At 47.3% G+C, this 71,184-nt stretch overlaps 1 protein-coding gene across 3 annotated transcripts; it reads right to left on the bottom strand.

The window, feature by feature from the left end:
- Positions 1–44,311: 44,311 nt before the first annotated feature.
- LBHD2 (LBH domain containing 2) lies at positions 44,312–67,042 on the bottom strand. Of its 3 annotated transcripts, none has more exons than XM_068398675.1 (5): positions 66,900–67,042; positions 57,177–57,279; positions 52,775–52,865; positions 48,823–49,021; positions 44,312–47,662 (listed from the first exon to the last, which is right to left on the bottom strand). In XM_068398675.1, exons 3-5 carry the CDS (start codon positions 52,862–52,864, stop codon positions 47,586–47,588), a joined length of 366 nt encoding a protein of 121 aa, XP_068254776.1. In that variant the 5' UTR covers position 52,865; positions 57,177–57,279; positions 66,900–67,042; the 3' UTR covers positions 44,312–47,585. The 3 variants fall into 3 exon arrangements, with proteins under 3 accessions (XP_068254776.1, XP_068254777.1, XP_068254778.1); XM_068398676.1 differs by lacking the exon at positions 66,900–67,042 and adding an exon at positions 66,766–66,840; XM_068398677.1 differs by lacking the exon at positions 66,900–67,042 and adding an exon at positions 64,330–64,404.
- Positions 67,043–71,184: the final 4,142 nt, after the last annotated feature.

Raw genomic sequence — 71,184 nt, 5'->3', positions numbered from 1 at the left:
GACGAACTCTTCAGTGATGCCACCAGCCCACAGTAAAGACTGGCTCTCCCTTGTAGTCATCATTTCTGCAGCCGTTAACCATTTCTCATGCAATCTGTGGATGTGGAGGCTTTTTCCCAAAGCAGAGCATGGCCAGGTTTTCCAAGGGCTTGCCCAGAAGGTGGCAGGCAGAGAGCATCTGCCCCACAGTCACTAGCCAGCATCCGGGAGAGGCTGTACTGGGGGGAAATGGGCTGTGCCCAGGCCTTGGGAACTGGCCTTCTCACTCCTCTGTGAGCAAAGTCTGCATGAAGGAAATGTAAGAGGTTCCTAGCCCAGGTTCCCGGCTAACCCATGGATGAGGTCTCAGTTGGGACAACTGAACGAGCCCTGTGCAATTAGATCCTGGGTGGTGTGGGGCGATGTCTGTGCCAGGGCCACCGAGCAGTCTGCAGAGCAGCAGCCTGCACATGCCAGGCCAGAGCTGGTGGCAGAAAACTGGAATACTACTTTTTTTTTAAGAGCCTGTTTTTTCTTCTCTTTCCTCTCTAGAAACTCTTTCCTTAAAACCTGCTGACCAGTTTGGAAACTTCACTGCAGGCTCCTAACCACTAACAGCAGCCAGGCTTTTTTTCTTCCTACCATGCAAGAGAAGTTAAATCCTGTTCCCATTGACATGTAGGCAATGTCAGTTCCAAGATGGCAGAAACAACCTCCAAAAGCTCTTTTTTCCACAAATTTCTTTACCTACAAGACCACAGCTTTCAGGAAGGCTGTTTTACCTCTTTCCAACCTTTACCAGCCACAAGTGAGCAGCAGCTCTGGCACCTCACTCAAACGGCACAACCGATTCCTGCTCAGCCGAAGCCTGAATGTGGGTTTGTTGTGGAGCTGTCTGGCTTTGATGAGACATTCTGTCCCAGGCTGAAGGAGAAACTTCATCAAGAACTTTAATAGCCGCAACCAGCAGTGGAGCATTTGCTGGGAAGATGGTGTTTCATGAGCACATTAAGTGCCTTGACAGTTTTTGATATTTTTTTAATGATTTTTTTAAAATGGGTAACTCAGATTCTCCCCTCTCCCTTCTATAGCGTGATGTACTGCAAAGACTGTGTGATATGGAGACAGATAGAGGGAAGGAAACTTCTGTCTGATCATGTGGTTCTTTACCTGTTGACTTTCTCTTTTCAAGAAAAAAATAAGTCAGTTTCAAACTAAAAATGCCATTTAGACACTTTTTGTCAGAAATGCTGATATAAAGCTTTATTTTTTTTAAAAGTACTTTTTTCAGCTGGAACAGTCGACTTGAACTCAGCAAGTTTTTGTTTGGAGCAGCACAATATGTCAAACTTACAATTCACTGAATAATGTTTTTCTGACTAAAGAGCCTCTGTCCCAGAGGCCAGCAAGGCAGGGGAGCAGCCCTGCCCAGGGATGGCTGGGATGAGAGTGCAGCAAGGCATGGCACATCACCAGGACAAGAGGCTAATGCATGGGGTGATGGGGGGGTGAGAGCAGGTGTTGCATGGGCTTGTGCTCATCACCTTGATGAGTGACCTCCAAGGGAGGGCAAGGATGGAGCTGGCAAAGCTCTGTGCCTAGGTTAGTGAGGGACCAAACAAGACTCAGATGAAATTCAGCATTGACAGAGGCTAACTAATGTCTCTTCAGAAGATTAATTTGAAGTGCTTATACTTCATTGAGTTTCCCAATTAACTGTGACAGCCCAAGGAGAAAACAAACCAGAGTGGATAGCCAGGTCTGGCTCCCCGAGCAGTTGTGAGGCAGGCACAGCGAGCAGAGTGTTAGGCTGCCAAGGAGACGTGGAAAATGAGGCTGAAAAAACACCATGCTGCAGGACTTACAATGGCTGCGATCAAGTGGGTCTTTGATCTTTATCCACAGGCTGGTAGGGGTGACAGATGTGGTGACAGATGTTCTGAGCACCTCTTTCCCCTCCGAGAGCCTGGCACGGCCAGGTGCTGTCACTCGATGGCCAACATGACCAGCAACTGAGGTCTTGCAAGTCAAGCCCAGGCCAGCAGGAGCCTTGTCCAGGGCAGCAGTGAGTGGCAGGGCTTTTCTTTGGGATTGTAATCACAAGGTCAGAGGGGTTAATTAGTCATAGCCTCATGTGGTTCAGAAAGAAAGCAGAAGAAATACTTCTGCTGTCCATCAGGGATAGAGCTTGTAGGAAACCCAGACCTGCTAATGGTGTGTGGCTTCGAACAGCTGAAGCTGAGATTCCTGTGGGAACCTGGCATCCATCCTGGCATCCTTTCCACCTCCTTCACAACCCTCTTGACAATCTGATCAGATCCTACATATCCTAGACAAGGGGGGCAGGCCCACACAGCCAGGGACCAAGGATGGGGGAGGCAGGGTGGCAGCAGCCTCCATTTGGATAGCTATAAGCTGCTGTAGAAAACGGCACCTTTCGCAAATGGGAACAAGAAAACTGCTCTTTTTGTTGTTGTTATTGTATTTTGTTCTTCCACACTTGACAAAACTAGACTTTGTACTCAGATGCCGTAAATAAAGAGAATTGCACATGGAACACCTCTTAATCAGATTCTCATTTTTTCCAGTGGAGAAAGAACCCTGTGAAGTCCTGACTATTAGCTAATAATTCAATCCAAGAGAGTAAGACTACAGTAATGTTATTAAATAACTTGCTTTCAGCGTTTACATACAATTGGGCGTGAAGCTCCGTGACCGTGTTTTCTGCAGGAGCACCTCAGCCAGGTTTCTGGAGGTAAATGCGGTGGTCCCAGGCTTTGCTTCAGGCCAGGTTTCCCTCCAGGTTTGGGCACCTGTGAGCACCGATGGAGGCAGACGATGTCTCTGGAGGTGTTGAAGGTCTATGCTGGGAGACCACTCCATGTCCCTATCTCAGTGGGCAAGTGTGAAAAGGGATCAGGACTGCAAAGCATCAGGGCAGGAAATAGGCACGTAATGTCAACCTGTACAGAGGACGCAAGTCAGAAATAATTAGCTTTATGTAATGAGGCTGAAAGGCAATACACATAAAACTGCTGAAGGGGAACAGTCTTTCCCTGGTACGTTGGCTGTGGAAGTCATTAGCTCAGTGCTGTGGTGGCAAGTCCGAGAGCAGAGCAGGTAGGTGCTGCCCCTCATCCTTGCTGCAGGGGTCAGGTTCAGGCTAGATGTTAGAATCCATTTGAAAGAATTGCTTTATTTTTTTTCTATATACTGGAGAATTATACATAACGAATATTGAATTCTAAAGGTTTCCATACAAGTCGCTCTCACTGATGCACAACTTCTGAGATTCAGTTGCAGTCATAGGAAGGTGATTTCTTGGGCTTTGTTGGTGAGGTTAGTAGTCCGTAGGGATATTTGAATACCAGACCTAAGAAGTGGTGATGTGTGGCTGATCTAGGATAGACTGGATAACCTCACCTCACTTCCTGGCAGGTTGTTAGACTTCCGGGCGCTCAGCTCCGTCCCTGTGATGGTGAGCTGCTGGCCTGGAGGGGTTTCAGGGCGATGCTCCCTTCCATGCTGACATTTCAACTGGGTGCAAATGGCATGAAGTTATCCTCCGTTTAATGGGGAAGGTCATGTCTGGGCACTCTTTCAGGCTCTCTGCAGTTCTCAGTTTCTTTAGCAAATGTAACAGCTAGGGGATGAGGTTTTCGTTGCAGCTTGGGCTGTTAAAATAGCTGTCTTCTGATGCCCAGTGGAGGCAGGACAGTGGGTTGAGGATCAATCCATAATGTTTGAGGGGTTTGTATTGGAAAGAGACCTGGGGGTGCTGATCGACAGCCGGCTAAACATGAGCCAGCAGTGTGCCCAGGTGGCCAAGAAGGCCAATGGCATCCTGGCCTCTATTAGGAATAGTGTAGCCAGCCGGTCTAGGGAAGTGATCGTCCCTCTGTACTCGGCACTGGGGAGGCCGCATCTTGAGTACTGTGTTCAGTTCTGGGCCCTGCACTTCAAGAAAGATGTTGAGGTGTTGGAGCGAGTGCAGAGGAGGGCGACCAAGCTGGTGAAGGGTCTGGAGGGTCTGACCTACGAGGAACGGCTGAGGGAGCTGGGGTTGTTTAGCCTGGAGAAGAGGAGGCTCCGAGGTGACCTTATTGCAGTCTACAACTACCTGAAGGGAGGTTGTAGTGAAGTGGGAGTCGGCCTCTTCTCCCGGGCAACTAGCGATAGAACAAGAGGACACAACATCAAGCTTCGCCAGGGGAGGTTCAGGTTGGACATTAGGAAGAATTTCTTTACAGAAAGGGTTATTAAACATTGGAATGGGCTGCCCAGGGAGGTGGTGGAGTCACCATCTCTGGATGTGTTTAAGAAAAGACTGGACATGGCACTTAGTGCCATGGTCTAGTTGACAGGGTGGTGTCAGGGCAACGGCTGGACTCGATGATCCCTGAGGTCTCTTCCAACCTGGTTGATTCTGTGATTCTGTGTATTAGATTTTATTTTAGATTTTATTTTAGATTTTATTTTAGATTTTTTTCTCCAGTCATGCACCTGCTTTTACAGGAATGCGACAGGGCTTTTAAAATACACATGGCAGACATGGAATGGAGCTGTATGACTGGGTACGGCTTGTGTGCAGGCATAGCTGGTTCAAAAAACTCTGGAGGTAAATCAAGCATGTGAAATTTGAGATTTTGTAAAAAATTTGGCTGAGTTTGCAAACACTATAGCTAGCTTTAAAAAGACTTGAGGGTTTTTTGATCTTCAAAATAGCACAACCAGATGGCAACAGGCTATTTTTGAACTTTGGTTACATAATTTTGCTAAATATTTTTCTTCTCTCTGCAATTTGAAATGATCTGTAATTCAGGCTGGGCTGGTGCTGTGTATGGTAGTCTCCTGATACAAAGGCATTCATAATGTGTGTCAGGGAGCAGCCAGAGCCAGGCTGCCTGCGAGCGAAGTGGAGCCAGGAGCTGAGATGGCTCCAAGTGGGATATGCCCTCCCCAACAGCACCGTCCCCCAGGACCAAAGGCACAGGCAGATCAGAGCTGGTTGTGGGGTCCATCAGCAGTCCCAAACGTAGTAAGCAATGAGCCAGGTCTGGGCAGGGTGTGGGTCCCAGGTGAGGCAAGTTGGGACCAGGAAGGAGTTTGGTTCATAGGGAGAAGGTGCACAGACCATTCAAGCTGTCTGAGGGGAACAGCAACGCCTGGAAGAAGAGAAGGTGATGGATGTGCAACTGAAAAGGGCCCCAGGTGGTCCATAAATAGGACCAACACAAAGGGACCATAAATGCTGCTTTAGGGTAAGGCATGAAGATGTTTGTGCTCCCCACGCCATTCTCCCACACCAGAATATGATGGTTTTTGGAAAAAAAACATTTTTTTCCCCTAGTCTTAAGCATCCATTGCCATTACTTGAATGGTGAGAAGGGAAGAAACTGTCCCTTTTCAGTTCTGAAGTGACAGGGCTGCAAAGCTCCAACTGAAGCAAGCCTTGCCTGAGAGCATAAGGGCATAGTGACAAAGTAGAAATCACACTTCTCTGAAAACAATGTAAATAGCTTTTATAGAGCTTTTTTTCCTCTTTGAGAGACCTCAAAGATCTTTATGAAAGAGGTCAATGTTTATTTCTTTTGTTTCAGCCTTCAGCATGACTAGAACTGAGGACACATTTCAGATAAGGAGGGTTTTCTTATTTTTCAGTCTGTTTTTTCCATGTAGCTGCAGTGGGTGCAGTTTGCTTCACTGCTTCCTTGATGCAGCTGGTCACCAGCTTGGTTTCTCCCATGCTAAAGATACTTGCAGGCCTTCAGAGGAAGTGAAAACTCAATTATGTTTTAAAGGAGTAGCTTAAAACAAATTTTAGTAAGTGCCAGTTAAAGGGTGCTTTCTGAAAGGCTGAGTTTTGTTTTAATAATGTAAAAAAAATCAGGTTGCCAGCATCCTATTACATCATAAAAATAACCACAACTCATGACAATATAAATAAAATTTGTACCTGGTTTTCCCTCCTTCTAGTAATATTTTCCCGTTGACTAGGTCATAGGCATACATGTCATGGGTTTCCAGTTGTGCTGTACATTCATCATACAGAACAGGAAATAACTCTTAGCACTACACCAAGTTGAAAAAATACCAGTAGGTGATTTTCCACCAGAAAAATGATTTTTTTTGGGGGGGAATATATTTTTTAGTGATAGTATTTTGATAATCCAACTGATAATACTGGGATGGAATTGCTGAGGATGGAGAAGGCTTCAGAAAAACTTTGTTCTAAAATTCGGTTTTTATATCAAAATGAATGCCCTAGAATTCTTTCTTAAATATTTGACTCAAATTTTTGATTGAAATCAGGTCTATTCTTCTGATTTTTAAAAGGGGAATTTGCTACAAAGCAGAATTTTGGTTTCCCGCCCAGTACTGACAAGCTCTCTTCCTCAGGTGGCCCAATTCTGACCTCTTCACACCAGTTGTCCTGGTTTCATCTGGGATAGAGCTAATTTTCTTCTTAGTAGCTAGAATAGCGTTGTGTTTTGGATTTAGTATGGGATTTGGTATGAGAAGAATGCTGATAATACACTGATGTTTTTAGTTGTTGCTAAGAAATCAAGGACTTTTCAACTTCCCATGCTTTGCTAGCTTACAGGTGGGTAAGAAGCTGGGAGGGAGCATAGCCAGAGCAACAGATCCAAATTGGCCAATGGAATATTCCATATCATGTAACGTCATACTCAGTATAAAGATGAGAGTTGTCCAGTAAGCTCTCTCTCACTCTTCTGGGATTGCGGTTTCAGGATTTCTCTCCTCCGGGATTACTAGCTGGGAACAGGCTGGGCATTGGTCAGCGAGTGGTGAGCAGTTGCACTGTGCATCACTTGTTTGTTTATTCTGTTATTATTGTTATTTTATTTTATTTCAATTATTAAATTGTTTTTAATATCAACCCACGAGTCTTTTTACCTTTACCTTTCCGATTCTATCCCTCATTCACTGGGGGATGGGGGAGAGTGAGCGGCTGTGTAGTATTCGGCTGCCTGCTGGGTCAAACCACAACACCAGTACTCCCATATAATCACCCTGCAACGACTCCTGGGTCAAGTCAGTACAAACCCCATCAGTTGTTGGATTAGTGAGACTAGAGCCTCCTTTTATTCATGGGCTCAGTCTTGATTTCTCAATTTCTCTGGACTCCCTACAAGGTTATCATTACCTTCTGTATGCTTGTGAGTTTAGCCCTGGCTCTAGAGTTCCTGAACCTGGTCTGTACGGTGGTAAAATCTTGATAGGGCCAAGAGCCACAAGACACCAGTCACTTGCCAGGAAAAACTCAGGCAGGGAAGGCTCCCGCAGTTATTTGCAGCAGCGGGGAAGACAGCCCTCTTTCTTTTTTCCTTTTTTTTTTCCCTTTTTCTTCAACAGTCACAAAATAAATGTGTTCATATACAAATATTTCTGCAGTATCATTGGAGAGAAGGAGAGGGATGGGTGGCTCAAGCCAGTCTACTTAGCCCAAAAGAATAACAATTTTTTTTTTCAGGTTGCTCTGATTCCGATTTCTTAAAATATTTTGATTTGGGATTAAAGCCAAAAAATCTCAGCTATTTCCACAGCCCTAATCTGAGCTCTCTGGAGTGGGAAGTTGCCTCTGTCCACTGGAAAGAGAGACAATTCATCAAGCCACAGAAGTCTCTTCGCTCAAATCTCCCCATAACCTGTCTCTGCTGTCATCCACAGCATAACATTACGCCACGCCACACATCATGTGTGGATCTGATAGATTTCTCAAGGTCTTCTGCTTTCTCCATGTTTGTGACTCTGTATGGGTTGGGCTGTGTTTATGTTTGCATCTTGACCACCTCAAGAGAGATGAGGGCATGGTAAAGTGACTGTGCAGCTGTGAATATCTTGTCTGGATTTCTAGATCTATCCTCTCTCCTCACCTCTTCCCATATTCTTCTGTAGTTTCATGGTCCAGCTCAGACTGCACTGCCGGTGGCTGCACAAACTGCTGGCACTTGTCTCCTGGGAGCAAAAATACAGACACTCTGGAGCTGACTTGTCTCGAAAAGGGTCGCCCAGAAATGGTGGCAGCCACATGTGCAGGTGGTTCTCCCTAGAAAGTAGATTGTTACTCCTTGGTCCCGCTGCTGGCGCACTGCTGTTGCAGGATCAGCTAAAGCAGTGTGCTTTGCTGCTTTTTCAGCTCTCCTTGCTCATTTGAATCAGTTGGAAGGTGATAAGCAGGCACAATCACGTCTCCTCCTTGCAGTCACAACAATCTCTTTGCCCCTACATCACACTCAGGCTGGACCTTCCTCCTGCCTCCTTTCATACAGCAAGTAGCCCACAGCCACAAACCAAAAAAACAGGGCTTGTGATTGCACCAGAAAATTTAGAAGAAAAAAATAAGTTGGTAGCGCTGGGTAAGAAAGCAGTGACAGGGACACACGGATCTACAACACCGCGGGAGGACCACAGCATCACACACAGGCCATTGGATTTCCTGAGCCTGGGATGCTGATGTGAACACGCTGTGTGAGGATGAGCACCTTCCCCTGCGGCTGCTCATCCCACCCCCCAGTGAAGAATCCTTTGTTGCATGTGAAAAATTTGGGTAAGAACACACTGCAAGGGTAGGATGGGGGCTTGGGGCCATGGCTCATGCTGCAGGGAATGGGAAGAACAGGCTGCCAGGCCCTGGGGCAACATGTGGGGCTCCCCATGGAGGGTGAGCCACCTATGGTAAAAGGTGCATATAGGGCTTCATTAGCATGTTCAATCAATGTTTTGCTGTGTTTGGTGGTGAGGAAGCACCTCACTGTGAAACAGTTTTAGGACTTGGCTGTAGACAATGTCCCTAGGTTATTCTTCAGAAGGGCCAGGGTGTTAAAAATTGTGTATAACCTGTTTGTCTGAGCCTTGGCAAGGTGGGAGTTGCTAATTACCTTCAGGAGAGTGCCCTCAGAAGTGCACTGGCTGCTTGCTAACAGGGTGCAGAGCCTTTCTCCTCCAGGCCTACAAAGTTTATTCAGTCTAGTGAATATGTTCTGGATCTCCTTTCTGGCCAACACCTCACGAATATGCCATTTTCGGAGCTCGCTGGCATGCTCGGAGTTTGTCTGTTTGGAGTAACTCAGGACTAGTTTTTTCCATAGCAGCTATCTGTTTTTATGCATGATCCATTTTATTCTAGGTTGAATGCTCTTTTCTGTTTTAGCATAACACACTTTGGATGAGTTGAGATATTTAAGAATGGGGATTGCACTTACAGTTAACACCCCACTTGAATCTGATTTGCCTTTCAAGTATAGACATGGCCCAAAAGTCAGGCCAGGAGCTATGGAGCCGGTGGAGACGGTTGCCCCAGAGGGAAGCATTTGCTGGAATGGGACTGAGCTGTGCTGATGGGATTGGATTGGTGGTGTCTGGTGTCAGAAAGATAAATAGAGGGTTTCATTCATAGTGATGGTTGAAGGAGAAGTCTTTCACCAGCTTCAGGGCTATGCCATTTTTTTCAGAAGCCAAATTTTTTTTTCAGATGCAGCAAGGCTTACTGACGAGCAGATGACCTCATTGCAATGCTTTACTGAAGCAGTTACGGGTAGAGCATGGCTGTTTGCTCCTGGCCTCAAAGGCTATCACCCGGTCCATCACCCAGGTGGCCCTGGGCAGTGACAAATCTGTAGCAGACCTGGCCTGAAGTGAAACAGCTGCAGCTGGAGATCTGCGCTGGCCCCGTGCCTGTGAATTGGGAACGCAACTCCTCCAGCACAGACACACTCACAGTTTTGGGCTCCTTTTGGTAGATAGCTTTTCTATTTTTATCAGGGGGAGGCTCATATTTTCTATTCCCTGGTGGTGTTTAAACCTCTAAGCGAGAAGACTGCTTATTTTCCAGCTGTGAGAGGCAGCTACCTCCAGTCTGGTGAGGATGAGTGTGTGGCAGCAGCAGTCGACGTCTATCTGTCAGGTCAGCAGTAAAACAGCAAGAGACCGAGCCATGTCATGAGGATAATGGCTGGGAAGGGGCTTAGACTGAACCTGGTCCATTCGCTTTCCCCTCCCAAACATAGGTGCTCATGCAGCAGTCCTTCGTGGAGAACGACGGCCAGAAAGCTTCAGAGATTTGCAGCCCTGGTAAGCGACAGGGCAGAGGCAAGGCCCATGATCGATATTAATGGTGGCCCCAGGGGGTTGCTGGGTCCTTGTCAGAGAAAACGGTGAGTGCTGATAATATTCTCACCCTTACGCTCATGTCTGATCTTTCATTCCTCCATCAGCAACACCTCCCACCCTGTCTGAGCTCAGTGTCCTGGAGAAGAGTGTGCTTAAAGGTGAGGTCAAGGTAATTTCAAGAGGCGCTAAAAGAAAAAGCGAGGGCAGGTTGGCAGCCAGGAAAGGGAAAATTGGCCCCATTGTTAAAGGAAGAAAAGAACATCAGAGGGCTTTTTAAAATGTCAAGAGTGGAGTATTGCTGTGTGCTCTTTGCTTATTGAGTAGAGTTTGAGGGAGGTTTGCCTTAAATATACCTTCTATACAAATATACAGAAACATGTTTTTTAGTGAACTTTAAACATTAGCTATAATAGTCTTTGGATAAAAATGCAGTCATTATTTCTTCGAGCACACTCTCTACTGCCGAGCAAATGTTCCAATGTGACAGGATGGTGGCTTTAAAAATAGCTGTTCACGCCAGAGCTTCCGAGTGTGGCTGGGAGGTAAATTAAATGTTTGACCATGAGCAGTCATCGATGTGGTCCAAGAGCTGCAGCCAGCAAGCCCTCGTTTCACTGAAGCTAGTGGAAATACGAGTCAGTGGGAAAAGCTTGCAGAAAGAGAGAAGGTTTGGGCATCTTCGGGAAGCTCCAAGCCTTTTGGGAGTGATTTTTAAAAATCATCACTTACTGAACTGTTATGACACCTGTCATAAAAATCATAGGAAACTGTGTGGAAGGGCACTGACAAGGTGTTATCTCGGGTGACATACCTGTGCCATTTCTCAAGGTACTCATCCAATCTCTTCTTAAACGTCCAGAGACAGAGACCCACGATCCTAGGCTCAGCAGCTCCAGTGCTTCACTGCTCCCACCAACACAAAGCTCTGCTGGGTTTTGTCTGAATCTCCCTTGCTGTAACTTACGCACATTATTTTTGTCCTACCCACACTAGAAATGGGGGAAAATGTATTTCATCTTTTCTTTATGTCCTTTGAATTAATCTTCTCTTCGCCAGGCAGAACAGACCCACTTCTTCTGACCTTCCCATACAAGTTGGTTTTAGGTCCTTGCTGACTCAGCTGTTGTCTCCTCTGAACTCCCTCCAGCAAGTTCACGACCTTCTTAAATTGCCTCCAAACTGAATGCAGTAACTCAAGCTAAAGTCTTACCAGTGTTGGACAGAGTAGAATTACTTCATATGTCTTATCAGCAACAATCCTATTTGTATGTCACAGTACGGTATTTGACTTTTTTGCAACAGCAATGTTGATTCGTGGTCATGTTGTGACCCACTAAAACCTTCAGATCCTTTCCTACCCAGCTGATACCAAACTAGTTTCTTATCTCCCATAAACATGAATGCCTGTTCCTTCCTACAGCTGGGACTTTGAATTTGTCCTTATTGAATTTCATCCTGAATTTGTCCTTATTGAATTTCATCCTACCTTTTTTCAGAATATTTCTGATTTTTCGAGGTTGCTTTACATTCACTTGTGATCCAGCACGGAGCAGCCTGCCCCATGCTGAAGCTATTTGTGAATATAAGCAGCATCTTTTCTATCCCATTATTAATGTTAGTGATGAAGTACTGAAGGATGCAGGACCCTGCAAAGTTGTCTTTTGAACTGTAAATACCTCCAGTCTCACCGTGAGCGACTGATCACTGAGTACAGTTGAGTGCAGTCTCTGGGTGCTGTTGTACCCTTTAATTATAGCTATCTGGTTACTGCAGACTGTTCCCCAACACGAGGGGTGTCCTGGACCACAGCACCACCGACCTGGCTAGGGAAGCTGCGAGCCCACCAGTGCTGGCGAGCAGCATGCCTGCTCTGCCGGCCAGCTCTCCCATGGGCATGGCAGCAACCCAGCTCATGGCTGCAGTCACCCCTTCCCTGGGCACAGCGCTCCAGCATTATTTTGTTCTTCATCCGAGACTCGATACATATATATTTTCCAATGGGAATATGCTTTCCTGTGACAAGAGGGAGGGAAGTCATGGGAAAGTTTCATTTTTGCCAAAACAGCAATTTCATGAGAAATTTCAGGAAATGTGAAAATATTGATTTTGTCTCCACTTGTCAATTTTCAAAATAAAAAGTTATTTTTTTTTTTCCTTTCAGTCAGGTTTTTCTTTTCCACTCTATACTCCTCACCACCTCCCCATAACTTTTCCTCCATCTACTTGCCAGGGAAAGTACAATGTTCAGATATTCTTTCCAAATCTTCCTTTTTTCACTGTCTAACCTTTCAAAACTGCAATTTGGAGAAGTTAGAGAATGGAAAAAAAAAAAGAACTGTGAAAACAAGAATGCTGATTTTTCTAGGATGTGTGTGGAGCCATCTTGTGCAGGGACACAAGTAGGAGAGTCCTCGTTAAGAAGAAAATAACATAAATGTCAGTGGCCAAGAGGAAGAGACAGCGAAGAAGGGAAAGCAATGCAAAACCAAAATGCGTTAAAAGGTGGGGAAAGGGAGGTCTTCTGCTCTGGCATGCCAATGCATAAATCATAGAATCATAGAATGGTTTGGGTTGGAAGGGACCTTAAAGATCATCTAGTTCCAAGCCCCCTGCCATGGGCAGGGACACCTTTCCACTAGACCAGGTTGCTCAAAGCCCCATCCAAGCTGGCCTTAAATGCTGCCGGGGAGGGGGCACAATTTGAAGAGAGTTGATATTCTCCCCTCTCCCACTTTCTTTGCCCTGACCAGGTTCCTCTGATGGGCTATACCTTCTCAGTCTGGTTCTGCTTCTCAGGGGGGTGCCTGTGATGGAGAGACAGGTCCCAGGCACACTCTCCCTTTCTCTCCCATCTCTGTAGGACTAAATACATCATTTTCATACCATAGCAGCACTAAGGGCTTTCAGTGACCATACCACAGCACAAAAGCCAATCTTAAGCCTTTTTGTTTAATGTTTCACACAAAGAGCCAAGAAAGAAGTGATTACAAAAGAACAAGGGATAAACTCTTCTATAAATTTAAAAAAACAGCACTATTACTTTTGGAGAGGGCACAAAACGTGACTCAGAGCAGAGCTGACGACTGGAGTTAAGCCGGCCAATATGTCAACCCCGAGAGCAACAAGGCTGCTAATCTCATCCGCTAGATAATCCCACTCCTTGCCAAAGGCGGTAATTAAGGGCCATGTTTTCAGCAGCCCTACAAAACAGGCTTGTTTGACTGCAGGAACTGGACAAATTTCAGCATACATAGATAGCACCATGGCACAAACGCTGATTTTCCACATGCAGACACATGCACCTGGAGACACTGAGGATTTATTCTGGGAGACCTGCTGGAAATGTGGCCGGAGCTGCCTGCGTACCCTGCACTAAAGGTTGCAGCTGTACATACGACCCACACTCCCGCGAGGAGCTCTCACAGCACTGCCCGAGCTGCAAGAATGACTGTAGGGGTGGAAGGAATTCAAGCCCCCGCCTTGCCACCTTGAAACAGAAGTTAGACTTTGCAAAGTCCCAGTTTGTACCAGTGCAGCACAGTGGGATGGGCTACACTGTGGTAGGTCCAGTTTCTGAGGACGGTGTCTCTGAGGAGTATTTCTACATGTCCCCATGCTCTCTACCCTTCCACAGGCTCAGGTAGAGGCTATTTATGGGTTATTTTTCTTCCTTGCTTGCTGTTTAGAGGATATCTTAACTAGGAACATTTTCTGGTTGAAAATATAAGATGGATGTCAACTGAGAAGCTACATCCCAAGTGTCACTGAAATCTGTGCCAATTTGGATCAAGGCCTGTCTATGCTCTTAAAAAAGATCAAACCAAGGAGTTCCATCCTCCTGATGGATGGAAATGCCTTCCTTGTTTTGCAAAATGGGAAGCAAGGAGGCAGCTCCTTGCATGCGGGGGTGAGGACAGGAGAGGGAAGGGAACATCTTGTGGATTTTATCCTGACTCACTGTCAGCTTCTTTGAAGGCCCCGTTTTGCTCAGATGGGAGTGCACAAATATGGTGGCTTTTCTCGTTGTGCCCTATGAGTGCCAAGGTGCAGATCTGCATGTTTGGGCATGTGAGTGGTGTTTTTCACAGAGCCACCTCCTGACCCAGCCCACGGCTCCACATGTTCGTCCCCTGGTGAGCTCTGTTGATAGCCCTTGTGGTCCGTCTTCCTTCACTTTGAGCCAATATTCCTGTGATAGGTGCTGCCTAAGAAGTTTTCAGTCTTATTTCTCAACCACTATTTGTCCTAATGTTGGCTCTTTACACATTAACACCTCACCATAGGTGGTAGGTCCTGTTGAACTCTTCAGTGCTCTTACAAGGAGCTCTTCTGTGCAGTGGTAGCACAAGAGTAAATGGCTCCAGAGTGCCCTGGCACTGGTCCGGTGGCTCTGTGCAGCAGGGGAAGGCACAACAGGTTTTATGATGTTCAAGCAAGCTGTTTGCTGTAGACCAGCTACTGCATTTTATGACCCTATTTGTACTTTCATCTTCAGCCTCTTCCCCGGTACCAAATAAAGAAATCAGGGAAAGCTTATTGCACCAAAGATTTTGCAGTTCACAGCAAAAATGTTCTACACAGAGAGAGATAAAAGATGATAATAACTAATCCTACTTGGCCAAATCTTGCTGTTATTACACCGGTGTAAATCACAGTCCAGCTATTGGTTCTTGAGAAGTCTCTTCAGTTTCTCACCACTTGAAATGGCTGCCTAGCTGAAATGTGTGCCTGCCTTGGTTGGATTTATTTGTCCTCCAGTGCTTAACCAAGTACTTGGTTAAGTTACTTTAGCAATCTCTCTAACATCCTGCCTCCATAGAGGCCATGGTCGAGAGGCCATTGTCTTTGCTGTTGATCTCTCTTGGCCCCAGCATCCAGGTCATGACTAAACCTTCTGGATTTCCTCTCGTCTCTACAAAAGGGTGCATCTAGCCATGCTAGGACCAAAGCTCCTGCCCAGACACATTGCTTTGTGTTTTGCTCCTTGCAAGCCCCCTTCTGCTTGATCCGGACAAATGGTCTGTGGCCCTGCCCTGATCCATTCATACTGCTGCTATAGAGATCACCATCCTCACCATTGCTTTGAGTATGCCATTCCCTTGGCCTCCTTCCCATGCTTCCCTCTTCCCTGTGCCACTGCATCTGACTCGCCTGGCTTCCCTTGCAAGGTACTTCATAGCCCTCAAGGGAGGAAAGCTGGTGCCCTTTCTCTTTCAGGGCGTACACCACAGATGCTGACCTCTGTATCTTTCGTGAAAAACTGTGACTGAGCATATCCATGCATCATCCCTTCTCGCCCTCTCCTTTGTGAGGTGCTCGGATAAACACCCATAAAGAGACATCTTTCTCTTTTCAGATTCTCCTGCAAACCTGGCAGTGGAATCCAGGATACTGCAATAATGCTGTTGCACTGATAGTACAGGAAATATAAATAAAGACAAGTCTGTTTTCAGGCAGTTTTAGAAGTGGGGAGTGTTTCTGTGGTGGATTGCCACAGTTTGGAAGGAACTGTCTTTCAAGAAAAACGGCAGTTCTTTTCTTCTGCTGATTTCTGTCTGCCCTAAACACTTTCTGTATTTTCTGTATGATTCATTTTGCTGCTCTCCAGCCTGATGAAATGTATAGCTGGAAAATCTTACACAAATGGAAGCGGTCAGGTTAGTCTGTCCCAATGTTAGTAAAATAATTTTATTGCATTTTTACCCTGTTTTATCCATGTATTTAATTGTTCCTTTCTTCAGAATGTGTTCTAAAGCCTTTCATACCTTTTTTTCTCCCATCCTGGCATCCTGGCGTGTATGTGCTACATTTGCTCTTGCCTAATCACGTGAGACTGTCCTGACATCCCTGAGGAGCCTTGCTACTAGGACAATGATTTCACATGCAGAAGGCTTCAGTGGAGATTATTTGTTCTTATTCTCTGTCCATTTCTCCCACTATGTTTGCTGACTCTAACACAACAACGTCTTAGATTTATGCTTTTACTTTAGGTATGATTTCCATTTTGTTGTCTTTATTCCCATTACCTAGCCCATCTTCTTTGTTATTTTCAACATCAATGTTCTCGCTCAAGCAAAGCATTCGCTCGGTTTTGGGGAGATAGCTCAGTTACCTTTAAACTACCATGCTCTCACCACAGAACAGAACAGCTCTGTCCTTATTCTCATTTTATTTATGTACCTGAACGACCTCTGTATTATTATTTCCTGTGCAAGCTTTATCTCAGCCTGATTCCTGGCAGTCCTCTTTGGTTTCTGAGCCATGACAGTCAGAAATATCATCACCAGTTGCACTTACTTTCCAGGCTTCTGCTGGGACAGTAGATCCTCCTATAGTGATATGACCCTTTCAGCATGTCTCTGCCTGGTATCACTACAGCAATATTTGTCCATGACCAGATGAGTTTGCAGTAGGGGCCCAACACAGTCCTGGTAGACCATCATTCCCTAAAACAATATGTCTCAACCAGTATTCATTCTGTTGCATATTCTGCCTCCTTATTTCTCTACTGTCTTTCACAGCATGACCAGAATCTATACCTTCACCTCCTGTAGTTTCCCTATTGCATCTCCAGGATAGCGTGTTTCCTTCAGTGCCCATGTTGCAGTCAGAACCTCCATTTCTCCACACTCCACAAGCAACGAATGTTAACTCTGTATTCGTACATTTCTATCAAAAGACGCCTTGCTCACAAGGCATCTGTTTCTTCCCACTCTCTCCTAAGCTCAGCCTTGATGGTGACTGAACTTCAGAACAGGTAGCTCAGGGAGCTTGTGATGTCTCCATCCTTGGAGATATTCAAAACCTGACTGGGCACGGCCCTGAGCAACCCACTTTCGGTGACCGTGCCCTGCACAGGGGGTTGGACAGATGGTCTCCAGAGGTCCCTGCCAGCCTCACCCACTCTGTGAGTGGCTCCAGAAAGGCCTATGCACTGTCTCCAGCCAGCTCTGTGTGAACACACTCCCCTCTGCTGCGGCTATTGCCCTGCTGAAGGCATGCTGTCAGCGCTGCAGTTGTTCCTCTGGCTTGTTGGGCAGTGATAGTCAGAAGCTCTGGGATTTTCTGATGCGAAACAACTTGAGTTTCCACCACCTTTTTTCAAAAAGACTGATGGGTTTTATGATGACTGTCGATAAACTGCACTTATTTCAGAGTCATTGGAAATACTTTGGTGATTTTTTTTCATGTCTCTGTTAGAAGTATTTTATTTTCCATTTCTAGGTAAGCAAGAAAAAACATGACTCCCTCAACTCTGTTTTCAGATTTGGTATAATCAAGTTAATTACTGACATTCTTTTTGATACTTGGTAATTTCAGCCTAAAGACATGTTGAACTCGACAGCTTTAAATATACAGATATAATGGAAAGGCTGATCCATTCTCAGCTAGACTGAGGTGAAGGTATGGTGACAAAATATGTTGCTTCATTTAACTATCTCAGTAGCCATCTGTTTACCAGGTGAAAAATAATTTGTAAGGTTTCTTAAAGGTTTATCCATTGTTTTGGGCATGTTTGTCTTTCTTTTCTTGCTGAATGAAGATCTCATTCTCTCACCTCTCAGTCTGATGGAGCTGGAGACTTGGGATAGGTAGTTGTACAGTAATTGCACAAGACAACATTTACTGGATAACCTGAAGCACAGAGAGGTAAGTGACTGCAGACATCTCTATCGCCTGCTACTAATTGGCACACCTGTTGCACAGACCTGTTGGTACCACGGGATGTAGCAGTGAAAGATGACATCATGGTAATTGCAATCTTCCCGCAGGCTATCATTTAATTTACATTTTAATTAATTTTTATAAGTCTTGTAGTTATTAAATACAGAAGAAATTAAAGGCATGAAGAAAGGAACATGCCAGTGTCAATCAAGGACAGTGAGTCAAAGAGGAGAGTTTCGTTCAAGACAAAGTTCGTATGAAAAACAAGGCTTTGTAATTTATAGTTCTATGTGACATTTTCTAAGAAGTTCTTTGGAAACTTGAATAAAATAAGACATAGTTTTAGAGTCTTAGCCATTCTGAGAGATCACTAGTTTCCTTGGTTTTCAAATGGGGAAACTGAAGCAGAGAGAGTTTGAACATCAGTTTCCTGAGCTCAAGGAAAAAATCTGCAGCGGAGCTGGGAATCAAATCCCGAGTTGTTGAGCAATCCAGGTAAGTATCGTCCTTACAAGAGCATCCTTCCAGCTGACACACAAAAAGGAATTATGAAAGACGTGTGTGTTTTTGTCAGTAGGGTGACGCCTTCATCACACAGATCTCATAACCTGGCCTTTGGCTACCCAACCATTTGGTGTTCTCAGAAAATGGCTGTTACTAATGAAAGTGTTGCTAAGACTTGTGATTTTCATATTTATTGTTTTCTTAAAACCCTAGTTTCTAGGTTCAGAAGCTTCTCTTCTGTTTAAATGAAAAAGAAGTTTCCAGCTGTCAGTTGTATAAAATATAAAGCACTGCTCCTAACTGCACAGAAACCAAAACATCAAATTAAAAAGAACTTAAATATCTTTTTGAATCACGCCTAATGTACCATACCTCGAGTTTTTTTAAGCAACCTCCACGATTCTGAAGGACAGATTTGGGACTTTCAGTGTTGCTAATGTTGCATATTAGACAGGAATGAGCCTGGAGGCACTGAGCTGCTCTGAGCAGTCATGGTCACACTAACAGTGCATCATCTGGAAGATGCCAAGAAGTGTCTGCTTGAGAGGGCAGGGACCGCAATGCTGATTTCGCCTCTTTGGACTATATATCCGTGCAGGTTTGAGTGCCAAACAGGGGAAAGAAGGGAGCTGGGTTTGCTATCATGACAAATGGAAACGTCTGAGAATTAGGTGGTTTCAAAGCAGCAGCTAACCCAGGTAACTGCCCACGCTGGTGAGGGGGCTCAGCCACCGGCAGGTATCAGGCTCCATCTGTGCTGAGGTGCAGCAAAGATATAACAGATGATTCATGGTCTTTTCACACGAGTTTTCTGCTCCTATGTTATACCCCTATAAACCTATGAGACACGACACAGAGCAGAAAGCTTTCTGTTTGCTTGTCATGGGCAGGGATGGCACACACCCGGCCTTGGAGGTGATGGACAGAGAGAGAACTGATCCCCAGAAAGGGCTGGTCTCTGTGCAGGGAGACACAGCTGCTGGGCTGGGGAAACCCAGGGAGGAAAACCATCTTTGCAGCAGCAGCCTGAATTGTAAACACCATTTACTTTTATTCTGACTCATTTTGATTCGTCTCTATGCCAAAGGGTTCTTTTTTCTTTTTTGCTCACAAAACCCCACTCTTGAATTTTGGTTGATTTGGAGAGCTCAGGGTGGGGAAAAGGGCCAGGAGGGTCCCTTGAAGATTCGTCTGACTCGAGGCTGGGCTGCCACGAGAGGCACCGGCACTAGTGGGGGCTGGTCTGCTCCAGGTGGCCGGGAGCCCTGTGAGCAGCCATATTGCAAGGGCACTTCTGCCACCAGCGTCGACGTGCTCAGGGCTTGTTCGGACACACTGTGTACACTTGCTTGGGCGCAGCATCATGCTCTCATGGGGAGACTTGCAGAGCCATCAGCGTAGGAGCTAATCCATTTTCTCTGGTTTTCTTCACTGCAGTGTGCCTGCAGGGACCGTGTCTTCGTCCTTCCTCATTGCTCCTTGTCCTGGGCAGGCTGCAGGTTGCTTTACCAGCATTTGATCTCTGCCTCCTCCCAGAGCCTTAGGGATGCTCTCTCCCTGCCTGGCTGCAGCCTGGATGGGGCTACTCTTGCTGCTGTGAACCTCCGGTTAATCGGTATTTTCACACTATTATAACCAGAGAGATGTGGAATCCTGGACCAGTCCTGGGCTGGGGAGAGGCTGTTCTTTACCTTCACAGAAAACTGCAAAACACAGGCGACTCCCGGCTAGGGAGAGATGGGAACAGGCGTGAGCTTCCTGTGGGGTTTCAGGTTGCGTCCCACGGCTGGCTGCCACACTGGAAAACAGGGGCCGTGGTGGCTCTGACAGCTCTGCTAGCACCCAGGGACGCATGCGTGGCACCAGCTGCTGGGGGGGACAGTGAGGGCAACCGCAAGGAGCAGCCAGAGAGACATATATCTTTGTCCTGGAGGGAGGAGGCTGAGTGGAAAAAAACACGAGAGGTGGGATGAAAACCAACCAGGAGAGCAAGGTCTGTGGGCCAGATCTGCCGCAGCTGCCAATGTCATCAACGGCAGGTCTGGCCGTGGGGCGGGAGCCACCCTTTCCAAACACGGCGGAGGACGTTGGATGCTCTCCCAGAAGCAGTTCTGCAAACCCACCCGGAACGCTCCTGACACAGGCAAAGAGAAATATTATTCTCCGATTTTAAAAATAAAAAGTCTGATAAGATATCCAGAAAACGGTGCTGGCTGAGCCATGCTCCCGGGGCATCCAGGATGTCACCCTGCTTTGGGGACAGGGGCACGGGTGCTGTGCTGGGTACAGCAGTGCAGGTGCCCAGGGAATGCAGGGATGCTCTCTGCCAGGGAGCTGCCGGCAGAGCGAAGGCAGAGCGGGATGCACAGGGCCTCTCGGATCCTCCATCTGCAGAGAGAGAGCTGCGGCTCGGCCTCGCAGAAGTAGCCACCAGCTGCGAGCTGCCTGGCGAGCTGCTTTGGCGTAGCTCTGCTGCAACTCCTCTCATTAACGAAGCGCTCTTTTTTGGTATTGCTCATGTCCTTACCCCGTTTCCACATAGATGGCCCTGGGCCGCTGCTATGAGGGACAAGCTGACCTCCCAAGTCAGGCTGGACACGGGGACTGTGAGTGTCTGCTCACACAACTCCCCATTCCCCCCCTGGATTTTAAGCCACACAAAGCCACGTACAGCCAGGCCCTGAGCTGCAGGAGGTGTTCTCAGCTTTTCCTCCTCTGCCCCTGCTCCCATGCTGTCCTGCCCATCACCTTCCTTGCTGACTATGGAGGGATCACCACATCTTCCAAGCTCCAGATGCTGCGAGCGCTGACACTTGTTCAAACCTAACACAGGGAGAGCAGTTTAGTGAGGAGTGGTGTCCTGGTTTGGCCTAAACCAGGCCGATTTTCCTTTCAGTGATTTTTACTTTCAGCTAAGTCTCTTCTAAGTAACTGCACTTTCTGAAACTAACTACATGTTTTGCAGACAGTGTCTGCTTCCAGGACTGATAACGCTCGAAGTTTGTAGTTATCGCTGAGGCACCGGTAGGGATGTTGTGCAGTAAGGCTCTTGCTGTACTTTTTTCTTAGAGAAACCAAGGTCACCGCTGAATTCCTCACTGCTTACAAGTGAAAAGCCGAAGGGGGGTCGCAGCTGCAGGGGGGAGCAGACAGGGCAGGTGACCCAAAATTGACCAACGAGGGTATTCCATCCCAGACACGTCATTCTCGGTATAAAGCGGGGGGATCACGAGGGTCTCGCACCTCTTGCTCGTTCTTGCTCTTTCTGCTATGGCCGGTGTCCAAGGAGGACTCCGACTGTTTTCCTGCTGCCCCCGATCCCGATCCGTGCATCCCTGAATCCAGCTCTCGACCGTCGCTAGGCCCAGGCTGGGCCTTCCCGGAGCCTGCCCTGCAGTGCCGGTGGTGACGTTGCCGACATCGGGGGAGCTCGATCTTGGTTTTGTATATATATTTGTATATATTTGATTATTCCAATATTATTATTATACTCTTTTTCATTATTATAGGTTTATTAAAACTGTTTTAACTTTCCAACCCGTAAGTCTCTCTCCCTTTTCCCTTTCCCTTTCCCTTCGGGTCGGGGGGGAGGGTTAACAGAGAGCGTCTGCTGCAGGTTTAATCGCCAGCCCAGCTTTAAACCGTGACAAGTGGAGAAAACTTTATTAATGTTCTTTTAATTTTGAAATTATACCTCTGCTCCATAGGCTGAGTGATGAAAGAGAACAGCTGTGTCAATAGTCCATAAAGGGAGGGAAAACGAGTTGTTTACAACCATATTGGCTGTTAGAAAAGGTTTAAAGGCTGTGTTTGAAGCTGTGCATGGCTCCAGCATTAACATTTTGGGGGGGGGAGGGGGGCGTGGGTTGCAGGTGTGCTGAAAGCATCCCCCAGCCCCTGTGAGGCACGTGTAATACTGAGCAGCAGGAGTCCTAAAAGGTGAGACCAAAGTGCAGTGAAGATCAGAGCTCAGATGCCAACCAAGATTCCCCATTTAGGACTTCTTGTGGAATGCAAAATGTTCTCATCTATGCTGCTGATAAAGTGCTGCTTATGGGGGAAGAGGAGCTGATCAGGGCAGATATCACTGAAGGAGGAAAGACAAATGTATGGGGAAATTTTATGCAAGAGGTTTATCCTTATGCTGGCCAGAAGGTTCTGGTCCATATATACCAGAGCAGAGGTGAAGAGCTGCGGCTGCTCAGTCCTGCAGGGACTACAGCCTGCAAAGGGGACATGAATGCACAGCCCCTTCAACTGATTTGTGTCAGCTGAGGAGAATTTTGAAAAGAACCAAATCCTTTTTTTTTCTTTCAGATTTTTCAGCTCCTTATTTACCCATTTTTATCCCTGAATGCTTACCCTTGCAGTAGATCTTCCTTGTTTATTTACTCCTCCTACAATCCCAGGGTAATAAGAATAGCTTACATTAGAGTTCAGGTTGTTTATCCACTGCTTTCTTTAGCAGACAAAGCCTTAGAAGCACTTTTGTAGGTAAAACACTGAAGCTGCACATTTTAGGTAAGTTGGCAGGTGATGCAGAAAGTTTTATTCTGAAATTTAAAGATGCCAAATTAAAAACGGCATCTCTTTGTCATCTAAATGACAGAGGGTCTGGGGAGACCTTATAGCAGCCTTCCAGTAGCTGAAGGGGGCCTGCAGGAAAGCTGGAGAGGGGCTTTTTACAAGGGCATGTAGTGATAGGACGAGGGGGAATGGTTTTAATCTGCAAGAGGGTAGATTTAGATTAGATATTAGGAAGAAATTCTTTCCTGTGAGGGTGATGGTACACTGGAACAGGTTGCCCAGAGAAGCTGTGGCTGCCCCCTCCCTGACAGTGTTCAGGGCCAGGTTGGACAGGGCTTTGAGCAACCTGGTCTAGAGGAAAGGTGTCCCTGCCCATGGCTGGGGGGTTGGGTTAAAGATGATCTTTAAGGTCCCTTCCAACCCAAACCATTCTGTGATTCTATGATTCTAAATGAATGTTTTTCCATGTAATGCCCAAGTTGATTACGCCAGAGAGGGTAGAGAGAAAATATTTCTGTGTTCTTTTCAGTTTTCTTGGAAATCCCTTAAGACCCCCAATGTCACCATTTTTGCATGTAGTTTTCTTTCTGTCTATCTTATGTAGTGAGCCTCCTTGATTCCCTTCATTTTAAACATCTACTCGAAGATGAAATGGATCTTCCTCTAGAAACGTCTCCTTTTCTCCATTGACCACAAAGAAAATAACTTGATGTGTGCAAGTCATTGAAGTTAATGCAGAGGACCTGCCTGCCTGCCCAGATGCCTGCCCTCTCTGGGCTCCTCTTTACCTGCTTTCCAAGAGCTTGCTCTGTGTGTGTGTGTTTTGGGGTCATCTCTCTTAGGAAATCACTGTGTTTGAATGTGCTTGGAGATAATAAGGCTTGAGACCTTCAGCAGCCTACTTCTGCCCCTCCCTAGGCAGCTGCTGAAGGCAAAGCTCACCCCGGTTTTTTATTTCCAGCTTTCCAGCCTGTCAATGCCTGAGCAGTGGGTCCAGCAGCAGCATCTCTTCCCAGCTGCTGGTGTGGACGCTTGTGAGTGCTGCTGGTTCCAGCTCAGCTGGTGGCCAGGTACCGGTGTGCTGCCAAGGCATGTCACCATGGGTCAGGGAGTGAGCAAACAAGGTGTGCAGAGAGAAAGCCCTCCCTGACCACAGTTACATCTGAAAACTTTGTTTCGTGTGTCCTTTATATTTCAGTCCTGCCATTGGCATGATTTCATGCAGCTCCTTGGAGATCCCAAGTTATTTATTCTGGTAGTTAAGCTGCTCACTGCTCCTCTGGGCAAATATGCGCTGCCTCGCCATGGGCTGGGAGAAAGGCAGGAGCCTTTCAGAGCAGAATGGCAGAAACAAAGAAGATTGTCAAAGACGGCACTTGATTAGGGACCTCCTTCACGCCCTATCCTCTGCATTAGATGTGGGCAATCAGGAGAAGGTGTTGCCAAGGCTACGAGATCTTGTCAGTCTGCCTTCCAGGTCCTCTGTGGCTTCCCTCTTCCTCCCCTAATTGTGCTCAGACTTTCTGTTTAAATACCATCTGCTTCAGCTGCAATTTGCACAAGTGTCCCAAAGGGCTTTGCTCTTGATTCTCCAGTAATCTGCCCTTTGTATGCTAACCCTCTACAAGATGGTCTTGTTACAGAGAAAATACACTTGTCTTTGAAGAATGATAAAATAAGGATGTGAAGCAACAAAAGACAAGCAGGTCAAATCTGAGATCAATGCTGCCTGAGCCAGATTCTGCTGACGACAGTTCCTGAAGACAGCTTGCAATCAAAGCAGTAAAGCAAGAATTTGTCATAACCACTGAAAGGATTAATGGAAAATCCAGTCTGTAATGAAGTACCTGTCTGCTGCAGATTCCTGCTCATATTCTGCAAGCAAAATACCTACTGGTGTCAGCAGGGATGTCAGGCAGGGAGTAACAACTTTGCCATGGTGATCCACAGCACCGATGTGAATCAAACCAGGTTTAACTCTAGCTGAGTTTCAAAGGTTAGATGCTGATCCCTTTCTGCTTTCACACTCTCTTCCCCCAAGTTTTGTCTCTTTTACATAAAAACAAATTTGAGGTAGGCTAGTAGGGTTGTAGCTGGCAAGGAACATCCCTTAAACAACCAGTCTAATCCCAACACCATTAGAAACTAATTAAAAAGTAGGACAATTCCCTTCCAAGCAGGTTCATGGTAAGGTATTTTTCAGTGTCTGACCAGTACCTGTGCACTTCTTGCAGTATTACAGAAGGAGTGATTATTATGCAAATCAGTAGAATTTATTAGTATTTTTAGATTCCTCCTTTTTTGCTGATTCTCTTGTACTCCTGGGGGACTTTGAAGATGTCCCTGCTCACTGCAGGGGATTTGGACTAGGTGACCTTTAAAGGTCCCTTCCAACACAAACTATTCTATGATTCTACGAGTCTACAGCACGTTTAGGAATACTTTTGCTGACAGCATCATCTTTGGAAAGGCCCATCAGCATTCTGCTACAGGCTGTCCTGCTAATGCTACCTGTTATTCAGTTGCTTGCCCGATGCTTCTGATGATTGTAAGACCCTTTCTTCCCTTTTGATTAGTTTGCAGCCTTTTCCTGTTTGGGCTGAAATGCAACATTAAGAGCATTCTGACTGAGCCAAGTAGTTTGATATTAACTGTACATGTAAAAATGTTAACCTAAAGTAGCAGTTTCTGAGAATCAAGCATAAAAAAGCATATAGTTTTGCCTGTTTTATGAAACAATTGCAGGACTGATTTGAAATTTGAGGGGTGTGTTGTATCAAGGCCGCCTTTCTCTGCAAAAATTCCCCTAAATGGAGCTAAGTGTGTGAACCTTCAAAATAATCACAGTTTGCACAGGAAAGTCTTGCAGGAATTTCTGCAAGCTGAATTCCTCAGGGCTCTCTCCTTTCCACTAGCTCTATGCACTGCAGGGAATGTTGCCTTGAAACTGTCAAAGCAGTGTTGCACCCTCAGTTCCCAGCACCCACAACTGCATGTCACCAGAGCTGTGGGTCCAGTCTACATTGCCTGGAGCTTCCCTCAAGATGCAGCATGAGCAGATGTTTTCTTCAAACATGGCCAGCAAAGAGATTTTTGCTTGATGTCCTGTCTTCTATCACTTTGTAGCCTGAAAACCAAGCAGCGTGCCTTGTGGCAAGTCAAGGGAGAGTGGTTAGGGAAAAGTTGGAGCTGCTTCTCAGAGGGCTTCTCTTCCGAGTGTGACTCAGTCAGCCTGGCAGGGACTTCATTGCCTCTTGGATATGTCCACTGGTGGTCCCATGGGTCAAGGCAGGAACAGATCCCTGGACAAGGAGCACATCTCCCCTTTTCTCTGGCTGTTGCCTAAACTTGTTCCTGATGTCTCTGTACATTCAATTGTCTCCTTGATTTATGAGGTGCCTTCATTCCTGTGTGCCCTGGGTTTTTTCTCTCAGCTAAGATGGTGGGAGAAGGGTGAGAAGGAGTAATGATGGACAGGAGACACTGTGAGAAGGAGTAGAGATGAGCAGGAGACACCTCTTTCACAGTCATCTGCATGGCTGAGGAGAAGAGAGCACGAGATCTGTGCAGGAAGTTCTTAAGTCCTTGCCCTTTGGTATGGGACTGTAGATTCAGCACGAGACAGAGGATAAAATGGTCCCTGATCAAGGGAGGCTCTTAAACAGCAGGGGAAACAAAAAAGTTGGAGGGTTGGTTATATAGGAAGAAATTAGTTGCAGGGATTGGGGCTTCATGGGCCTAAGCTTTGACAAACACCTAACACGCTTTGCCCCTTCAGGGGTGTTAGGTGTTTATCAGTGCGTTGGCTAGCAAAGCCCTGAGAAGGATGGAGAAGTGCAAAACAGAGAGGAAAAGGGGGCACACAGGTCAGAAAGCTGGACACCCTGCCCAAGCAGAACTGGGAATGGTCTCCTGACTCCCATCTGGCATCCAGGTCCAGGTCTGCCTCCATGTGTGGAGGAAACAGTTCAAAAGACATCTACAGTTGTGACTGGCTCTGGGTCACCTAAAACAGTCACAGAAATGGGGCAGGTGGTGGCATGCTCTTACAGACCTCTCTTCTCCTGGAAGACCAGACAGTCTTCCCAGGTGGGGCTCACATCTCTCTCCCCTTCAGCACACGACCCAAGGGGACTGAAAGCAAACAGGACTGGATGCAAGTTTAGTAGGAGTCAAATGGAAGAGATGAGTGGAGGGTGGTTTGCTCTGCATACCCAGAGCAAAGGGATTTCTGTGCTGGTGGATTCTGCTGCGTGTGCTGTAAGGTCAGCAATACTTCAAGTCAACCAGCCAATAGCTATTTTTGGCTCCCATTTTGCAAACACTACATCAGAAACAAAGAGTTATTTTGGTCCATCAGGATTGCTCTGATAACTTTGCTCAGTACAATGTTAAATAATCAAACCCCACGGGAATAACAGCACTGTTTTATAATCCCATATTATCAGATACATAGAGGCACACAGGGGTGGGTTTGTGGAGGGGAGAGCTTAAATCTCTTAACAAGTACAAAGGAATATTTATATTATTCATATCATCTGAGTCCACATATTGCAATGATTTGGAGTATTGTGTAGGTGTGCATAGAGGTGTGGATTTTTAAACACGGAGGTACTTGTCCCAACAGGAGAAAATAACAATAGCTATTGTCCTCCACCACTTTTTAGCAATACCAATGCACAATGTGGTTGGTGTGACAATGAGCAGCTGAGGTGCCTGCAGAGCCCCACTCCTACACACACTGTCACCATGGCTTCCTCCACATCTGTGTTGTGGAAACACCTCCTTTGCCCATGAAAAGCCTGGTGGAAGTGGAGCGTACTGATTTGTGAGTCACTGGTAGCACTGCTACAGCAAGAATCATGGAGATAAAGTCCCAACTTCTCACTTTCTATGGTTTATGTCACACAGGAACCAAACAGGACCAGAGTTTCCTTTTGCTAAACATTGTATGGACTCAGGAAAGACAGCCCTTGCCTAAAGCCCTTGAAAATGTCCCTGGAGAAGACAGATAAAGGCAAGAGAAAGGGAGTCTTATAATGTCCAGTTTATGTCTCGAGAGGTGAAACACAGAGACCTCGCAGATCGTCTGCTCCGCACCTATCACATCCAGCGTATTTTTAAAAAATTGATATTTAGGTGTCAAACAAACACCTGTATTTTCAAGCGTGATCTTAAAATCATAGAATTATTTTTGTTGGAAAAGACCTATAAGATCATCAAGTCCAACCGTTAACCTAGCACTAAGTCCACCACTAAACCATGTCCCTAAGCACCACATCTACATGTCTTTTAAACACCTCCAGGGATGGTGACTCCACCACTTTCCTGGGCAGCCTGTTCCAATGTTTGACAACCCTTTCAGTGAAGAAATTTTTCCTAATATCCAATCTAAACCTCCGCTGGTGCAACTTGAGGCCATTTCTTCTTGTCCTATCATTTGTTACTTGGGAGAAGAGACCAATACCCACCACACTACAACCTCCTTTCAGGTAGTTGTAAAGAGCGATAAGGTCTCCCCTCAGCCTCCTTTTTTTCCAGGCTAAACAACCTCAGTTCCCTCAGCCGCTCCTCATAAGACTTGTGCTCTAGACCCTTCACCAGCTTCGTTGCCCTTCTATGAACTCTCTCCAGCATCTCGATGTCTTTCTTGTAGTGAGGTGCCCAAAACTGAACACAGTATTCGAAGAGTGGCCTCACCAGTGCTGAGTAGAGAGGGATGATCACTTCCCTAGTCCTGCTGGCCACACTACTTCTGATACAAGCCAGGATGCTGTTGGCCTTCTTGGCCACCTGGGCACACTGCTGGCTCATATTCAGCCAGCCATTGACCAACACTCCCAGGTCCTTTTCCACCGGACAGCTTTCCAGCCACTCTTCCCCAAGCCTGAAGTGTTGAGTGGGGTTGTTGTGCCCCAAGTGCAGGACCCAACACTTAGCCTTGTTGAACCTCATACAATTGGAATGATTTTCATGGCAAGTGATCACCACATGGAAAAAATCTGCTCCAAAATGTCCAGATGGCAGCAGTGAGAAACTGACCTCCTCTAGGAACACAGAGGAGCTGTTCCTGTGAGCACTGGACACTTTGGAGCCACGTAATCAGAGGATTATCTGCCAGTGGTGTCAGGGAGGCTGGTGTTGGAGTGAGTCACTAAGCCAAGATGTCCTGAGCACCAGGCCTGGGTCAATGGTTCGTCTTTTTATTATGTCCACCTTTCCAATCCTCAGAAGGCTAAATGGAGATCTCCTTTCTGTCTTGTCTAATCACTAGTGGGTGGTTATGGAGAAAAGGCAAACTCTTCTCAGGTGTGCACAGTGAAAGTGCAGAAGGTGACAGTTGTGTATTTTAGCAAGGGATAGGACATAAGGAAAAAAAACTTCTCCAAGAGGGTGGTCAAGTAGGAGAGCAGGATCCCAGAGAGGATATGGTGATTCCATCCTTGAAGGTTTTCAAGGTTCAATGGGACATAGCCATGAACAGCTTGCTCTATCACCAAAGGCAGCCATGCTTTGAGCAGGAGTTGGACCGAATAAAGCCAATAGATCCCTCTGAGTGTAAATTATTCTCAATTTTTCTGAGTTGAAAAAGGTCGCTGGCATGCTCCCCACCCAGTCTGAGCATCTCTGTTTTCCCCAGGAGGCAGCATCAGGATGAAGCCACCACTTTCAGACCCAGAGACTCAGCTGTCTGGTGCACACAGTGGGATGTGAGGAAGCCTCAAGAGTTTTCACATCTGCCAGGGGGATTTGATCATGTTTCCTGCCTTAGAGGTGATTGCTCTGTAAAACACTAGGGAATTGTGAGGCTGCAGTTTATTTTCAAAACCTTAAAAAGCAAAAAACTTCTGGCTCTTTGCATGCAACATCAAACAGCTGTCCATCTGAGAAGGGAAGAGAAAGACCCTGTAGGCTGCTGCTTAGGGCAGCCAACTGGAAGACAAATGTGAATTAAAAAATATTTTGGAGTGAGGATTCACTAGAGCAAGGGTTGAAATCCTGCAGTCTCACTTCCCCTTGTCCCCAAATCTCCACAGATACCAGCCCCTGAGCTGTGCTCTTTCCAGTTGACTTGGTGGAGGGAAGGCCCTGAAATGCCTTTCCCTGCCGGCGGGGGCTGCCCCTCTGTCATGCTGGGAGGACAGTAAGGCTGAGGTGGCCCCAAGAAGGCTCCTGGCTGCAAGCTCTGAGGAAAGGCAAACAACCCTCAACACCCATGTGTAAGTTGCTGGGAGGGGTAGAACTTGAACCACCACCTTCCTCAGGCTGTCCTGGAGCATAACTTGGGCTTCCCCATGCGTATCAGGCTGGTTGTAATGAGTGCTGTTTCACAGGCACCACATCTTTGTATGTGCCTCCTAGGGACCCTCCGGGTTTCCTTTGGTGAGTCTACTGGTTTGCAGGACGCACAGGAGTCTGGCCCTGGGGCTGAGTTCCTTGTGTGGGCTTAGTGCAGAGAGACCCAGCGACCAGCCCAGCATCAGAGAGTAAGCTCGAAATGGTGGGGGAACGTGGGCTTCCAAGGCAATATCACTGACTTAGGGTTTATTGCTCACTAGCTCACGTTCACTCATTCTCTCTCTGGAAATCCAGCACCTGGAGTAATGAGACTATCAGAGAATCTCAGTTTGGGGATTTGCTAAAGGATGTTCTCAGTCCTTTGTGCTGCAGAGAAATGATTGAAAATGCAGCACCTCTCCTCTTCGCCTGCTGCAAAAAGCAATTAGGGAGCCCATATCCACTCATTTTAAATCTTATTATTTTAAGCCAATCGTAGAACTTTTGAACACCTGGAGCTGACAATCCTACAGCCCAGAGGTCCTTGTGCCTAGACCACCCAGCCTTTTCAAATATCTTCACAGATGCATGTGTCTTCAATTTGTAATGTATTTTGCAAAAGCTGTTTCAATTTCTTGAAACAGGTACTTGATACCTTGAACATTCACATTCCTAAGCACTGGCATCTTTTGGAGTATTCATGTGCTTTTTGTCTGTGTGATGGAGAGGCTGCTGTCACTCGGACAGAAGGAAGATAATATATGCAGTTGCGTATTTGGGTTGCTCATCTTCCGAAGTGTTGAACAGACTTCCTAAATGATGCTTTAGTCCTTTGTTCAACTTTCAAAATGAATATCCCAGAGAGGTCTGCATTTTCTGGCTCAGAAAAACTTTCAAGCACAATGAATCAAAAAGGGAATGATTTTTGAAGCACTTGTATGGGAAATTTATGGCTTTGCTTCTTCCAAGATGAAAAACCTGATGTAGGCTATGAATTTACTTAGAGGTTTGCCTTTAAAACTCAGCTTGTGACTTCTCATGGGAAACAGAGGATGGGTAGGTGTAAATCAACTTGTGCTAAATGGAATGGCTAAGACTTCAGAAAGAGAAATCTGGTCCAAAGGATGTGCTCTTTGTTGTGGAGTTAAGCTGAGCTTGAACTCAGTGGAACCATTTCACTCATCTGTGCACAAAAGACCCTCTGGCATGAGTTTGGTGGCACTTCCAGCCAGGTGAGCTGCCGTGAGTAGGAGTAGACTCAGCTTGCAGAGAGGATGCAGGCTAAAAAACCCTGCTTAGAGCACTCCTATAATTTTCCACCTGTACCAAGAAAGACAGAGAGATTTTCCCAGTACTGACCAGGGGAAAGAGGAGGATAAGTTGGTTTGGGGCAGCACAAAAGGCTGGTTACCCCATGATCACACCCAGCCTTGGCTACCCCACAGCCAGTGATGGTCATTCGGTGTAGCTGCTGCGAAAGCAAATCCTGAATTTCTCTGCTGGGATAGAGAGCAAAAAAAAGTTAAACTAGTATGGAGGAACAATCTCACGTTTATTCCTTATTAGTTTACATTGAAACATGGCTGCTGACAGGTTATTTTGGTAAAAAAGGCAAGAGCTCATTGTGTCCCTCGTTCTTGCATGGGTGGAGTTTCTCTGAAATCAGCTGGAGCCCTTCCACATACAGCAAACGGCAGGATTAGCAGCGATGTTTTGCAAATATCCCTCTTACTCAAATAACCTATTAACTAAAATGCTCCATTGAGCTGCAGTCACTAGTAGGGTTGGTTGCAAGCTCAGGAAACAACCACGCATTGCCTGACTTTGCAGCTCCAGTGAATCGTCACAGAGCAGAGGGATGGAGAGCTCGTGGCATCACGCAGGGTGCTGGGCACCACACAAAGCAAATCTTGGCATTAAAGCACAGGACATGGAGCTGAGAGGTAGGTCCCATTGACAGCTCTGACAAAAAGTTTGCTGTCTGTCCCTCTGCTCTGTAATCTGGAGCAATGGCTCAAGCCAGCCCCGGAGGGGTCCCAGGGTTGTCACAAGCTTCTGCCGATGACTCTGTTGTGTCAGCCCCTTTGGCAGATGGGGGTGAAGAGAAGGCAGAGCAGAAGGCTGTTAGGTACGTGTTAGGCTGCAAAAGGGCAACAATCCCATTTGTAGGTGTTGGTTTGGTGGCACTTGGGAGGGCTGAGCACCGGCAGCTGCTTGGGGCAGGCAGCAAGGTTACTGCCAGTGGCAGGGTTTGGCCAACCATCACTACAGCCGCAGGTTTGTCTCCTCAGCTCTCCAACAGAGGCAGCTGCGTCCTGGAGAGGAGAGATGGGTGTGTAGCAACATCAGGCGACTGCTGATAGGAGTGTAGAATATTTGATCTATTTCGCTTTTTGTGTATAATGCTCAGCATCAGCACCAGGACTAGAACACAGAATCACAGAATCACAGAATCACAGAATCAACCAGGTTGGAAGAGACCTCAGGGATCATCAAGTCCAACCGCTGCCCCTACACCACCCTGTCAACTAGACCATGGCACTAAGTGCCACGTCCAGTCTTTTCTTAAACACATCCAGAGATGGTGACTCCACCACCTCCCTGGTGGAGTCACTCCTTTTCCCTGACACGAAAGCAAGTGTCAAAAAGGAGGAGAGTCAAGAACTGAAGACTGACAGCTTCTGGTAACTACATGCACGTTTCCACCCTAAATCATGCCAGCCTCACCAGTATGTTTTATGCAAACCGTTACTGTCTCCAGGAGCTGTAAGTAAAAACACTGTTGTCATACTTGTGCTCTTATATCACATATAATGATTCTTGTCCAATTTGCTAAGCAGCAGTGTTCAGTGTCACATTGTGTGGGCATTAGAAGTATTATTTGGTAGCCTTTTTTAATTTTAAACATTTCTGAAATGTTAGGCATATAAACTGCTGCTTTAAGTCTGAGGTGAAAAGGGAGAAAAATAAGAAGAGTGTCACTGCTTTTAACTGGCATATCATCCCAATGCGATGCTCTTAGCGGGGAACACTTAACAACAGCTCAGCAACCTTCCTCCTGCCCCAAGAATAGGCAGCCAAAATGTGTCCTGTGGGGACACTGTCTCCTGGACCAGACCCCACTGATGAGAAAGTTTGAGAGTCCCACAGATGTATGTGACTGTGGATGTTAGACGTAAAAATGCAGAGCGCTTTACTGGGGAAAGGTAGATACTGCCAGGAGAGTAAAGACGAAGGGGTTGAAAATCTGTGGACTGAACATACAAATCTCCTTGTGTGACTTCAGCTCAGACAGATGAAGTGGCTATGCCTAGGTTTGTGGTGAAACAAGAACCAGAACAGAGGTCTAGGGACTCCTACAACCCAGCAAGTGACACTTCGCCTCGCTGGTTAATCCATCTTCTTCTGAATCATTTATGGATGTTTTGAGGCTGCTTATGAAGTTCAGGTGCAGTTCAGGTGCAGTGAAGTTCAGGAGTGCTCTGCCCTCCCTGCAACAAAAATGGGAGCACCTGCCGGAGAGCTCCCAGGATTAAGGGACCCCTGTACTCTGCCCCTCTCAGGTGGAAAACAATAACCTAGAGGAGAAGAGTGAGTGGAGACAAGTCTATGGCCGTGGCAAAAGGCGAGTGCCCTCCTTGCCTACCTTGCCTCCACAGGTGCCTCTGAGCAATAGATATGAAGCCCTAGTGGAATACAGCCGGTCCAATGGGGATGTGGTGGAGAGGCAACCTATATCAGACGTCCCACCACAGTCAGAAAAACCTGACAGGTGTATAGCTACCTCCTCCACAAGGAAGAAGAGAAGAGTTTTAGTGGTTGGAGACTCCTTTCTAAAGGGATCTGAGGGCCCAATATGCAGAGCTGACCCCCATCACAGGGAGGTCTGCAGCCTGCCTGGAGCCCGAATCAGGGATATCACCAGGCAACTCCCCAACCTGGTGAAGGCCACAGACTACTACCCCCTGCTGATCTTCCAGACAGGTGGGGAAGAAGCTGCATCCCGTAGTCTGAGGGGGATGAAGAAAGACTACAAGGCCCTAGGACGGCTGGTGAAAGAGTCTGGGGCACAAGTTGTTTTCTCCTCCCTCCTTCCATTTTCAGGTGATGACATGGGATCGAATAGTAGGATTCTCTCTATTAACGCCTGGCTACAAGACTGGTGCTACAGGCAGGGCTTTGGGTTCTTTGATAATGGCTGGTTTTATAAGACAACAGGCGTGACAGTGATACATGGGAAAGGTTTATGTCGTAGGGGCAAAAGGGTTCTGGGACAGGAATTAGCAGGGCTCATTCGGAGAGCTTTAAACTAGATTCGAAGGGGGATGGGGTGGTAGCTGGGCTTGCACCACTGGGGCAATGATCTAGTGTTGAGGTAGACCAGGAGGCCCCCCATCCCCCTGGGGTGAAATCAGGGGGTGAATCTGGGATGAAATCGGTGTGCCCAGCTCGCTCCCTGAAATGCCTGTACACCAATGCACGCAGCATGGGGAATAAGCAGGAGGAGTTAGAAATCCGTGTTCGGTCGGGGGGCTATGATCTAGTGGCAATTACAGAGACTTGGTGGGACGCCTCGCATGACTGGAATGTGGTCATGGATGGCTATGTCCTGTTCAGGAAAGACAGGCCGCTAAGGAGAGGTGGTGGAGTTGCTCTTTATGTGAGTGAGCAGCTAGAATGTATTGAGTTCTGTCCAGAGGCAGATCAGGAGCGAGTTGAGAGTTTGTGGGTGCGAATTAAGGGGCAGGCTGGCAGGGGTGATACTGCTGTGGGTGTCTATTACAGGCCACCGGATCAGGATGAGGACGGTGATGAGGCCTTCTACAGGCAGCTGAGAGCAGTCTCGCAATTACAGGGCCTGGTTGTTGTGGGGGATTTCAACTACCCTGATATTTGCTGGGAGGCCTATTCAGCCAGCCATCCCCAGTCCAGGAGGTTCCTCCAGTGCATTGATGATAACTTTCTGATGCAAATGGTGGATGAGCCAACTAGGAGAGGAGCGCTGCTGGATCTGATCCTTACTAACAAGGAGGGTCTGGTTGAAGAGGTGAAGGTTGAGGGCAGCCTTGGTTGTAGCGACCATGAGATGGTAGAGTTCAGGATCTCATGTGTCAGGAACAGAATAGCTAGCAGAATCACAACCCTGGACTTCAGGAGGGCCAACTTTGGCCTTTTCTAGCAATTGCTAGGGGAAATCCCATGGGACAGGGTACTAGAAGGTAAGGGGGCCCAAGGTAGTTGGTTAGCGTTCAAGGACTGCTTCTTCCGAGCTCAAGATCAGAGTATCCCAACAGGTAGGAAGTCAAGGAAGGGTACCAGGAGACCTGCATGGTTGAACAGGGAACTGCTGGGCAAACTCAAGTGGAAGAAGAGGGTGTACAGATCATGGAAGGAGGGGCTGGCCACTTGGGAGGAATATAAGTCTGTTGTCAGAGGATGTAGGGAGGCAACTAGGAAAGCTAAGGCCTCCTTGGAATTAAACCTTGCAAGAGAGGTCAAGGACAACAGAAAGGGCTTCTTCAAATACATTGCAGGTAAAGCCAACACTAGAGGCAATGTAGGCCCACTGATGAATGAGGTGGGGGCCCTGGAGACAGAGGATAAAAAGAAGGCGGAGTTACTGAATGCCTTCTTTACCTCTGTCTATACTGTTGGAGGCTGTCCTGAGGAGCCCTGGACCCCTGCGGCCTCAGAAGAAGTCAGGATAGAGGAGGAATCTGTCTTGGTTGATGAGGGCTGGGTCAGGGACCAATTAAGCAACCTGGACGTCCATAAATCCATGGGCCCTGATGGGATGCACCCGCGGGTGCTGAGGGAGCTGGCGGAAGTCATTGCTAGGCCACTCTCCATCATCTTTGCTAAGTCGTGGGCAACGGGAGAGGTGCCTGAGGACTGGAGGAAAGCGAATGTCACTCCAGTCTTCAAAAAGGGCAGGAAGGAGGACCTGGGTAACTATAGACCGGTCAGCCTCACCTCCATCCCTGGAAAAGTGATGGAGCAACTTGTTCTTGGTGCTGTCTCTAGGCACATCAAGGATAGGGGGATCATTAGGGGCACTCAGCATGGCTTCACCAATGGGAAGTCTTGCTCAACCAACTTGATAGCCTTTTATGAGGATGTTACCCGGTGGATAGATGATGGTAAAGCTGTGGATGTGGTCTATCTTGATTTCAGTAAAGCGTTTGACATGGTCTCCCACAGCACCCTCGCAGCTAAACTGGGGAAGTGTGGTCTGGATGATCGGGTAGTGAGGTGGATTGTAAACTGGCTGAAGGAAAGAAGCCAGAGAGTAGTGGTCAGCGGGACAGAGTCCAGTTGGAGGTCTGTGTCTAGCGGAGTTCCGCAAGGGTCGGTTCTGGGACCAGTTCTATTCAATATATTCATTAATGACTTGGATGAGGGATTAGAGTGCGCTGTCAGCAAGTTCGCTGATGACACAAAACTGGGAGGAGTGGCTGAGATGCCGGAAGGCTGTGCAGCCATTCAGAGAGACCTGGACAGGCTGGAGAGTTGGGCGGGGAGAAATTTAATGAAATATAACAAGGGCAAGTGTAGAGTCCTGCATCTGGGCAAGAACAACCCCATGTACCAGTACAAGCTGGGGACAGAGCTGTTGGAGAGCAGCGTAGGGGAAAGGGACCTGGGGGTCCTAGTGGACAGCAGGATGACCATGAGCCAGCAGTGTGCCCTTGTGGCCAAGAAGGCCAATGGCATCCTGGGGTGTATTAGAAGGGGTGTGGTCAGCAGGTCGAGAGAGGTTCTCCTCCCCCTCTACTCTGCCCTGGTGAGGCCGCATCTGGAGTATTGTGTCCAGTTCTGGGCCCCTCAGTTCAAGAAGGACAGGGAACTGCTAGAGAGAGTCCAGCGCAGAGCCACGAAGATGATTAAGGGAGTGGAACATCTCCCTTATGAGGAGAGGCTGAGGGAGCTGGGTCTCTTTAGCTTGGAGAAGAGGAGACGGAGGGGTGACCTCATTAATGTTTATAAATATGTAAAGGGCAAGTGTCATGAGGATGGAGCCAGGCTCTTCTCAGTGACATCCCTTGACAGGACAAGGGGCAATGGGTGCAAGCTGGAACACAGGAGGTTCCACTTAAATTTGAGGAAAAACTTCTTTACAGTGAGGGTGACTGAACACTGGAACAGGCTGCCCAGAGAGGTTGTGGAGTCTCCTTCTCTGGAGACATTCAAAACGCGCCTGGACGCGTTCCTGTGTGATATGGTCTAGGCAATCCTGCCCCGGCAGGGGGATTGGACTAGATGATCTTTCGAGGTCCCTTCCAATCTCTAACATTCTGTGATTCTGTGATTCAGGGGCATTAGGATGGAGAAGAAAGTGCGGAGAGGCGTTGCATGTGTTGTCAGCCCCTGGTGGTGTCCATCTGCTCTCGTGCACCAACGAAGACCTGCTGTGCGATGCCTTTCAGGAAGCTCCAATCTTCAGGGCCTATTGCATCTTACAATCTTTAATATGCTCTTTGTGTGCTTGTCAAGTAGGAATTTAAAGACAGAAAATAAGCAGCTTAGAAAAGATGGGGCATATTAGCTGACTTCTGCTCCAGGCTGTGGGCCCAATCCACCAGCCTCAGGTGCAGAAGAGACCAGCTTGGGCTAACATGCCCTTTTGTAAAGTTTTTCTGAAAAGGAGAGGGAAACACATCAGCACTGTAAGGGGATCCCATCCTGTGGTTTTAATCCTTCCTTTGTTTGAGCTACCTGATCTCTCCAAGAAGACACATGAGGAAAGTTCTCAGTGGAGGCCCAGCAAAGCTGCCAAGAAATGCACACCAGATGAACAGGGCCACACCAGATGAAAAGCAAGGTCCAACAACAGTCCAAATGCCAAATCCAGTGTATTACCCATCTAGAAATAGGTCTAAAAAGTCAAAGGAATTACCTCTGTACATACCTGATCTCAGAGGAACATTGGGTTGGAGGTTTGTGAGCACAACTTCACCAGACCTAGCCTAGCAGCACGAACACTGCTGGGGTTGGTTTATGCCTTTGTGATCAAAGTTGAATATCTGCATTAGCTGTTCTCACATTAGACATTCGACATTCCTGCTCTTTCATGTATATTATGTCCAGGGTGTTTTGCTTTGAGTTGGTAACAAACCATTACTCAGAGGGTAATATAATAAATAATCATTCTAGGTACAAAAATAAATCCACAAAGAGAAGATCTAGCTTAACTATGGAATAATTCAGTGTACAGAGTGTTATATTTTCCTGGTAGCCTGTAGAAGGACTGGTACATACAAGTTTTCTGAGTTAGTGCTGGCATATACAGTCCTGATAAAATTCAACTTGTGAATTATAGTCATGATCTTAAAGTTTATTAAAATGCACTGAAAAGGAAGGTGACATTGTAAAACAGAATAAATAGTAGTGCTTTGTAAAGCCTGGAATATCAACATGAGTATCTTGAGTGCAGTGCTAATCACAGTAAATTTGGAGTGGAAATGATCTCTTCCAGTTTCTTCTGAAATCTTTCTCTAGAGCAGAGCTGTTGGTCACTCTAGAAATGTTTAATATTTGATGTTTGGCATCATATGCTCTGTGCCAGTGTGTCTCATTCGGTTTGTGTGTGTTTAATTTGTGTAAATTAACTACTCTGCAGTGGTACAGTACTTACAAACCTGCCTACTGCAATGCATCACCTATAGCATATGTTGCTCCAGAAGCTCTGTTGTTTATGAACACTCCAGGCGTGATCACATTATAGTGATAGCTGTATTCTGCTCTGGTGTAAGGCATGGGCCTTATCCTGCCATCTGCAGTCATGCTTCTGATAAGAGCTCACATCCTCTTGTGTTCAAGGCACAAAAAGCTGTTGCCTGTGGAATTTTCCTTCTAAGTAAGAATAGTTCCACGTGCAGGAAGATTTTTCCTAAGATGTAGCAGCATCTGGTTCTCACTTTGTGAATCAGACATTTATCCAGTTTTCTAAGACTGAGACACAAGAGGTCAAATGACTTCAGTTCAGGCACCGAGCTGGTGGATCAGGTTGATTTACATCTCAAGATGCTCTTCCTTCTCTTCCTTGGCCAGCAGACATTACAAACCAATACAAAAGGTAATTTCCAGCATCAGTGCAGTGTTGCCTGTCTCTTCTCTTGTAATCTATGCACACCCATACATTAAGACTCTGTAAGTTCACATCACAGTGTTTTCCCAACCCTGTATATGTTTTCTGATTAGATGTGTGTGCTGGATTTAGCCAAATCCCCACTTAAGTGCTGTACTCTATGTATCTAGGTCATTTGCACAACAATTTTTATTGTAAATCTGGAATAACAAGCACAGCTCTTGGCAGAGTTCTGCACGGCAGAAACACTTTATGTCTTCATATAAATGCATGTGAGCTTTTCTGGAGGGAAAAAAGAAAAAAAAAAAGAACAAATTAGTTAATTTGTCTATGGTTTTCCTGGCAACTCAAGAGTAACGAGGAAAGATAACTGGAGAGACTCAGAGCTGTTGCTTTTACTCTACTTTTAGGCAAACGTGTTGGGCAGCTCTGGGACCATTTCACCTGCCTCCTTTGGTCTTAGCCCACTCTCAGCATGGCCCCGGGCACCTGCAGTGGGGTTGCCAGAGCCAGGGCTCTGCTGGTAGCCCCCTCCCCAGGCGGGCTGCAGGGGGGGAGCAGGGCTGGCGGCAGTGGGGAGAGGGGCGATATGCCAAAAGCTGCGCCAAAGTGGGGCAGGCACAGCTCGAGCCTCGGGCAGGGTATGGACCAGGCACCTCTGCGTTGGGTGCAGGCACTGCGGGCATCTCCTGCCAGCTTCTTCCCACCGCAGGTGACCCTCCTGCTTGCAGACCAGAGCCTGCTGCCGTAGGCACTGTGCAGGTATTTCCAATACAAAGCAACCAAAAGGCAGTTGCTATCCTAAAGAGTTTAAAATCAAATCACTTGGACGGAAAGCTTTGGCTCGGTTACATGAGTGGTTATCACGACTGGAGCCAGATGCTAGGTTATGACAAAATCACCTATTATGAAAACAAGATAATTACATGTCTGGTTTATTTATGAGTCGAATCTGTTCTTTCCTATTTGCTGAAGTGAAATGCAAGTACCTAAGCAATATGTAGTTTGCTGCGTTGTTCATACAGCGAAGCACCTCCAGCAGCAGTGCTACCCAAACTCGCTGTGGCTGTGCATGGTGAGAAGGGCACACATCACTGTCAGAAACCAGAAAAACTTTGAAGAATGCAATAAAATCTGTACTGACTCGGAGATCTGGCCTTGCCTGGTACAGTGGCTTAGCGTGATAAGCACCATCTCCTGCTCTGTTTATTTCAATATATTACCAAGCACTTCTATAAAGCAGGGGTTTAAAATACCCTCATTTTATTCCTTTTTCTTCCCCTCAGGACCCAAACTCATCCCTCAGCTGCAGTAGACCCAAAGCAATGACAGCAAATTTAGAGGATTTCTATCAGTGGATCTGCAAGCAGGGTTTGTACCCACATGTCAAAATTTTGTATTGTTTTAATAGCTTCTTTTTTGCAGAATGCATATGAAAACCATACAGATGATTTATAGCAGGACAGTGGTTGATGCTGAGCCAGCAAATAATTTTCTAGTCTTATTTTGAATCACTCTTGGAACAAGTCTTAGCTCTGCATGTACAAACTAGACTAAAAAAAAATTGGGTGGGGAAAAAGACACAAGGCCCTTTGTCCTCTCTGGAATTTGTTTAAAACCTCAGGGATGAATCAGGCACTTTATTTAACCCTGCCTGGCTATAAATAGGAGTCAGCACCTTAGCCTCTATGTGAACTAGGGAATTCAGATGTGTCTCCTCAGTTATGATCACACTTGAGAGGCACAGCTTCAATCTGAGATGTGCCGCTAGGCTAAAGGGTCATTAAAGGTAATCAAGGGCACCAGGTTTGGTCGAAAGAGAGACCTTGAGCTAGAAGGAAGGTGCTGGGGCCAGTGGGAGTCAAATGGCTGTTTGCCCTTGCTTGTGTTTTCTGGTTGTGCTCTAAGCACCGAGTCCTCCTGGTGTTTAGCACCCCAAACCCCATCTTAATTTTTTTCTTGTTCCTACTGGAGCAAAATTGGTTTCAGCATGATGGGAGTGACTGTTCATCCCTGTGGTACCTCAAGGACTTCATGGTGGAAAAGGCACCAGGAGCTGCTCTTCCCTCTCTGCAGAGACCCTTCACAGGCGTGGGGTTAGCTCCTGTCCCCGAAGGGACGCCATCCCAGCACCTTTGGGCCTCACCACTGGGCCAAATTAACCAAAACCAGGATTGACAGGAACACCTGAGATTTAGAGAAACCTCTTCTTCAGCAGGTCCCAGCCCTCGGGCTCATGAGGAGGAGGATGAGCCACCCCGGTCTCATGTGTGTCCTGCTAGGGAAGAGGAGGGCTAGTGGCTGGGCATGGCCATTAAGAATTAAAAAACCAACCATGCTGCTTCCAGAGCCAGTGCACTCCACAGCTATGTGGAGACCATATTTGTGTCCAATTCACTTTGTTCTGCCTCGGCTGTAAATTTGGGGATTGTAGTTGCTTCCCGCCGCACATGCAAGCTGGGAGTTAAAGACCAGTACCAGTGAAATAGCACGTGAGTTGCTGGTTTTCATCCCATGTTCAGTTTATTTTGTTCTGCCCCCGTGTTTTCAGTTGCAGTTCTGTACTTGCAAGACCTCACCAGCCTGAAGAGCTAATCCAGGAGGACACACAGGGCTGCCAAGGGAAGGCTGGGTTGATAAGATAGGTGCCTGTGCTACTACTTCCTGCTCAAATCATTATCAGTGAATAGTTAACAGCAACAATAAATCATTCTTAGGTTTCCAGCGCTGTGGTATCTGGAGCTTTCCCCAGCTCCTGGGTCTGGCTGTATGTCCCAGCCACATCCCAGTCCCAGGGGTTTTCATGGCTTCATCGCCTACTGAATAGTAACGCGTGGGGGTACAGTTGCCAGGGGTACGGAGGACATGTGAGTATGTGACAATATCCAACCTATGTTTCATAAATTAAATGACTAATTCACAAAGAGAATTTGTCACGCTCCAGGAGCCATGCCAAAGCTGAATGCTGGCTTGATTGCAAACATCCATTTAATGGCTGGAGTCACTGCAATCACGGGCATTTTAAACAGATTCCCTTTGGCGTGTGGGCACGAATTGTCAGGCAGGATGCAAAGATCCTTCTCCTTCGTAGTGTAAGATCCAGGGTCTGAAAGATGAGCATGAGGAGCATAGATCCTGGGCTGTGTCCCCATCTCCCTGGAGGCCCCTGCTCCTCCGCTCCTACCCACCCTCCTAGCTGGGTGCAGGGACGGTCTCCAGAAGGGAAGTATGTTAAGGTTAGATGTGAGGTTTTTGGACCTCATGGCAGAAATGTTGGAGGAAAAGGAGGAAAATATTTTATCAGCATTCTTAGAGGAAACCTGCAACTTTTTAATGTTTCAAGTTTTTATTTTTTCATTTTTTTTTTTTAAAGAGAGAAAACCAGAAACTTTGTTAAAATCCTGGTTTTCCAGACCTGAGTAAATTTAAACTTTGGGGAGCTACTGTCTCTCTCTGAAATGAAAGCCACAATGTGTTTTCAAAGACAAAGGGAAGAAGGGTGCCCTGCTCTGACTTGTGGTGGAAGCAGTGCATATGAGTAACAGCTTTTATAACGTGAATGTGAGGGATGTGCTGTTTGTTATGGGAGTCATGGCTCCCTGTAACTGCCAGAGATCACCTTTCTCTACAAAAGAATTCACACAAATATTGGACTTGGGAAAAAAAAAGAAAAAAAGATGATAAAAACACAAATTAAGATTAGTTTGATTTAGACGTGACATTTTTTTCAGTTTAATGTCATAAAAGCCAGCTTCCATCTCTTACTGGCAGTTTAAATAAAGGCTAATTCCACTGAAAATGTCATTTGCTCCTTTAGACAGGAGTGTTAAGCAGAATACATCTAAAAGAAACAACTACTAAGTAGATGTCTGATTAAAGATAAATGAAAATATCTCATAATATGTCACTGGTATAACATTAAATGAACCTGAGGATCCAGTGGATTTAATTTTAAAATATAAATGTTAGGAGCAAGACAACAGTAGTCCCATGCTCATCTTATATAATTAGTTACAGATAACTCCCCCTGCCTTCAGACTCCAGGCAAGAGGACAGCCAGGACTCTCCACAGATCGCACAGCAACATAAAATCGGCACCGGCTGGAACTGCATCCCCTGGAGCCATCAGGTAGCACCTGTTGCACCCTTATGTGGGTGAACACCGTACACCCCACAGGAAAACCCCAGAAGGAAGGGACGGCTTCTAGGGAAGTGAGAAGGCAGCGTCAGTCCCTCTACCACCCCATGCTCAGGGTAATATATGCCTGGACATGAGATTTTTCCACGCATGGTGCATGGAAACTCCAGCACTGAGTGACATTAAGCATCAGGTATGCAAGCGCTGCAGTGCCAAAGCTGGGCTCATTGCCTCCAGCCTGGGGCACAGAGAATTTCTCTAACCATGCCACCACTTCCCACCAGGCACAGCCCTGCAGTGGCAGGTCCCCAGCCCGGCTGGGGAGAAACTGGCTTTGACCCCAAGCGATGGATTTTGCCATGCTGATGTACTCATCTCAGTGAGCATCAGCTGCTTTTGAACTGGGAAAGTAAGAGGGAGTCTCACCCTCCAGTTATCCGATCCTTTGTTTTTTTGGTAACTTGACATTTTGGGAAAAAATTGGTTGTTCAGTGGCAGACTATCTCTGCCTCTCATCTTCTCTGCCACGTGACCCCGCTCTTCTTGCACAGGGTGTAGGTTTCTAGTAATGTGAGTTCCTGCTGGGCTCCACAATAGCCTTTCCAGAAAACGTTAAAAATGTGCATTGCATTAAAAGGTGAATGAAGATGAGCCAACTGGCTCGCTGTGCAACGCAGGCTACCACCCAGGGTGAAGGGGCTGCGCAAGCAGGGCAGCAAGAAAATCCCAAGACAGAAGCAGTGAGCATTGAGCTGCCTGGTCTAGGAATGGCTCAAAGGAAAGAGATGGAGACGGCAACTGCCATTGATGTAAATCTGAATTTATCTGCATAGGAGCATGTGGGACGGAGGGCCAGTGTATTTGCACACCACGGGGCAAAGGCAGGCTTAGATCAGGCTTCGTTCCCCTGTATTAGCTGTATTAGTGGCAGGACAGGAGCTGACACCACCATAAACAACCCTTTACACTTTTAAACCAAGACACTGTGAGTACACCACTTCTTCCAATTGGTCCAATATAGGCATTTAATAGGCTAAATGGTGTAATACATCTACAGGACATACATTAGTCGAGTATTATGTACAAGAGGCATTTTACAAAATTAGAAAGAACTGAAATAGAGCAAAATCAAACAATGTCTTACTCCGTAAAACTTCCTTTCTGCACTACATGAAATATTCTACAAGCTAGACTAGAAAAATATGACTGAATGTCTTTTTTTTTCCTTTTTAGTTTCTACAAAGCTTTTAATCCAGAAAAAAATACAAAACAACTATTGAGTTTATTAGAGAGACAACACTTGCACACAGACAAATTAAGTGGACATTCATAGACCTGCAAGTTGAATAAATAGGGCTTGCTTGTATAAAACAATTTTCTCTCTATCTTGCTCTCCTATTTTAGGGCCTCTGGCCCATGTTCAGAAAAATAAAAATGGGAGGAGGAGTTTGGCTTTGCGTGGTCGTTAAACTGAGGCCACACAGCTTTAGGAGAAAGCTTTAGTTTGAAGCATCCATTTGCTTCAGGTAAAATACTCCAAGGGAGCAGCATGAGAGGGAAAAGGAAAGAGAGGGGTAATTAGGCTGGAAGGAGGAAATCTGACATTTCTATGGGGTTGTAGCTTTACGTACTAGGATGAAAAAAGTACTGCTGTGTGGCGTTTTTTCAGGGTGTACATAGAATTTTGTTGCTTCTTTGGGAAAATTATTTAGGGAAGTGCCATTGACCTCAGGTGGAAATAGGATAAGGGCCATCCAGAGCAGGAAGGGAGGGAGCGTCTGAAGGCAGACAGAGAGCACATAAAATTGGGGGAAGTGTTTCAAACAACTGTTTTTCCTTTTATAAAGTGAAAAGCAAATTAAGTGATATGTCTAACGTCATTCTGCACGAAGCTGGGCAGACGCAGATTGGAAGGAAATCACACAGCTAAAAATATGTCGTCACTGTCATCGTTTTTCCCCCAGAGCTTTGTAAAACTTCTTGATGGTCGATGCAAAAGCAGCGTTTAAAGAGCACCTTGCACCCACCCGGCTGTCTTGCCAGCGCAGCTTTCCTCCCACCACGACCAGCTGCAGGTGGGTCTGAGCCAGGGACCTCCTCTTGCTGCTCATGTGCTACCCAAACACGTAGCTTGAGCTTGTTCTCGCTTCGTTGGCTTTACCAGAAAACTGTCACCAGCGAAGGGTGACAGGGACGGCAGCCAGATTTAGGAGATGCTCTGAAACCTTCAGTTACTCTGGTGAAATTCGGTGCTCGGCCCAGAATCCCACTCATCCAACAAAATAATTCTGTGACAGCATAGGTAAGAGAGTCTACATCAAGAAGGCAAAACAGATTGTTATATAGGTTGAGAGAGCAAAGTTTAACTTAAGTATCACGTTATACTATACTACACTGCTTATAAAAAGGGTTCTAGATCCCAAACACCCCAAATAATGAGCTATAGTTTTGTACATAAATTAATGTTGCTTTGAAGTAAAATAGTCTCTTTCCTTTGTATTAAACATTCATTGCACAGAATTCTTTGTAAGTAAATATATTAAATTTGGTTGCTAAGAAGGTATAAACTTATCTTATTAATACATCTGGCCAGTAAATTTTATCCACCATCACACAATTAAAAGTTGCCATTAGAGAAAATTATTACTGGAGAAAAGAAAGCACTTGGAAGTCAACTGAGGAGTTAACGCTGGAAGAAATCCTGTTATTTCGTTCCACCTACAGTGAGCGGCTTCTTCCGGCTGCAACATTAATTGGAAGTACAGACCCCATCCAGCCCTGCAGAGATGGAGAAAGCCAACTTCATAGCTTATGGGACACTCGTCACTGACATGGTCAAACCCTTTTGAGTACATGCATCATCTAACCCCACCAACACTGTCCAAAGGGTAGCATTTCGGGCTGAGATCGGTGCTTCTCCTGGGACGGCGGGAGGGAGTCTCTGGGAGGTCCCTGTGCAGAGGAACAGGTTCACCCCTGTCAAAATGGCCCCCAAATCCCCAAGAAAAATCCACTGGAAGCCTGAGGTGCCCAGACACAGCTTGTCCCACCGTGAGCTCTAGTCTCCAGGAGGTGGCCATGCAACCACAGCCGAGGTGGCCATACAACCCAAGCCAAGGTGGCCATGCAACCAAAGCCAAGGGGGCCATGCCATGGGTGAGGGCACCCCCAATGCCCACATTCCTGCTGGCAGTGCTGCTCGGGCAGGAGGGAGGCAGGTGTGCGTCCCACCACCTTGGCCCTCCTCCACTCTCTCCTACTGCGGGTGGTTCTGGGAGGACCTGGTGTCAGGTAAAATGGAGGGCAGGTTTGGGCTGTGCTATGGAGCTCCCGTAACCCACCCCCAACCACTGCCCGGCTTGGGTTGAGGGAGGAACAGTTGGGCCTCTGCACCTACGTTATACACAAAACACATACCAAAAGAGGAATTGTCACAACAATTTCTATTAACAACGTGGGACAACTCCAGCCCTGGTGGAAGCAGGAGCCATCTTGTTGGCTTCAAGAGAGAGGAGCGCGCACCATGCCACGGCTGGACCTGGGCCTGAAGAGTGCACGAACAGCACGATCCACCCGACCAAGCCTACAACAGACTTCCTCAATCCACAAACACCAGCGACTAGCTAATCCGCTTCGTCAATGTACAGCGAGAAAGCGTTTCCAAAAGGTGCCAGCCTTATTGAAAAGGCGGCTAAGAAAAGGCTGGTTCATCTGAATTTGCACAGGTTAGCCAAAGGGAGAGAATTGCTCTGGGCCACCCTGGGGCAGCAGCCTGGAGGCAAATCTTACACTTGCATCTCTATACAGAAGTTACAAAATCAAATGGTGACATTATATTACATCTATTGTCCATAATATCACAGTGCTAGTTTTAAATGGCTAAAAACAAGAAAGGTTTTAGATTTAAGACATCCCTCCTGTAGAAATGTAACCCCTTTGTCCTGCTGTTGATACCTGAAAGCAGCCTTGCTTGAAAAAGGTAAATCCCATGAAATGTGCTAATCGAAATTAGGAACATTTTCCCTTGATAATCTCGTATTTCCTAACATGTCCCATGGTTTCCCAAGGAAAAATTAAACAAATAATATCAATCCCAGCCTGAAAACCAAAATGTTGAGAAGAACAGTTCTAAAGCCCAGACGCTTCTTACCAGGTACTAACTAAATAAAAACCTTGCAGATTTAAATACAGATTACTTTGACATGTCTTCAGAGTGTGTTAGCTTTCCAACAACATTCACAATGAAGTTTCACTTCTGAGGCCGTGGAGTCCCTACTCATCCTCTTCAGTTCTGCCTTCCAGAGTATCTGTACTGTCTTCCGCTTCTTGAGCTGGCTGTGTTAAAGTATCTGCAAAGAAATAGTTCATCAGCATTTATTTCCCCGTACAGGTACAACAGCCTTCATTTGATTTCCTGCTCCACTAGGCAGATGATCTGTCAAGGGTGCTCAGACTTGACATGAGCAATTCGTTCTACTTGCAAACCAGTAGTTAAACCTGGAGTAGGGTACTCTGAGTGCATCACAGCCTGACTTTACAGGGGATGTCAGACCTCAGGAAGGGGAGTGAGATGAGGTGATGATGCCTCTCATTAAAAGCAGGACAGCCACCATAGTGGGAGGGCTACCTGCTGTCTTAGGGAAATCTGCTCAAACTCTCAGTCCTGAAGACGCAACGAGTCCTAACATCACTGCACAAAACCAACACAGAGGCAGTAACATGCAACCTGGAGGTCAGGCCATAGATTTGGTTCACATTTCTTCTTCAATGATCAAACCCTGTGGTTGCCACCACCCAGAAATGCCAACTGGAATAGCAAGTGATTTGACACTTCAAGATCAGACCATTTGTCATCACCCCTTTGAAGGTAAGGGAAGGTGCATCTTGCACCCCATCCTGGCTGCTGTCTCTGGGCATGTGGGTGGCAAATGGTGCACTGAAATGGAAACCGTGTCACTCTTTCTTTAAGGGAAAAGGAGAGCACCGGGATGAAAAAAACAGAAATAAATAGACCAGTTCCACACTGGAGCATTCACTGTGCAAGCTACACTGCAACAAGCTCTTATCTTTAGCCATATTTACCCCACGGTGACACTACTAGTCATATCAGATATTTGTGAGCTCCTGCTACATTAATGCACTCCTGGGACACCATGATGCTTTCAAAAATGTGCAGCTGTTAAACAGTTTGTTTCTAGGCTAGGAGGCAGGGAGGTAGATATATGCTATTGAACAGGATTGCTGTTTCCTAGAGTGAACTACTAATGTGCAGTAAACTGCCTGCTGGCCATGTGAGTGGCCAGCACTGAGCCTGATGGGGATGAAAACACCACGTGCTCAAAAGCTGCAAGGCAATTTTCAGTCCACAGGACTCCCTTTCCAGTGCAAGTGTTTCTGGGCACCTTCAAGCACCTACTGCTCTTTGGTACACTATTAACTTCAATGCATAGCATGGCCTGAAACTGCTGTTTTCCTATGGGCAACAAGGATGAAAACTACTCATTCAGACCTTCCAGATCCAGCTGCTGCTGCTGCTGGACACAGACTCTTTGGTCACCATGAAGACCCTTGTCCTCTGCTGATTTCAGGTCATCAGGAGGCCAGCGCAGCTCCCCGCTCTCCACCTCCCCGGACTCGGTCGGTTCTACCACGATCGATGGCAGCCTTTTGGACAGCTTCGGGTACTTCTCACGTGAGTCTGGGAAGGCCTGGTGAGACATTTGGGGATGTGTCCATCAAAGCCTTGCCCAGGGATGCATATTCAGAGCAAGCAGAGTACACACTCCATCTTAGCACCCTTTCTACATCTGACATGCACTCCCACGTCCACCAAAAAGCCCCTTCACATTGTTGCAGGGCAAGCAGTCCTGCACAGGAAGGATTTCAGGAGCAGCTGAATCCAGTTCCTCGTCAGCCAAGCGTGGATGCAGAGGGACTAATGGGTCTCAGCACGCTCTCCCCTCCATGTGCTATCCCTTGCTGGACACAGACCAGGACCAGAAACCCAGCTTTGCTTACCAGCGTGTCAGACAGATGATCGCTGTGACTTGCGTGATTCGATGTGTGTAGTAAAAATGGAGACTCAGGCGACAAAATTCATTATGTTGCCAAACACTTGTGTTTCAGTTCTGATGGGTTTTTAGGACACAAAGGTCATTGCTGTAATGCTAAGCTAAATGGCTGCTGCAGCCCTTCTAGCTGCTGTCCTCTTACTCTGATATGAAATTCATGTTTTCTTGCAGTGAGAGTTTATTAAGAAGCCACCATTCTGCAGAGCTATTTTCTTTAATGTGAAACACTGTATTTTACGATGCATTCATGCAAACCAGGCAGCCCCAGAGATCATCTTTACACAGGAGACAGTGCCAGTTATTATTTTCATTTGTCACATTGAAGCTGCAGGTCAAACCCTATGCAGCAGTTAGAGCTTGAAGCTGAACTATGTCTTTTTAGTGAAGGATATTTTAACACACAAAAGTGCTTTCTTGTTTTCCACATAGCTGGCTCATTTAAATCTCTCAGGGTACTTTGTTTTGGATTGAGGTTTTTTTCTGGGAGTTTTTGGAGGAAAAATCATTCCAGCTCCTCCAGGATGTTAACATAAGACAAACTCTGTTGCTGCTTCGCTGAAATCTTATCTCCTGGCTTCTCAAACGTCCGTATAACCGCACTAACAGGCTGTATATTTCTCCATGCTAGCTGAGGGGTTTTTTTTGTTTGTTTTATTTTATTTTATTTTATAAAAATAAACACATTTGCACTGAGTTGCACATTTGCAACCACCCCGTACCTCACCACTGAGTTGGGGTATCTGGTTAGACCAAGCACTGCTGGTTATGTGAGCCAGCCTCTGCACAGCTCCTGCTATGAGCACAGGCAGAAACACACAGATACTCCCTAACCACCATAAAACTGGGTGCACCCTCCAGGACATTGCCAGGGACCTGGGGACTGCAGTGTCATAACCCACTGGAGGTGTTTGCTCCATGGGTTTTGCAACCTTCCTCCATCACATTAGCTGCTCTCCCTAAGACCTTAGGGTTTAGTTGTCCCACATGGCATCAGAGCTGGCAAGCCCTTGGGAAGGGCAATTCTCTTCCTACATGTCTGTGAAGCAGCAAGCACATTTTTATCATTGCTCTGATGCCTGTATCTGACTTCTGGAGATGGAAAAGAACAATAATTACCCTCACGCCCTCGCTCCCCGTAGTAGTGCTGCGGGGATTCATTACTCTTTGCAAACTTACGTGAAGGTAAAAAATGTTGTATATTATTGTTAGTGTTGCAAAGTGAGACACAATTAAGAAGGAATTTTCTGAGAAAGCCCCTTCTGTGCAGCTAGACCAAGTGAATCACTGAAGGTAAACCTTCCTAGTGCCTCCCTGAGCTGCACTCACATGGGCCTAACTCATCCTGATCAAGCAATGCTTCTCATGCTGCCTATCAGAAAAGTTGCTCCAGCTTCCCATTACACAGCCTCCTCCTGAACAGTTTATAATTTGGAAAGAAATTTCCACAGCAGCTGTCTTGACTGGGACGAATTTTTAAGAAGTTGCTAATACAATCCTGCTATTTCCAAATAGGAGACAAGGTGAAAACTGCCTGGCCAGGACAGGCCCAGAGACACCCCTGAGCAGCAGTGCGCTCTTCTTCAGACCAGCTCCCTGAGCCTCATGGCTCATCTGGCAGAAAACAGCCACAAAGCTGTGGGTAAATTGCCTTATTTCCTCCAGGGCTGCACATGCAGGTGACAGTGACCTCTTCCCCCAGCTGCTGCCCAGCCTGATCTGGTGGCAGAAGGCTGTGTGAGAGCCACCTCATCCCCAAGCCTGGTGGCAACCCCTAGCAGGGAGATCCAATGCAACAAAATTTCTGCTTTTTCATCTGCTTTCTGAAGCCCTGGGAAATGACAGACACTGATCTAAAAATGGGCTAAGAGATGATTATTACGGCTGCAACAAAATTCAGGAAAGGCACCTGTGTGGCCTCAGCTTGGCTATTTTTGTTCATGTCGTTCTCATATGGTCTTTTTTCACACCAATCACATGATGTTTTTTTTCCAGTAGAGCCCAGTATTTGCCACATCCCTCCAGGAATGAGTCAGGACTGGCAGGAAGCAGAGCTGCCTGTCGGGCCTCGCTGTGTTTTTCTGCGGAAGCTGGAGTGTGTGACGAGTGGGCAGGAGACTGCAGGAAGAGAAGGACTGGTCTCCTGGCCAGAGTGCTTGGAAGTTGCTGGAAGAAACCTAGTTTTCCCACTGAGTCACTGACTTTGTGACACCTCTCATTTCTTTTTCCTTTTTTGCCTCAGTTGGCCATCACTAAAATGTGGATGGTATCACCTTCTCCCTGAGGGGTAGGGTAAAGGAGCTGGGGGAAAACCTCTGGAGCATATATATGATCAGGAACACCATAGAAAAGCCATAAAGACACAGGTGGAGTCGGAGTTGGCACAGAGTTTGGACAGTGTGTACACTATCACAATAATGAAAACCTGGGACTCAGTGAAAAAGAGGAAAGAGAATATTGAAAATGTGGTCTTTGAGTGAGCAGCATCTATCCTGTGTGGTCGACAAGGCACGGGAAAGCCCATGGTACGCTCTTTAACTGCACAGAGCCTTCCATTACATGCACAAGTGATCTGAAAGGAATATGCAAAATTTCAGTTCTGACTTCCCTGGCTTCCAAATGCTTCGCTTTAACCTGCAACAGGCTTCTCCTCGAGCAGCTTTCTGAGTCTGCTTGCAATAATACATATTGTGTTGAGAAGCAACTCAGGTCCACCAGGACACGTTCATCTGGTTTGTCCCCAGCCGTGAAACCGAGAGCCACGAGCACAACCACAGAGCACAAACCAGAGCGCAGGGGTTGTCACAACAGGGGCTCGAGGCATCGTGATCCCTCCTGCTGGGAACAGCACTGCAGGTGGGTACGCGGGTGGGTGTCTGAGACTGCCTGGGGACAGAAAATGCTCTTGCACCTGCTAGCAAAAGGTCCTGACCAGCGCTGCTGCTACGATGCCACGGCCATTTATGTGAATCACACCATTGTTTCACATGGTCTCTTTTCTAAAAAGGGAGCTCCCTCTGAGTCCAAGGAAACTTATCTCATCACAGGGGTGGCTGTTAAAAGCTGTGGTACAGTATTGGCTGGATGCCTTCATCACGTGATGGTTGCTCCAATCTGAACTCTTGGTGACAAACACCCCCTTCGCCTGCATCCCCACAGGGACAAGGCATCGCTGCCACCGTGTCCCTGAGGCCTGGCACCCAAAAAAAACGTCCCACCAGAACTCTCATCTTTTAAACACAAAACCTAAGTAGGATCAAACACGTATTTCAGGGCTTGTTCTTCTGTCAGCTGTGCTCTGCAATTCAACATCTACGTGTATGACAGTTACTGGTTGCATTATATTGCTCTTGGAAAGCAACTCAGGATACTTTCCAGTTTTTCTAAAGTTACCTGGCTTGAAGGGCCTCCTTCTTCCTCAGGAGTCTGGCTGAGCGTGAATTCCTCCATCACCGGTTCCCGTGTGTTCATCACCTCTGTCATGCTGCAAATATTAAATCAGAATTGGAAAACTCAGCTCTGAGCTTCAGCCCCACAGTTAATTTAACAAAAGACTTTGGCTTTTCACATTTGTTAAAATAATTGTGTTACAGATTGTCCTTTCTAAACAGCCCCCCGAGAAGTGTTTCCTTGGCCCTCCAAGCCAACTGCTATCACTGCATCTGTGATGCAGAGCAGGGCATCGACCCCAGCTGCCCCCCCAGCCAGCAGAGAGGACCCCCATAGAGTCCCAGAGTCATTAGCAGGAAAGTATGAGCCCTCCTATGTTATCAGCAACCAGTTCATTATCAATATATGAGCTCAGAAATTGCATCTGTTGACAAAAAAAGTTACTCATGGAAATATCAGCCTTTAATTACATTCTAATTCTGATTCTTCACAACACCTTCAATATTTGCTCTTCCCAGATGTCTCTTCCATTTAGGTATGAGCCCACACTTCTTTTTAAACTGTTAATTCTAGACACACCAGCTATACTGGTGTCTAAGGGCCAGATTTTCAGTCGTCTTTACTTGCCTGAGTGTTCAGAGAGGTGTTGAGTGGGATTTTCAAATGCATCAGGGAAGGTTTGGCACCTAAATCTCATTTAAACCAGGGACTTAGGAACCTAAGCTGCTTATGTGCCCATTAAGCATCCCCCTGTGATGTTTGGCACCTGACGCACTACGGCGCTGGCCCTTGCACTCTCCTTGTTCCACTGGGCACTCCGGCACCCTGGAGCAGAGGGGTGAGAGCCAGCTGCAGTCCTCGCTGCAGGGAGCTCAGCCCAGCCCATGGCTGGGTAGCTGCGCATCTCTACGGCATTAGGATTTTCCTCACATTTGAGATTTATAGATACAGCATTCTAATGAAAAATTTGAGGATGCCTGAAAACTTGATAACATGCAGGAGCAAACAGAGCCTGAACCGCTCTGTCTGACCTACAGACTGAAGGAGTCACGTTCATCTTGGATGGGAATACATCAACCCTGTATGGGTTTGGCCCTGGGCATTTCACTCTCCCTAGCTGGCATTCGTCAGGTACAGCAGCTACTGGCTGCCGGAGCCTCCTGCAGCACGCAGAACGTGGGCATCATCAATCACACTGCCCTGCCACCTGCCACGGCAAGCAGCCCCTTTAGGCACGACTAAATGTTGCCATTAATTCTGGTCCTGCTTCACACACAAAAGCCTTCTTTGTAAAGGCTGCTCCTACTGAGAAATGCAAACTAACACATCTTAAGGATAACTTGTTTCAGGCTTACATTACCAATTACCCCACAAAACTAAATTTTACAATATCTGCAATTACTACAAAACCCTTCACAATTACTTTAATTAGCTGTAGCACAGAGCAGCGTGATATCGCAGCGACCTTCACTCCCACTGCATCATATTTAAAAAAGAGCACGGCAGACCCAGGAGACACTTGACCTCAGCTGTGGGCCAGGACCCGACCCCATAGGCATCCATCAGCTTAGGGAAAAGCCCTGAAGCACCAGGCTTGGACCCAGCCAACGCTGAATTAAACGGCATGCTTCCTGGAACACACACACAGAGCAGGAGAGAAGAACCAGGCCCCAAAACTCAGCAAGAGGCTGAACCAAACCCCTGATCTGGGCATCCCCCAGCTCACACAGCCTGAATCCTCACAGAGCCACAGCACAGTAGAAGAGGGACAGATTCTGCCTGCTAGGAAGAGAGTTTTGAGCTCCCTGCCCTTGCTTGGACCTGTCCCCTCTCCAGGGATACCACATCAGGACACCACAAACCATCTAATCAGTAAAATACATTTATTTTCTGGACACATGCTTTTATTCCTGCAGCATCCAGTGGGCCATGCCATTGGGCACCCATGGACGACAACACTGAGGGACTGGTGATCTGGAAATGAGAGACTCTTTCCTGGAGCAGTAACCGTGGGCCCAGCTGTGCCAGCTGTTCCTACACACCAAGACAGTGCTTAAAAGGACAGAGCTGTGCCCTTAGACCCTTCCCTGCCCAAAAGGAAAGCAGCACTCCCTCCATTGCCTCCTCTTGTTGATCACCCCTGGTGCTCATGGAGTTCTTGCCTTTTTTCCCCCTCCTGGTCCTGATCTCTTCCTTGGTCCCAGAGGGACCCTTTTGCATCCCTCCTGCTGCCCCTCCAGCACTGCCTCTGCAGATAACCACACTGAGCCATAGCAGGACCCTGCTCTCCCACCCCAACTCTTTGGGAGGATTCAGTTTTGGGGGTTTCACACCGCCTGTTAGCCAGACACCGCCATGAGCCTGGAGGAGCACAGGGCCCACTGCTCTGACCATGTCCAAGATTAATGTCTTTCTTTTCAGATCCTTTTTGGGGTTCAGTGCTCCATCCCCAGCTGTCCTGGATTGCAGGGAAAGGGAAATGAGAAAGCATGTGTCTGGCTGGAAATAATCTTGGAGGTTTTGGCGGGGGGCGGGATTTGTGAAGTCCTGGGTTTGGCTACCACAGAGAAGACACGTCCCACTGCTGTGTGTCCTGGGGGTTGGTCCCCGCTAGCCAGCAGCAGACTCCTGCAGTCACCCATAGCTGGCTGGTTTGTTTTAGCAGCCTTTCAATACATACCAAGTGTTTAAAACACCTTCTCCATCCTTGTTCTATGGGACATTAGAGATATACATCCACACATGCACTGTCAAATGTGTCATATGAGCTCAAAGATGTTGTTAAGACCTCATGAAATTCTATTATTGAGCAATAATGGGCTCCATGCTTCCCTAAGACCACATTACACCCCGCAGATTATTTCTAAATGACAAAGACAAACGATTCTGGCTAGGAAAATGGTGACAGTCCTGTCAGTGTTAAAGCAGATGCCTCAGTGAATCAGCTCCCAAGCTGTTGAAGCCCAGGCCATTTCACAAAATCTGTGCAACTTAAGGCTTTGATTGAATAGGATGGCAGAAGTGATTGTACTTGATGTGTCTCAGAAAAGAACATGGGGCCAGGCAATTGGCAAAAGAATTAGGCTTTAACTGGGATAGATTAATTGTTCTCAGTCTCCACTTAGAAACAGTAAAGGAAAGCAGAAGAAATCCATATGGGCTGTGAAAGCAGTGATGCTTCTAACAAGCTTAACTAGGTATTTAACTCTAAAAACGACTAGAAGTAAAATAATTGAGAGTGTTGCTGCAAATCAGTTCATCTGAAACTTCGAAATCACCTGTACAACATCACTGAATTGTTTATAAAGCCAGAGAATCAGAAAAAGGGGTTTGGTTGCTGCTTAGGTCTTTTTTACCTGATTTATGGGCAGTAGAAAATTTTACTTTTCAGTCAGTTTTGATGGAAAAATATTGAGCCACTTTTACTGCTGCTTTTATGTGAGATGTACTAACATACAACAGAAAAGTGGCTGATACAAGCAAATTATTATAAGAACTATATCTCTTTTAAATTCGGTCTTGTATTCTTTTTATGTAGATGCTGATATCACCTTTTTATGTAGATGCTGATATCACCAATGACACGCAGTAGCCATAGTGATGCAAAACAAGGCAATAAATAGCATTTACAAACAAAGAATAAATTCTGTTCTCGTGGATGAGTCACCTGTTTTGAACCTTAAAATTCTTGTGGCAGTGAATTAAGAGATGCATTTACTTCCCCTAGGTTTAATTAAGCTCAAATATACCAATTAGGGGAGAAAAAAAGCAAAATCTGTTCTTGCTTTTCTGTGAGAAAACTACATTTAGAGAAGATTATCTTAAATGCTACTGCTACAGTTGCAGGACCACGCTATGCTGATCTTTTTCCAGGGGCACGGAGCAAACGCACAGCCCACTTTCTGCTGTTTGTGATGGCGCTAACAAGGTCAGTACATACAGAGCAATATATAGGTTGACAAGTCCTAAACCATTTACCAGGAGAAAGCGCTCAGAAACAATGCACACGCATTTTTGTTTTAGTTTTTGAACAGAGGGCAAAACTGACCTGTGAAATTCCTGGTGGCAAAACAGTATTTGATTGAGGACCAGCTTCAAGATCCAAAACCGTGAAGCACTTATGAGGCTATGGAAAACAGGCAGGTTGCGTGATGCAAGCAAAGATTTCCTTAAGAAGAGGGGCAAAACCACATTTTATGGGACAGGCTGAGCCACAGTGGGGAACAGCTGTTACCTGAAGCAAGGATCAGCTTGGAGGACGCTCAGACATGCACCGAACTGAGGCCTTATCCTGCTCTCCCCTCACCAACCAGGATGGGCAGCAAAGGGGACTCCTGGCCAGAGGATGAGGCTCCATGGGGGACAAATGGCAAGTACAGGGCAATGACAGAAGAGAGAGCATTACCTTCAATCACATCAATGGATGTTGCTTCTGAAAACTGTCCTTGCTGCAGATGTTCACTTTGTTGATGAAGTGTTGTGTAATCTCTGTCAAACTCTAAAAGTGCCTGAAAGAGACAATACAGCAGAGTGAGAGCATTGCAACCAAAGTGACAACGCTGGCAGCGACCAGTGGGAAAGAGTACTGAAAACTTGCTGCAGAAGCTCCTACTGTGAAGGTGTGTATAATTTTCTACACCAGGTGGGAATTGATCTCTCTAGGGATGCAGCTCGTAGCATAGCTAGTGAATTACCGAGGCAATTAATGTTCCAAAACCACCCAAACCCCTTAGCTGAAATACCTTGCAGTCTGACTCTTTTTGCATGATAAACCTTATTCCTTAGTGTAAGCTACATAAAACCTGCTGAAACTGGGACACTCGAAAATTCTCCAATACAGGAATTTTGATGATAGTTGGAAAATTAGAAAACAAAAATGTATACCCTTATTTGGCAGGATCAGTGTGCTTAGTGTGACAATGGTTCAAAACATCAAAGAACGAGATTCCTGTTCAAGAAGCTACTGGTCAAGACACAAAGAAGACAGGTTGAAAGAAGGATAAGTGAGGATTACATTACTGCACAATTATTACAGATGTCACAGGAGAAGTGATTTTTGCAAAGGTCGAGTCCAAACTAAAGGTAATACTTTGACTGGTATCAGGACAGGGAGCCTGGTGAGAAGAGGTGAGGATCCCACCATTTCAAAGTGTGAATCACCATTTTCTTATGACTTCTCTGTCAGAAGGTCTTAGCTCTCAAAAAGCTTGAGAAGTGCTGAAATATAGTCAGTATCTTGGCCAAAGATGATTTTCTGAGAAATTTGTTTAGCCCTACAGCTTGCCAAATATATATTCATGCCAGCCACAGCTATTTCCTTGGATGGGAAAAAGGTGTTTCCAGTGACGTGAATGGCATTAGTGTATATATTCTATATCCTCCAGTGGTTTGGATTCCAGCCCAAGTGATTAAACAAATCTACCTGCTCTGGAGGCCTTCCTACCATGATTTATAACACCAGATTAACCGCACACTGATTTTATTCAAAAACAGTGACAGGGGGAAAACTGTGCGTCGCATTCTGGAGTTTCTTCTCATGCCACAGGCCACGCTTATTGCAAATTGGGGAAGCAGGAAATCACATCTCCATCCCCATGATTCAATTCAGAAGGTTTAATTCTTGTCTGGCAATTTTCCTTCCTAACCAATGATCAAACCAACCCCAGAGAGGCTAATGTTGTGTCCCTTAAAAATTCATGACTACATTCAGTGCTTGTCTCTTGTATGGAAACCAGAGAGCATCTGATATCATGTTATCCAATACTCTGGGAAGAAGATTTTTATCCCACTACCCATTACAAAACCGCTGCTATTAAACCCATGAAAATTCAGCATAAACTCATCTACCTTCAGTCTCTCCTTTAGAAAATACTGGATGTAATAAGAACAGTTATGACACTGAGTCTTCTCTCAATAAGAGACAAAATGGTATAAGAGGTAACGAACTGGGCACTACATCGCCACTGGTTGGAATCCAAACCAGGCCACTTGCTATTTAGAGGTATCTTCAGATGCCTGGTTAGCGATATATAAGAAACCACGCAGTACTGAATTAATTAAACCCACATCCATTGCTTTTCCAGCCTCAGCAAAAGACTTCTGGATTGAACTGACCCAACACCAGTCTCCTCTCCAAAGTTTTAGGGAACTCTGTACTACAGCACGTGCAATGTTTGAGAGAGGACATCAGCCCCTGGGGCTCAGCTACTTGAACACTGTAATAAAAGAAAATCACTCGAGGACTGCAGCGTGGAAGAAGTCCCTTCTCCCAGCCCCATACAGCCATATTTAGAACCACAAAAACTTCTTCCCAGTCAAGGTTGTTGAAGAGTTCAGTGTTTCCACTGTATAAAACTACCAAAATGCATTCATTCTCTGAAGAGGAAATACTCACTTTATCTACCTAATAGATGTGATTATCTTCTTTGGCGAACACTAGAGGAAACATAAACTAATACCCTTCCTTCTACAATACTGCTTTATCTTTTAAAAACAAGGCATGGCTACTGAGATCATGCGACAAACCTTTACTGCAGTGGAAACAGTCCGGAAATGACTCAAGTAAAGTCTTTTTCTGCTTATCTCATCTTGTCCACTCTTACTTTTACTCACCTTTGTTGCTTTGCTGATTAGCCTAGCCTGGAGCCCATTTGCTTCACACACTCTCTCCCGACCTACTCCTCTTCCACCCCCCAAATTAACCTGTCCTCCTTTGCCTCAGCTTGATAACCAGCTGCTTCTCTGGCTCCAGGAGTACCAACAGGGCTGTGCAGCCCTTCTTGCTTTTTTGCTCTGACAGAAACCCGAAAGCTCTTCAATCATCTGAAATGGGTCAGCTGTGCATCAGCTGGGCACCATGCTGTCACCATATCCTCCTCCTCTCCTCATTTGTCACACACCCTCATCCTGGGGTGGTATGGGACCTCTCTGAGGAAAGTACACTATGATATGTTACATGTTGCATGTTGGGGCTGGGCTGGGATCTAGGAGTGTTTGTGCCTGACCACAACAGAGAGAACCATTTTCACGTAGCCCATGAAGCATTGCCAAGCAGAGCTATACGATGATGTGCACATACACTGCTGTCAACAGTGACCAAGAAGTCTCAAGTCTCAGAGACCAGTGGCACTGCCTGGCTACCCCTCCTCTGGGCTTGGAGAGCCCTGCTACACTTCCTAGTAAAGAACAGTTGATTTAGGGACTACTCCAATGAGCTGGTCATGCCCTTGCCTCTTTAGGAGCTGCACAACCAAGGAAAGTGTAAGGAGATACAACCAAGGGGATGATAGGAGAGATGGTTCCACCAGTGAGACCAAGCAACGCCTCAGTGGTGGCCCCTTTGCCCAGATCAAGGGCCCTCCACCTCCCACTCCACCCAAAGGGATGAATTTACACCTGTGCTGCTTGGCATGGGCTGAAATCCCAGGCACCGAAAGATGCTCTCCAGGCTTCTCTCCCACTTTGGAAAGCATCTGGGGAACACTATGTGTTTGGAGTTTCTCTACCACAAGGACACAGTTTGTCCCAGTGGAGTGGTCTCACCTCCCACGGGAGGACAACCAGTGCCAGGGAGCAGAAGCAGGATGTTGTACAGCAATTCTGGCCAGCTGGGTGTGTGGGAAGCCCAGCCTGGCTGTCTCTCCTGAGTTGTGCCTGGCCATGCCGTGTGGGGAGAGGACTCCACCATGCACAGCAGCGGAGGCCTTTCCTTGGGATAAATTCACCATGAATTGCAAAGTAGCTGTTTTTAAGGTGAGCGCGTTTCATCAGCGAAACAGAAATAGGAACCGGCCGCAGGTTGCAATCCTAGCAGCCCGCAGATCGGCCGCTTGATAAAGGAGCCCCGCATTTCAGAGGCACCGAGCCCCAAACACTTCCCGGGGGGCAGCAGCACCTCCAACATCAAGTCACTGTTATTTTGAGATGCATCATACTCTGAAAGCATCACTGCTCCTCTCCCAGCTGCCCCAGTGTTGGAGACAACCAGACGGCAGAGGGAGACCTGACCTGGGGTGCCAGGGCTGCTGCTAGATTAGCAGGGCCTGCGGGACAGCCTCCTCCCTCCTCCCCTCCCAGGCTTCCCAAGCTAATCATTCCCCTACTGAGCACTCATGGAAATATTATGATAACAGCCTAACAATACCACATTGAAGGTGCACCTTGTAACAAATAAGTGTAGATAGGCGGCAGAAATTGGCCTTGAACCGCTGCTCCGTGTGCAAATTTATCATTTTTCTGGCACTGCAGAAACGGGGAGACCTCCCTTTCTTATTTCAATGGCACAATCCCAGGGGCTTTACCAGCCCCGTATTTAAATTGCACTGGAGAGATGTCCCCCTCGCAGCTCTGCGGGCTCAGCCTCGCACGCAGGAGGACTGTAAACACCGAGCTCTGGGAGCTCGCCCGTGCAATCGCAGGCACACGCGGTTCCCACTGATTTCAGATAGCGCCTCAAACAAACCCGGACTTCAGCCTTGGGCGTCCGGTCCCCCCCGCTACACCCCTCTAAAGCCTCTGGATAAATGCAAACTTTTCTTCATTCAAGGAGTCTGGCCTTTGTGTGTGCTACAAAAAGAAACCCCTGCTATTGATTACGAGGAAAATTGGGACAGGGCATGCATGAGAATGGTGCTAGGCAGTAGAAGCAATGGTCTACTGCTGGATTTTTGCGAAGTGGAAAATTTCAACGAGTCACGGTGAACCCTGCTCAGCAATTCCCAATAAAGAGACAGGTCCAAGGAGGTCTTTCCAGCCAGAAGAAGAAAGGGTGCATTATTTGGGCCACCTCACTGCAGCAGATCAGGCTGTTAGTTCAGCCAGGGTGGGTGCATCGGTGATCTACAACAGAGCTACAGTTGTTGTGGTGGATGAAGCCACAAAGGGGCTGCTCACACGGTACCAGAAGGTGCATGGCCCTGCAAGAAAACATGTCAGTTGGCCAGGTGCTTCTGTAGATCCAACCCTTCTATGCCTTGGTCTTATGTTAGTGTCCTAGGAGGAGGGAGCTATGGCTTAGGTCCTGCAGTGCGTCAGTCTACACAGGCGGCCTGGGTCATCCAGAGGTAGGACCATGCCTGGTACCTCTGCTGGGGTGGGATATCAGCTTCAGCATCTTGGCACAACCCAAAATATGTGCTTGCCTCAGTGATACTCTGCAGCCTCCAGCTTCCATGAGTGCCTACCAAGCTCAGCTTTTGGACACTGTGGATAGGAACTTGGACAGCTTCTTTGTTACCTCTGGTTGCACATTTGTAATGGATGCATTTTATGAAGTGTTGTGGGTTCCATGGGACCAGTGAAATGTAAATTACCGCATGGACCACAGAAGATAAATGCGTGTGTGTATGAACTCCTATTTAAACCTCCCACTTCTTTTTGGATGTAAATCTCTTTCCTAAGCAACTGAGAAAAGTGCGATATGTGTCAGAGTCTGGAGATTAGAGATCTGTTCTGTTCCCTCGTTTCAGAAGCTCTTGTCTTTGGCCACCCACGCAGTACTTGAGTTCTGCTCTCCGCAGGCCAAAGCTGCCTTCCTCTCCTCAGTGGCGTGTGCTCTGCAGAAGATGTTGATCTCTCTCAGGAAGCAGTGAGATGAAATGACTCCCGATGTGGAGGAGCAGGCATTTCAGCATGAGACACAGCACATAGTTTGGGAGAGCAAAAAGGGGTAGGAGGCTGCTATTTCCAGATCATGCTGCCTCTCGCCGCTAACTTCGCAGCAAGCTGCAGTTTTTACTGTTCCTGCTCCAAAGAAGCTACTGGGGTAAATATCACCCTGGGGGATTTCTCAAGTGCTCATCTGTGGACTACCAACACTAGAAAACACAGGCTTGCAAAGGGCACGGCACGGGCAGATCACTCTTAACTCAGCTTCCTTGACTCCTGGTGTTGCACAGTGAGGCATTGAGGAGCCGTCATTCTTATGTCCCCAGCTCCTGGAGCGCCGTGACTACACACAAACCTCAGCTTCAAGGTTGTTGTAGCTGTTCAAGTTCCTACTGGCCCTGTTTGCAAAAAGGAGCCAAAAATTTGACTCATAAATGGTCAAAGAGAAAGGAAAAAGAACTAAAATGTGCCTGTGTTTAACTATCACAGTTTTTAAAGCAATCTCATTATTTGAGGGTGTTTTAACTCAAAGTTCTTCACAAATTATGTTTGCAATCCTGCTTGCTATGGGTGCTTCCTTGGTGGGTTTGTCTTTTTTCTTTTTCTTTTTTCCTGGCTGCTTTTGAGAAGCTCATTTATTTCAGCTCTTTGATCTCAGCACTAAACTACCTGAGCTTCCTCGCAGTAGATGCCACAAGGGATAGGTACGGCAAGGGAGGAGAGGGGGGCGGCCAGCCAAGATGCTCGGAAATAGGGATGAGGAGCAGGAAGCATGTGCAGAGCAGTGGAGGGAGGAAGAAGCAGAGCAGATGGGAAGAATGACTAAGCCAGTTCCTCCGAATGCTGGTAGACCTCGGTATCATGGAAATCTCCGCAGAGTCCTCATGGAACTGTGTGCCAAGAGAAAGTTTGGATTTATTTTTTTATCATCAGATTCAGCAGTTAATTGATGTGAAAGGACCTCATTAAGAAAACAGCCCCATCAAAATTAGAGATAAGCCTCAACAAGCTGTTAAATGTTTTTAGAGGTATGTCTCCTGGTACTTGCTGTGCAAATACTCTCTCATCTGAGAACTTGCTTTTGGGATCGGAAATGCCTGTGCTGAGCAGAGTGTTTCTGAGCTCTGCTCACGCAGTGAACCTTGCATTGGCTTCAATTTCTCAAAACAACCTTACGAAGCCAGCACCTTGCAAATAAGCATATAATTCCTTCTAACTCAGAGCAACCATTACTAAAGGGTCTCAGAAAGAAATGGTTTTGTCTCTGGGATCTTCCCTGGAAGATGAAGATTCTCTCATCCCTCGTATGTCATGCCATGATTGTCCCTCACCTTACAGCACCCGTGGGAACTGGTGACAGATGAAAATTGGCTTCCTGGGCTTCTTTCTACTATTCCCTACATATTCCTGGATGGTCCTGAATACGGGCCACGGTACCACTAGCAGATGAGTGAGGAAAAAAGTATCTTAGAGCATCAACACAAAGTAGGTGATTCTTAGATGGAAATCTCATGGGAAATGGCTTGTGAAATATCTGATGTCTTTCTGGCACTGTGAAAGAATACTCCGGACAGTCTGTCACTGGGCTCATTTCTAGGTAACAGAATAGGATAAGAGGTTAGGTACGGTCAGGTAGAACGGTATTTACTTAAAAGATAAACTAGTTCTTTCCTTGTAACTTTGGGGAAATTAGAATACGGTGTTGACAGTGCTGTAATATGGTGCAATATTGAGCATTTACTAGAGAATTTAGTAAAGCCAGCAAAGCAAAAGTGTTAGATTTGACAAACAAGCAAACAAAAACCCACCAGACACTCCTAAGAGAACAAAGACAATGAAGAGACTTTTAATGTTCCCTATTGCTAATTAACAGCTCAACCGCAGGTGTCGTGACATCACAACCTAACAGCAGAGATGCAGATGGTTTTCTCTAGGAATTAAAAATCAGTCACCTTAATTGAATTTCCAAGTATGGGAATTTGCTCCAGCCTGAGATGGAGGATATGAGAACATCGTGTGCTATCGCAGTAGGGATGGGCACGATGGAGGGTGAGGACAACACACAGCTAAAAATAAAGAAATTATGAAAAAAAAAATGCGGTATGGTTTTTTTTGGAATGAGTCATTAACACTGAAAGCAGATATGCATGAACAGGGCTATGAGTCTTCCTGCCAACCAATTAACAAGCACGTTCCGGATCTAGAGGTCTCCTAAATATTTGCACACGGGCAGTTTACGCATGTGCGTGTCAGAGACAGAACTCAGCTGAAAATTCAGGTTACATCTTACAGAAGTTGCAGTGGTCTCAACAGAGGAGATGGATTTGGACTGTTCTCTCCTAGTCCTATGGGGATATGGACACTATGGGGCAAAATGCTGCAGGATCAGTCAGTGCACTCTGATGACAGCAGGGGCTTGTCCTGCTGGACCACAGCTTCTTCCGCAGAGGATGGTACTGGTCACACTCTCTGAACTGTGAAGGAGAGGTGATCCCAGCCCCTAAAGGACTTGCAATCAAAGAGGGACAAAGGCTGAAGCAGGAGGCTGAGATAAGGTTTTAAGGACCTGTTGGCAACAATCAGTCTTTTTCATTCTACCTAGTTGTTATTGGTTGGCGGTTTTCCTGGGGTTTGCAATAAAGTCTTCCTTTGAAGAGGCAAAATGCAGGAAATTGATTCATTTACAGATTTTTCCAGACAAGGTACACTTGTCTGAGGAGCAAAGGGAAGGGCTGTTGCTGAGGCAGATGCTGGTCTCCTTGAAGTCACGGCAGGGCTCTTCCTGCCTTATATGACAGACGATCCACCCTGGATCAAAGCTTCTCTTGACTGACCCCTCCAAAATAGAAAGATGTGGTTAAACAGGCTCAAAAGCAGGGGCATAATGTCAGAAATGAGAGAGAAGGAGCAATTTCAGCCTGCGACACTATGGTCTTGGTACCTGATCTATGCAAAAGCCTGTTGCTTAATACAAAGAAATCATTGTGAGAAGGGAGAGAAAGTAGCTACTATATCTGCACATTCATTTCTTTTGCTAAAGTAATGTACCACAGGCGTTAGAGGAAATTCCACTTGATTGATTGACAAATTGTCAGGCTGGATCGAGAACGCAAGGAAACCAGGTCAAGGTTTGCTTGTTTTCTCTCTGTAATCATAATGTTGACTCTGAAAACATGTTTTTTAAATGGAATATTAATTATCGAAATCCTGAGCTGTGAGCTGGATTCTTTTCTGGGCAGAAAATTTGTTGCTCATTAAATCTAAGAGGCGGAAAACACTGGCTTGAGCCTGGTTGTGTGTAGGCAGATTTCTCTGCTTCACCTTCATTTTCGGGCTACTCATAAGGAAGCATTGTGCAGAGAGCCAGGCGACGGGACAGACACGAACACCAACATCTGGGTCCTTCAATAAGATTTGAACCTATAGCCAGGAGGGCTTCCTTCGCTGTACCATTGACTACACGACTGCAGTAAAGATCGCAGTCAGGAAAAGACCAACGGAAAGAAATTTCTCTCTGTGTATTGCTTATTGTGGCTTGAGGAGTTAACGCTACATCCAGCCTAACCTAACTCCCCTCCGCGACTGTAGCCATATTCAAAGATCTACAAACATGGCTCTGTCCCAGATGAAAAGAAAATTTTTGTGGTATGTTCATTTGGCAGCAGGAAAATATTCACACCCCTTGCTCAGAGTGAAACATAGTCCTCATTTACAGAGCAAAGTAGGTTCTTTCTTTCTCTACAAGTAGTCCTATGTGTGGTATTTGCTACCTGATGGGAAAAGCAGAACTTCAGTGCTCTTTTACCCAGCTCAGCAAGGCTGCAAGCAAAAGCACCATTGTATTAAACTTGCGCTTTGTTACCCGCTTCCTCGCCTCAAAAGTTGCCTTGAAAAAAAAAATGGAATAAAGGAACAGCTGAGGCGATCGCAGACCACAAACCAATAGCTCCCTCAGTGCTACGCTCATTCATCAGGATTCCTTCACACAGCCCTTCGGCTGCCGGACAAACTGGTTTTTTTTTTAAAGGAGAACCCATGTCTCAGTGAATTCTCCTTAACATCCTTGAAGCAAAAAAAAAAAAGCATCTGGAGGAACAAGACAAGGAAGAGCCGCGCTTTCTGCCCTTCCTTCCCCGAAACTCCCCGCAGCCGGGCGCGGAGCAGAAACCCCTTTTCCCGGCCGGCGCTCGGCCGGCTCCCGCGCACCGCCCCGACCCGCTGCCTCCCCGCACCGCCCCGACCCAACCCGCTGCCTCCCCACACCTCGCCTCCCCGCACCGCACCGCACCGCCTCGACCCGCCGCCCCGCTCCGGCTGCTGGCCCCGCCACGGGCGCGCTGCCCCACGGCAGGAGGCAGCCGCTTCCCAGCTGCAAGCGGAGGACTTACAGGTGGTGGCTCTCCCCCGGGCTGCCGCCGGACCCCCGCAGGCGATCCCGGGACGGTCGCCCACACACCCGCCCGCCACGCCCGGCCACCCGCACCTCCCCCGAGCCCGGCGGAGATCCCCCGGCCCGGCTCACCGGCGGGGCAGGCGAGGCGAGGCGAGGCGGCAGCCGCCCGCCGCCCATGCACGGCGGCAAAGGGGAGCCGGCAGCTCCGTCAGCGTGTCCGCATCCTCCCGGGCCGGGCGCTTGCACCGCCGCCGCGGCACCTCCCCGCCCCGCGGACCGGCCCCGCCGCTGCCGGCGAGGGTAGACCACTCCCCCGGCAGCGCCGGCGGGGCGGCGCGCAGACGCGGCCCCCCCCGGCACGGCACGGCACGGCACGGCCCCCCGCCGCGCCCCGGCAACCCTGGCGGTCCCGGCACTTTCTGCGGACACGCGTGGAACCGCAGGGCCCCACGCAGCCCCGACCCCCGCACGGGACAGAGGGTCCCGGGAGCAGGCACTCCCCCGGAGCAGCTCCCCCTCTTGCCCTGCTCACGGTTGTCCGGCCGACACGGGGCTCCCGGCCCGTCCCCGCAGCAGTCCCTGCTGAGAACACGCTGAATTCAGGAGGCACAAACTTTTCCTGGTTCTTTTTTTTTGGGGGTGGGGGTTCTATTGGGACGGCGAGTGCTCCACCCCGGGGTGAGCTTCCCAGCTGCATCCCCTGCCCGCGGCAGGGACACGCTCTCTGTGGGCAGCATCCCGTCACCACGTCGTCCAGAGGGGCCACGGAGCTGATGGGCGGACTATGCCAGGGCTGTGACAAGGGGCTCCCCCCTGCCAAGGGGCTGTCAGGAGACCACTGGAGAGAGGCTGTCAGGGGAGTGTTTGCAGATCTGCTTCTATTTGTGATGCTGGGGAAAGAGGCAGAAAACCCCCGCAGTGGGGTGAGGAACTCTCATGGCAGGAGCTTGGGGAGCAGTGGCAGAGGGATGTGGCCCCGGAGGGCTGTACAAAGGAGCGTGGTCCTCCCCACTGCTGTGCATCCCCCTGGGAAGCACCTCAAGCGCAGGCGCTGAGAGGTGCAAGGGGGGGCCGAGACTTGCCTTCCTCCCTCTGCACATCCAGCGATTGGAGCTGCGGGTTCGGCCTGCGGAGATGCAGCCCCTGGGGTCCCCTCTTCACTTGGCCCCAGGGGCAGTGGGGCTCCGAGGAGGGACACGCACCATGGCTGCAGAACAGGCCTTTCCTTTCATGCCTTTCCCAAGCGCGGCGCTTCCAGCATGAGAACATGATGGAGCAGCGTGAGCGCTGAAGGGGAGATGGGTGTCAATCGGGGGAGGCCCTTCCAGCTTTTGGGTCGTGTGAGGTTCTGCAAAACCAGTGCCAGCACTTGTGGATGGCACAGGGCTCATGGAACACCCAAGGGAGGCACGGCTGCAGGTGCTGGAGCCTCTGCCCGGCCAGCGGCAGGCAGGGGAAGAGGAGGTGATATGTAACCTCCTCTTCGATCTCTGCTTGGGCTAGCATTGAGTTGTCAGGAAACAAGGAGCTCGGCCTCCATTTCAGGGTGATTCCTGCTTGGCTGGTGGGGAGAAAAATGTCAGCTGCTGCTGATTTAGGGGAAGACACCTCCCTGTTCCTGTTGGCAACGCTGAAAGGTAATTGGATCAGGCCAGTGGGACAATGCTGGCACAGCTGCGTTCAGCTCTTTGTGCACCCAGGACGGTGGACAGGAGGGGTCTCTGCCCATGCCCGGTGAACCCATTTGGAATGAAGGCAGCTCCTTCCCAAAGGATATATATAGATACATGAACAGTCTCTATAGAGAGTGTATCTACCAGGATATTTTCCAGTGCCAGGGTTATGGGCGTGGACCTCAACTCAAGAGCCACCCATGAACTGGTTGTGTCAGCTCTCCTTCGGGAGCTGCTCCTGAACCGTGAGCTTTTACACACTGTGTGTTTTTTAGATGCTCCTTTTGCAAGTGTGTATAAAACGTAGCCACCTGTTTAAACCTGTATAGGCAATATCCAGCTTCAGTGTATAAAGACACAGTGTTCTGAGAACGAACTCTACCGTGGCAACGCGCTGGCCATTTGTTTCTGACAGTTTTGTTCCCAGACTCGTAATAGTGAGTTATTCTTGTCTGAGGACAGAATGGCTGTAAGGGGAGATTTATAGGGTGGATGTTAAAACCAACTTCCCAATAACATTGGGAATTGCAGGAGATCTTTTGGAAGAAGGTGTCCCTGTGACTAGAGCCCCAGGGTGACATTAGGGAGCCTGAGTACCCCATCTGGCAATTGTGCAGTGCAGGTGATGGCTGGGATGTGGCAGGATCCAGCCACGGGACTGGGCAAGCTGCTCCACTGGGTGAATCAGAGGAAACTGCTGCTGCTGCTCTCCGTATCTATTGGCACCAGAATCTTGCAGGGAGGTTGGTGGGGACAGTGCAGTGCCACCAAGGGACCTTTCCCTCTGCTTCCACTTCTACTCTCCACTCCCCATGAGCAGGTTCTTGCCTGCACTTTTTCCTGAGTTGCTTCACCAGGAGCTGCAAAAAGCAAGGTGGAGAGCAGGGACAGGAGGTGACTGCTGTCGGAAAAAAGATGTTTTAAAGCTATTTTGAGTCTTGTGGAAACAACTATTTATTTTAGTTTTGTGGCCACAAGGAAGAAAAGAGCAAGCTACTGTCTCCACCACAGGATCTGTGTAGTCCCGGGTGGCAGATGTGCCTCGGTGGCACCCAGGGGCTGCACCCAGCCCTGTGGGTACGGTGGGACATGCTGTCTGCCTTCGGCCCCTATGGTGCCCTGCAGAGTGTGGTGGTGCTTTGCTCCTGCTCCTCACAGAGACCACAGTGGGGAAGTGGGCAGTTGTGCCTCTTCCTGAGGGGCTTTCAGGGAACAGGTACAGCTCAGAGCTTCTCTGTCCTTCCTCCCCACCAGCATGTCAGGGCCTTCAAGGGCTGGGCACCGGTTGAAGGCCCTCTTCCCTTCTTTGGATGTCACTGGGCAATGGGCAGCTGCTAGTTGAGACTGATTTAAGAGCAGCTGGCTGGGACACTACTCAGAGCAGCAGGGATAATGAGGAACGATGCAGACAGCCAGAGGGGATGGCTGAGGTCCCTCTGAATCATGAGAAATCCCCAGAAGCCATTTGATGGTCCTCTTGTAGCAATACCTCCACAGGGTGTTTGCCGTGTATCTGGTGAGGAAATGTGACCCTTCTTCTCTCACATGAACACTTGTGATATGGTCCATGCCTCTGTCGGCTCAAGATGTGTCCATGGCAGCTAGTGAAAACATTCAGATGAAGCAACCAGCATCTGCCTGCTGCTCTCCAGGAGGACTTTGGAGTTGTGTTTGCAACCTCTGAGGCCCTGAGTGGGGAATTCACTTCCCTCCATGAGCAAGTTGATCAGACACCAGTCGGGAAAACAGAGGATGTGGATGGGATATCTTCCATGTGGGCTCCTGGAAGCCCGTACTGGTGGTTTCTGAAGCCACTGCAGTTTCTAAAATAGGCTGGACGGCAAAAGGCTCTCTAGATGACGAACAGAGTAAGTGCCAGTCAACTAGTGTTATTCCTGCAGAATTGATTTGAACACTGCAAAGACTGAATTTAATTTCATGATTAATTATGCCAGGAGACCCCAAGTATTGGATAGGTGCCTTTATTAAATAAATGCCATGGAAATAGTTATTGGCTCCAAGAGAAGGGGTTTGCATTTTCAGATCCAGAGTAAGACTGGTGTGGGAAGGGCACTCATCCTGCACACTAAATCAAGATGAAAACCCATGGTCAGGAGGCTCGGTGAGACATGCCAGTGCTGAGGCCCTGGGTGACACCAGCTGCACAAGCCACCTCTGGTTTCTCAGGAGAGGACCATGTGCAAGCCCCCGGAGCCAACACTGCTGCATCAGAGAAGCCCCTGCCTTGAGCCTCTGCCAAAATCTGACTTGTTATTATGTCCAAAGGCACCCAGGTTAGATGTGCAATTTCCATAGGGTGGATGTCTACAGTGGCACTTGCACACGCGTGTATCCATCATCTGTATCTGCCCGTAGAGCTGTGTGGAGGAGATGCAGCTATCACCTTGCTTCTTCATGGTGTGTATGCTGCTTTTTTCACGTGCCTTAACAAGTCAGTGCCTCAGCTGAGCGGTGGCAACTGCCCATCCGCACAGCATATATACAACGGTGTGTCTTACCATAAACCTTTTTGCTATAGATTAAAATAAACCAATTTCTTTTGCCTCTCTTGCAGGGCAACGTCAGAAGCAGGGACAGCCGTGCTGGCTCAGCTGAAGTGAAGGAATCAGATAAACATGCATGATGCTGAGGCATTATTAACCTTGTGAATTTAATGTTGTAAATGAGACCTTTCTTCTTCTATCTCTCTCCTCTCTGTGGATCGCTGCTGTCCCTCCTGC

The sequence above is a fragment of the Nyctibius grandis genome, chromosome 4 (assembly GCF_013368605.1).
Source record: "Nyctibius grandis isolate bNycGra1 chromosome 4, bNycGra1.pri, whole genome shotgun sequence".
Lineage (NCBI taxonomy): Eukaryota > Metazoa > Chordata > Aves > Nyctibiiformes > Nyctibiidae > Nyctibius > Nyctibius grandis.
This window is presented reverse-complemented; position numbering and strand designations above follow the sequence as displayed.

Bases quoted from the DNA above. Each gene is read 5' to 3' on its own strand.
- LBHD2 (XM_068398675.1), bottom strand. From the start codon at position 52,864: ATGACAGAGGTGATGAACACACGGGAACCGGTGATGGAGGAATTCACG. The intron at 49,022-52,774 runs GTAACTTTAGAA...ATGTCTCACCAG, and splicing joins AAGGAGGCCCTTCAAGCCAG to GCCTTCCCAGACTCACGTGA. The intron at 47,663-48,822 runs GTCTGAATGAGT...ATTTCTTTGCAG, and splicing joins GCAGCAGCTGGATCTGGAAG to ATACTTTAACACAGCCAGCT.